Source organism: Peromyscus maniculatus, chromosome 2, assembly GCF_049852395.1.
Source record: "Peromyscus maniculatus bairdii isolate BWxNUB_F1_BW_parent chromosome 2, HU_Pman_BW_mat_3.1, whole genome shotgun sequence".
NCBI lineage: Eukaryota > Metazoa > Chordata > Mammalia > Rodentia > Cricetidae > Peromyscus > Peromyscus maniculatus.
This window is the reverse complement of record NC_134853.1, coordinates 140,311,775-140,383,125: the sequence shown is the minus strand read 5'-3', so window position 1 is coordinate 140,383,125 and position 71,351 is coordinate 140,311,775. Positions and strand designations below refer to the sequence as shown.

The 71,351-nt window shown below is 45.9% G+C and overlaps 1 protein-coding gene across 1 annotated transcript; it reads left to right on the top strand.

Moving 5' to 3' along the window:
• Positions 1–19,596: 19,596 nt before the first annotated feature.
• Smap2 (small ArfGAP2) lies at positions 19,597–71,114 on the top strand. The gene is made up of 10 exons (XM_006987247.4): positions 19,597–19,836; positions 49,996–50,129; positions 52,183–52,268; positions 53,190–53,268; positions 59,451–59,537; positions 61,378–61,459; positions 62,367–62,473; positions 65,761–65,926; positions 66,779–67,095; positions 69,814–71,114. The coding sequence occupies exons 1-10, from the start codon at positions 19,734–19,736 to the stop codon at positions 69,937–69,939; spliced, it is 1,287 nt and encodes a 428-aa protein (XP_006987309.1). The 5' UTR covers positions 19,597–19,733; the 3' UTR covers positions 69,940–71,114.
• Positions 71,115–71,351: the final 237 nt, after the last annotated feature.

The window sequence follows — 71,351 nt, the reverse complement described above, 5'->3', positions numbered from 1 at the left end:
TGTAAGTCATCCACTAAATAAATCTTCCTTTTAACTACGTGGAGTGGCCTTTATAATTTTCCCCAATAGAACTGTTTGAGAAGGATGTGGCCTCGTTGGAGGAGATGTGTCACTGGGGCAAGCTTTGAGGGTTCAAAAGACTTACCCCATTCCCAGTGTGCTCTCTGTCTCCTGCTTGTGGGCCGTGAGCCCTCAGCCATTCCTGCAACCATGCCTTCAGCCCACCGCCATGGACTCCAGCCCTCTGAAACCGCAAGCCCAATCAAATGCTTTCCTTTATAAGTTGGTCTTGGTCATGGCGTTTTGTCACAGCAACAGAAGAGTAACTGAAACACAGATGATGGTCTTCCATTCCCAATCCTTCTGGCACCATCTCCCCAGTGCTGGCATTATAGCTACACACCACCACGCCCTGATGGATCCCTTGCTGTGATGGTTGGTTTTAATGTCAACTCACCACATGTTGGAACCACCTGACCAGGGAGCCTCACCTGAAGAACTGTCCCCTTTGCCTTGATTGATGGGGAAGACCCGCCCCGTTTGGGGACAGCACCTTTCAGTAGCTACCCAGATAAAAAGGGGTCCATCAGACCTTTGTCTCCTCTCTTCCTGCTCGGCCTCCCTCTCGTTGCTGGGTTGTTTTCCCCCCTTGTCGCTTTCTCTGCTAATTCCTTCGCTGACCATAGAACCAGCACCTCCAGGCTTTTATGGTGGAATAGGGACCAGCAGCTCTCCAGGACCCCTCGAGCTCCTGGGGCCGGATTGGAACTACTGAGGCAGCCAACCTCGTGGACTGGGTAGATTGGTTGTCACCCACCAGTGAGAGCCAGCTGTTCTGGGGCTACTCCGACTCTTGAAGCTCCCAGACTCAAGGACCGAGTAACTGCTGGGCTCTGGGGTATGACTGGGCCATTGTAACTGTTTTAAAGCTCACTTAAATTGATTACACACACACACACATCCTCTTCTGTTACTCTAGAGAACCCCTACTAAAACATTTTTCCATTTTTTTTGGGGGGGGCTGCACTCCACAGGGAGTGTATGGAAGCCAGAGGACTTGTGGGGGCTGATGCTCTCCTTCAGTCACATTGTTGCTGGGGTTGAACTCAGGTTGGCAGGCTAGTGGCAGCTGCCTTTACCTCATGCCGTTGGCTGTGGCTCTCATTTTAAATGACGAATCACTTTCTAGTTGCTAGCTACATTGAGTTACCTTCCTGAGCCTTAGTTCACTTCATTTGCTTAATTAACTGTGTGTGCATGCACATGCACATGCAGGCATGCACACTGGTGCATTGTAGTTAGAGTTTTCCTGCCTTGCCCACAGTCAGGACAAATCTTTGTCACCCGCCAGTCCCACAGCCACTCAGACCCAACCAAGTAAACACAGAGACTTATATTGCATACAAACTGTATGGCCGTGGCAGGCTTCTTGCTAACTGTTCTTATATCTTAAATTAACCCATTTTTATAAATCTATACCTTGCCACGTGGCTGGTGGCTTACCAGCTTCTTTTCATGCTGCTTCTCCTGGCCGTGGCTGCAGTGTCTCTCCCACTTCTTCCTGTTTCCCCAATTCTCCTCTCTCTTTGTCCCACCTATACTTCCTGCCTGGTCACTGGCCATCAGTGTTTTATTTATATAGAGTGATATCCACAGCAGTGCATGTGTAGACCTGGGTGTGTATATGTGTGCCGTATGCATGTAGGAGCCTGCAGAGGCCAGGAAAGGGCATGGGATCTTCTGAAACTAGAGTTATAACTAGTTTATAACTTGAGTTATATATACATACATATATATATATATATATATATATACACATATACATATACATATATAACTTGAGTTATAAACTAGATGGTTTTTAGCCATGGATCTGAACCTTGGTCCTCTGCAAGAACAAGTATACTTAGCTGCTGAGCCTCTCTAGCCCCACTTCATTAAGTATGCTTGTTATACATTTTGACCAGAGTTTATCATTGTTATCTGTGGGTGATTAGCAATATGCAGCTCACCTGACCAAGACCAAAATGGAACACCACCCCATTCAGGAATATACTAGCCTTTATTGAGTATCTTCTTATACTAGGTGCGCATTATATCAGCCAAAGCAAGTGTGCTCCACTGAGGTCACGCTGTGGCTACAGATCCAGCAAGACAGAAGTGTGCTGAAATTGGGAACATGGAGAGGACTGTGAGGACCTAGATATCCACAGCCTAGAAACATTTTGCTGGAGACTATCTTTGTAACCTCCATCTCAGTAGTCCTTAATTCACCTAAAAAGCCTCCTCGTCTTCCTCTCTCCCATGCTTCCTTCTGGAAACACGTGCAGTTTATTCCTGTGGTGATATATGGTTTATTACAATGTTGTTGATTCATGCCATCTGGAATTCTACTTTTCTTTTAAAAAATTTTCAACTATGTTTATTTCCTTTGTGTGCCTGTGGATGTATGTGTGAATACACGCCTTTTCTTTCTCCTTTCCTTTCCTCCTTCCCTCCCTCCTTCCTTCCTTTCTTTCTTTTGTTTTTTGTTTTTGTTTTTGTTTTTGTTTTTGGATCTAGGTTGCATGTAGCCCTCAAACCTACCCTGTAGCTGAGGATGACCATGAACTCCTTACTCTCTGGTGTCCCCTTCCCAAGTGCTGGGATTATGTGGTTTAAACAGTGCTGGGGTTCTGACCCTGGGCTTCATTCATGCTGGGTAAGCTGTCTGTGCTGGATCTCCCGCCCCTCTTTAGGGAGTCTTGGTTTTGTATTTTGAAGAATACACTGTGCACAAATCTGTGACTTTTACACCGTTTGTTCCACTCTGCGGTCACCTGGGGGGACTGTCAAGAGTCCCTGCCTTAGCCACGGTGATTGTTCTCTTTAGAGGCAGCACTCCCTAGATATCCAGCCTGAATTTTGTTACTCCTCAGTGAGCAGGCCCTCTGATTATGTCTGGGTTTTTTTTTCTTTAATTTCTTTTTTAGATTTATTTGTTTTATATGTATGAGTGTTTGCTTACAGATGTGTATGTGTACCCCACATATGGTACACACAGAAGTCAGAAGAGGGTGTCAGATTCCCTGGAACTGGGGTTATGGGTGGTTGTGAGCCATTATGTGGGTGTTGAAACCGAACCAGGAGCCTTTGAAAGAGTGTAAGTGCTCTAACCACTGAGCCATCCCTCCAGCCCTTATTTATGTCTGTTTCATACCAAGGGAAACAAGTTTAGCAGAGCGGACTTTCTCGAGACCACACACTTGAATGATTGCCATTGTTTCCTGCTCAGCGTGGGTCCCAGTGACCTACGCTTGCTCCCTTTTCCACTGAGGCCACAGCATGGGGATATCCATTTTGGGCAATGTACAGAAATGGATGACAGAGGTCAAGAGGGCAGAGGGACCACAAGATTGTTTCAAGTTTTTATTTAGCTGGTCCTAGACTTTCAGAGCAGACTCCTCGGAATCTTTTGTTTGATGTGAGGCCCGGGAAACTCTAGGAGTGTTTCAGATTTCTAAACTCTAACTGGCTAATCTCCCAGACCTTTCTTCCAGCTCTGGTGGGAAGACAGCCCGGACACTTCCAGGATGGCAAATCAGGCTGGCTGGTGCTCCAGCGCCACCTCGTGGTCACTATTTGCAGTACACCATGCTGGAACTCTAGGGGAAGGAGCCAGACTGAGAAACACTACTGGGAAGGAGCTGGTGAGATGGCTCAGAAGATAAACCACCTGTTGCCAAGCTCGGGGACCAGCGTCTCAGCTCTGGGTGGAAAGAGAGAACCAAGTCCCACAAATTGTTCTCTGGTCTCCGTGTGTGAGCACACAAATATCTTTGAATATTGGCGTATCTTTGAAAAAGAACTCAGTTTCGTGAAAGATCACGGCTTTCGAAAATCAGAACTGAGGCTGAGAGATGACTGAGGCTAAGAGAGCTTGCTGCTTTTTCTTTTTTTTCTGAGACAGGGTTTCTCTGTGTAGCCCTGGCTGTCCTGGAACTCACTCCGTAGACCAGGCTGGCCTCGAACTCAAAGATCTATCTGCCTCTGCCTCCCAGTGCTGGAATTAAAGGCAAGTGCCAGTACTACCCATCTGAGAGCTTGCTGTACAGCTCTTGCTGTACACAAGACCCAAGTTCGGTTCCCAGAACCCACGCTGGGCAGCTGACAACTCCCTGTAACTGCAGCTCCAGGGGGATCTGAAGCCCACTTCTGGCCTCCACAGGCACATATGTGCAAACACAGCCCACCCCCACATACACATGATTTTTTATATATGCATAATTAAAGATATTTTTTTTAAAGAATTTGGAATTTGGCTTCAAATAGAATTAGATCCTCATTCCACTCTGTATTGGCTGAGTGACTTCGGGCAAGTCACTTCATCTCTCTGATCATCATTTTCCTCAATTGTAAAGTGACGAGTGTGTGCGTACCAGCCCCTCCTTATAACCTGTGCATGTTTAACATGGCGCCCGGAAAGCTTGAGATGTTTACTTGGTAAGCAGTAAGCAAAGGGAGGGAGCAGGATGTGTGTTCAGAAGACAGTAGACAACAGCTCCTCCCTCTTCCCTGCTGGGGAGGAGGAGTCTCAGCTAGATAGGGCAGAGGATGAGTCTCCGTGTGTGTGTGTGTGTGTGTGTGTGTGTGTGTGTGTGTGTGTGTGTGTGTGTGTACATGTAAGTGCAGGTGCCCTCAGAGGTTAAGAAAGGGCATCAGAGCCCCTGGCTGTAGTCACAGGCAGTTGTGAGCTGCCCACCTGGGTGCTGGGTCCTGAACTCTGGTCCTCAGCAAGAGCAGCAAGTGCTCTTAACTACTGAGCCATTTCTCCAGCTCTGTTTGTTTTTAATTGTAATTTGTAGCCTAGGCTAGCCTGGAATTTACAGTCCTCCCACTTCAGCGTCCTGTGTGCTGAGATTTCAGGCATGCCTGCCACACCTACCTCAAGAGGGAGGGATATATATCCACATACATATGCATGTATATATACATATATGTGTGCATATACACATGTGTGTATACATGTGTATATACATATAGATGTATACATGGGCACACACGCATATATATGTATATATGTATGTATATACACACACACACACACACACACACACACACACATATATATATATATATATATATAACAAGAGAGGAACCAGATCCCTCCCGGGGGCAGCTCCCCATTCTAAGCTGAGCCCAGTCCTCAGCAGGTTCACTCCCCTGGACTGTGGCTGTCTCTTGTGCTCAGGAAACACCCCCAAACACCAATCACCTGCTTCCACCTCTCCTTTCTTCTAGGTCTGACCATGTAGTTCAGAGTGGCCTGGAATTCACTATGTAGACCAGGTTAGCCTCCATCCCCCTCTGCCTTCCTAGTGTGGCACCACCACCACAGCCAGTTTCTCCAGACATCTCTGAACAGTCACAGCTGGCCCTGGTTCCGTCTGGCCACCCACAGGCTGCACCGGATTCTTCCCTGGTCCAGAGCCAGCCCGACCGCCTGCTCTGCTCTTTTGGTCTCCTTCTGTCTCTTCAGTTGTTCCTTTTAGGAGTTTCTCCTCTGCACACCCTGGCTGGGCTGTTCCTCAGAGGTTTGTCCGGCCCTTCTCTTTTCACTTGCCATGCTCTTCCAGAACTATGTATGGATTGGTTGTTTTTTAAAATTATTATTATGTGTGTGTGTGTGTGTGTGTGTGTGTGTGAGACTATAGAGTGCAGCCAGTTCTTTCCTTACACCTTTATGAGGATTCAGTTCACCAGACTTGCATAGCAAGCTCTTTTGCCCAAGTGAACCACCTCAATGACCCTATATATTGGTTGGTTGGTTGCCTTTTTTTTTTTTTTTTTTTTTTTTTTTTTGTGACAGGAGCTCATGTAGCCCAGGTGGATCTTATGTAGCCCAGGCTGACATCAAGCTCCCTATGTAGTTGAGGATGACCCTGAACTTCTGATTTCCTGCCTTTGCCTCCTGAGTGTTGAGATTACAGACATGCACCACGTGCCTGTTTTACACAGTGCTAGGGTATAAAGGTATATTGGGACCCAGGGCACTGAGCATGCTAGGCAAGCACACTGCCAATTGAGCTACACCCTCAACCCCTCTCCCTATGCCATCTGATCCACCCCAGTGGCTTTAATTATCAGTTACTTTGTTTTTCCCAGAACCCCAGACCTACTTCTGCAACTGCCTCTGGAATGTTCCACATGAACCACCAACTCCCCATGTGCAGAATGAAATTATCTCTTGCCCACAGGCCGACTCCTCTTCCTGTGTGACCTGTACAGCCAGTGACTGTACCAGGCTTTTTCTCTTGGGGGGCTACCACCTATGTCCCAAACAAAGACATGGAGACTTCTTATTCTTTGTTATAAATGCCCGGGCTCAGCTTAGGCCTGTTTCTAGCCAGTGTTCCTAATTTAAATTATCCTGTTTCTCTTTATCTATGTTTTGCTTCTGGGCTTTTTACCTTTCTTTATTCTGTATGTCTTTCTTTCCTTCTTACTCTGTGGGTGACTGAGGGCCTGGCCTCTGGTGTCTCCTCTCTCTCCTTCTATCATCTTTCTTCTCTTCTCTCAAGCCTAGATTTCTCCTCCTGTTTATTCTCTCTCCCTGCCAGCCCTGCTTATCTTTCGCTGCCTAGCTATTGGCCATTCAGTTCTTTATTAGACCAATCAAGGCACCTTAGGCAGGCAAGAAGAAACAGATGCAACACATCTTTACATAATTAAACACACATCCTTATATGGTTAAACAAATGCAGCATAAACAAATGTACCACATCTTCAAGTTAAAATAATATTCCACAAAAAGTGGCTCCACCCTTTACCCTATTGATTAAGGCAAAAGTGTGGTTACCAGGCTCAACTCTTCCCTCCATCCTTCCCCACATTCCACTGGCTACGTGTAACACAAATTTCTAAATGGTCTTTTAATAAAAATCCGCAACTAGATATTGGGGTAAATGCTGAAAGGAACAAGCCACTGCCACATCTTACCTTTAGGAAAATCTTTTAGTTCCTGTCTCCTCACGCCTTTCTGCCCAGCCATCACTTCCTTTCTAGTGCTGGGGTTAAAGGAGTGTGATTCACAAATCTGGAATTAAAGGTGTGTGCCACCACTGCCCGGCTCCATTTCTCTCCTAGACTGAGTCAATCTCATGTAGTCCAGGGTGGCTTTGAACTCACAGAGCTCCAGACAGATCTCTGCCTCCCGAGTGCTAGGATTAAAGGTGTGCCACCACTGTCTGGCCTCTGTTTAATCTAGTGACTTGTTCTGTTCTCTGATCTTCAGGCAAATTTTATTAGGGTACACAATATATCACCACAGCTATACTTTACACATACATTTTTTCTAACCCATTCACTTCTCTCCATCCCCACGACAGTAGCCTTTTTTGCCTATATTATTGCTTGCTCCTAACCCTAACCCCTGAAATAGAATCTCTGGTTGCTTAGTATGTATGTTGGTTGGTCACCTGGTCCTCCTGTGTATTGGAATCACCTGGTTTTAGGGGGTGCTGGGGAACGAACCCAGGGCTTTGTGCATGCTAGACAAGCTCTGTAATAACTGAACCACATTCCAGCTGCATGTGTCTCTTAATTAGACTCTTGGATGTCCATCGTATCTCTCTGTTTGCAGCTTCTGTTTTTTCTCAGTGCTTTATAGATAGCTCCATTTCCCATCCTTTCTAGTTTCTAGAAGCTTCCTGTATTCCTTTGTTCAAGGTGCCACTCTTGCATCTTCAAAGTCAACAAAATTACATCTCTGACTTTCTTCTATAGTAAAATCTTTTAATAATTTGCTTTTGGCCAGGAAGTGGTAGTGCACACCTTGAATCCCAGCACTCAGGAGGCAGAGGCAGGTGGATCTCTGAGTTCCAGCCAGCCTGGTCTACAGAGAGAGTTCCAGGACAGCCAGGGCTACACAGAGAAACCCTGTCTTGAAAACCAAAAAAATAAATAAATAAAATTTTGTTTTTATAGGGCTACACAGAAAGACACTGTCTCAACAAAATTGTTAAGAGCGTGTGAGTGAGTGAGTCAGTGAGTGTGTGTGTGTGTGTGTGTGTGTGTGTGTGTGTGTGTACGTATGAACTATAGCTCATGTGCTGAGGTCAGAGGACAACTTTTAGGAATTGCTTCTCTTCTTCCATCATGTGAATTCAGGGGACAAAATTCAGGTCATCAGGCTTGGCTATAAGCACTTTTACCTACTTATATCATTGTGGTGATATTTTGTTCATGCTCTAACAAATCAAGCTGGCCTGGACATCAGAGTGCAGAGCTAACCAATAGAGGCCAGGCAGTAGTGGCACACACCTTTAATCCCAGCACTTGAGATCTTATGCTTTTGATCCCAGTACTGGGGAGGCACATGCCTTTAATCCCAGCACTAGGGAGGAGGAAACAGGAAGTGATATGGCTGGGCAGAGAGAGAAATATAAGGCAGGAAAAGACAGGAGCTCACCCTTTCAGGCTGAGGAGTTGGCAAGGTAAGAGATGGTTGTGGCTTGCTCCTTTGTCTCTCTGATCTTTCAGCATTTACCCCATATCTGGCTCCGGGTTTTAATTATTAAGACCAATTAGAATTCATGCTGCCGGGCGGTGGTGGCGCACACCTTTAATCCCAGCACTCGGGAGGCAGAGCCAGGCGGATCTCTGTGAGTTCGAGGCCAGCCTGGGCTACCAAGTGAGTTCCAGGAAAGGCGCAAAGCTACACAGAGAAACCCTGTCTCGAAAAAAACAAAAAACAAAAAACAAAAAACAAACAAACAAAAAAAAAAGAATTCATGCTACAAATCATCTCATTGGCCCAGCCATAATAAAATCTCCCTCTGCCTCTTTCTTCCATCATTTCCCATCCTGTCACCTTAACTTTATCTCATCTTATAGAATTGCTTTTTTAAAAAAAAATTGATATGACTATTGTGGAATATTAATTAAAGATGTGTTACATTCTTTTATTCTGTAGAATATTTGTTTAATGATGCAAAGATGTGTTGCATTCTTTTATGTTGATTTATTTAACTCTGTGAAGCTGTGTTACTGTGCCTGCCCAAAACATCTGATTGGTCTAATAAATAGCTGAACAGCCAATAGCTAGGCAGGAGAAAGGATAGGTGGGGCTGCCAGGCAGAGAGAATAAATAGAAGAAGAACATGAAAGGGAAGAGTGAGAGAAAGGGGGAGAGGAGGATGCCAGGGGCCAGCACCCAGCCACACAGCCAGACACAGAATAAGAAGGAAAGAAAGAAATACAGAAATAGAGAAAGGTAAAAGCCCAGAGGCAAAAGGTAGATGAGATAATTTAAGTTAAGAAGAGCTGGCTAGAAACAAGCCATTTAAGACCGGGCATCCATAAATAAGAAAAAGTCTCCGTGTATTTATTTGGGAGCTGGATGGCAGGCCCCCAAAGAGTAAGAGTAAAAATCAACCAACTACATATGACAAATTCACAAGTTCTGAGGGACTAAGGACATAAGCATTCTTAGAGGGCCATTGTTCTTCCGACTGTCATCCTCTCTGGTCCCTAACTATTCACGGATCCTACCCACTAAAACCAAGGCCTTGACTAAATCTCTTCAGGACAAGAACCTCACATCTCATAATACAGTTCACCCTCTGTGAACACATGGAGCTAGAAATGAGTCCTCCGCTCCCAAACTTCAGCAGTGGGATGGACACAGAAGAACAGGTATAGATGGTCCCATGCAGAAAGAGAAAGTGGATGAAACAGTTCCAAACAGTTTTAAAATAAAGTTTAAGACCTAGGAATCTAAATCCCTTGTGGTTCATGGTTCCCCCAACCCCGACCCCAGACAGCTTCCTTTTCATGAAAGTAGCACACATGTGCAACTGTGTAGTTTCCTGTTGGTGGGATCTGCAGGAGTGAATTCCCTCTCATTTGGTACTCTCTCCCTTTCAGTCCACACTCCAGTGTTTTGTTTTGTTTTCTGGTATTGAATCCTCAGTAACCTTGTGGGTCTCTTATGTATGTCATGGGCATTCCCTCTATTAGATTCCTTCATGAGTCTCCCCTAGATAATGTCCCCATTTCCTTCCTTTCCCTCCCCTCCCCTCATCTCATCTCTTCTTCTTCCCTTTTGGATTTTGAGTTTCCCTGTGTAGCCTGTAAACGAACTGCTAAAAGGTTTTATTAATAAAAAACCTAGAGCCAGATATTGGGGTTAAAACCGAGAGATCAGAAAAGCACAAAGAAGCCAGCCATGTTCTCACCACTCAAAGATTCTCAGCCAAAGAGACCTACTTCCTGTATACCCACATCTATATGCCTTTCTGTTCTGCCATCTCATTTCCTCTCTCCGCCCAGCTACATCACTTCCTCTTCCTGCCCAGCTCTGTCATTCCCTGTCTGTCTGTACAGACCTCCAGACCTTTATAGGATTAAAGGTATGTACCGCCATGCCTGGCTCTGTTCCCAGTGTGGCCTTGAACTCACAGAGATCCAGACGGATCTCTGCCTTCTGAGTAATAGCATTAAAGGCTACCATTACCTGACCTCTATGTTTACTATAGTGGCTGGCTTTTTCCTCTGATCCTCAGATAAACTTTATTGGGGTACACAGATAAAATATTGCCACAGTAGCCCAAGGTTACATAATCCTGGGAAGCCTTGAATTTGTGATCCTCCTGCCTCAGCCTCTTGAGTGCTGGTACCACAGACATGTGCCACTGTTCTTAACTTAGCCTGTTTTTAACTGAGAGTATAGATTCATTAAAAGCATGTGGGTACCTACTACAGACTGAGAGCAGGCTCAAGCCAGCACATGAGTCAAGAGTAGACAATCCGTTTTTATTTTTGGCTTCCGCTGAGGTAATTGAAGGGATATGTGTATCACACACTTAATCTCAAAAGCATTTTCTCTCAGAAATGCTCTGACCTTTTGATCGTATTAGCAACAGATCCCTGACCTATAGCCTCAGCTTTTCCTCTAAAACACACTTTCCTGATGGTGAAGGCTTCCATTTTTAAATCAGTTGCGATCTGAACAGGCTGATAATTCATCCCCCAACCGTCAGGTCCCAGGCTTGTTGGTTTGTTTTTTGAGTTGTGTGCTTGCTATATTGCCCAGGCTGGTTTCCAACTCCTGGGTTCAAGCAATCCTCCTGCCTCAGCCTTCCACATATCTGGGACTACAAGCTCACGCTATCATGCTGAGCTCCAATAAGGCAGAATCACTAATATGTATCCTAAAGCAGATACAAGATGTTTGACATTCCTAGAGGTGTGCTACAGCACCATCCTACAGCTAAAATACTTAACAAGGGTTGTGTACTTTAGGTAGGTTTTTTTCCCCAATAACATGTGTGTGTGTGTGTGTGTGTGTGTGTGTGTGTGTGTGTGTGTGTGTGTGTGTTTTCATGTGGAGGTCAAAGGACAACTTGTGGAAGTCGGTTCTCTCTAGCATGTGAGTTTCAGGGACTGAACTTAGCTTGTCAGGCTTGTGTCCAGCACCTTTACCTGCCAAGCCATCTTGCCATCCCAGGATACACTTCCAGCTGCATTATTTGTCCCAGACACGGTGGTACACACCTGTAATTCCAGCACTCAGCAGGTAGTAGAGGCAAGGGGATCTGTAGTTCAAGGTCATCCTTGCTAGATGGGTAATTTGAGACCAGTCTGGGTTAGAGATTTTTTTCTAACTAAAATAAATAAATAAGAGGAAAACACATGTTTCCTAGTGAAGGCCTTCAGTAGGGGTTATCAGGGTCACCAAACAACCCATGAACCAACACTGGAGTCACAGAGTCGAATCCAATCCCTGTACCTTTTTTGAGGTCAGCAAAGGCTGCAGAGGTCAGTGTATTAACCTGAGGTCTGTACCCCATGACAGCATGAGCCCATGGCCAGGGCAGGAGAGACCCAGGAAATGACACACTGAAACTTTGAGAACAAAAGGGGTTGGTGCCGATGGGTGACACACCTGTGTCCTGGGACAAACAAAACCCACAGCAGGACTGTGCAGATGGCATGCTTGGTGATTTGCAAATCTGGGCCACTTCCTGCTCAGAAACCAGTTATGAAATATGTTTGGGCAAGTTGGCTGAAGGGAGGTTCCCACCTTCATTTCAGGCCTGAGGGTGTTCTTTGCAGGTCTGCTGGGGCATTCAGCTGGATATCTCAGGAATATGGCACCTGAAGAAAGGGCTGAGCTCAAGAATGAATGGGAAACAGCCCAAACACCGTCACTAGTGAACAGATTTCATCAGGCGGAACCTTCCTTTTTCTTTTTAAACTTTATTATTATTATTGTGTGTGTATACACAGTAGGAGGGGACACTTGGGGGCCACAATGTCTGTGTGGAGGTCAGAGGACAACTTTCAAGAGTCTCTCCTTCCACCATGTGGGTTCTGGGGATTGAACTTTGGTCATCACATTTAGTGGCAAGCACTGTACCTGTTGAGCCATCTGGCTGTCCCTGCTGAGCTGTTACAACTTCTTCTCCTTCTCCTCTCCTTCTTCATGCCATCCATCCATCCATCCATCCATTCATCCATCCATCCATCCATCCATCTATCCATCCATTTGTATCTATCTATCTATCTATCTATCTATCTATCTATCTATCTATCTATCTATCTACCTCCCTCCCTACCTACCTACCTATCTATCATCTATCTATCTATCTATCTATCTATCTATCTATCTATCTATCTATCTGTCATCTAGCTCTTTCTCCCTCTCTTTGAGACAGGGTCTTATGTAGCCCAGGCTCTGCTTGGAAGATCTGGAGAGAAAACAAGTTTCCAGGTGATGCTGATACTGCTCCTCTGGGGACCGTTTGAGGATTACTGAACATGAACAAGGCAAAGCAGGATGATGATACCCTGATGCTGATAGTATCCTGACGCTGATAGTACCCTGATGCTGATGGTACCCTGATGCTGATGGCCTTGTCAAGGAGCTGAGTAGTTAAACAACTGCCCTGCTTCTGAATTTCTTGCTCAGTGTGAGCAAACCACTATTTGTTCAAACCCAGTTGGATTTCTCATCACTTCCATTTAAAAGGTCTCTGGACTTGGAGCTGGGAATGTAGCTTAATTGGTAGAGCGTTTGCCTAGTGTGCACAAAGCTCTGGGTTCAGATCCCAGCACTGCACAATAAGCCAGCTTGGTGGCTCACATCTGTAACCCCAGCATGTGGAGGTGAAGACAGAGGGATCAGGACATTCAAAGTCATATTCAGAAACAGTAAATTCAAGGCCACTCTGGGCTACTTGAGACCTTGTTTCAAAACAAAGAAACAAAACATACACATACACACAAAATACAACCAAAAGCTCCAGAGGATGAGTGAGATTGCTCGGTGGGTAAAAGCGCTCGCCTCTAACCCTGAGCCCTTGAGTTCAGTCCCTGGATCCACACGGTGGGGAAGGAAATGGCTGACTCGCTCAAACTGTTCTTTGACTTTGTAAAAAAAAATTGTTTTAAAAACAATTCAGGGGGATTGGAATGATGGCTGAGTAGTTAATTATACTGGCTGCCCTCCCAGAAGCCTGTGGTTCAATTCCCAGTGCTCACTGGCTCACTACCGTCTGTACCTAGAGTTCCAAGGGATCCAATGTCCTCTGTCCTCCAAGGGCAGCAGGCACACTTATGATGCACATACATACATGCAGGCAAAACACTTTCACAGATAACATTTATTTATTTGTTTGTTTATTTATTTAGTTTTTTGAGACAGGGTTTCTCTGTGCAGCCCAGGGTGTCCTGGAACTAACTCTGTAGAGCAGGCTGGCTCTACAGAAATCCGCCTGCCTCTGCCTCCCTGAGTGCTGGGATTAAAGGCGCGTGCCACCACCACACATGGAGAGTTCCTCAATAAATTCCAACATATCAACTAGTCTGTCGGCTTCACTCTCTTGACTGTCCATGCCAGTTTCGTTTCTGCTGGTCCATTCTGCCGAAGGACCCTCACCCTGGACTTGACCTTCATATAACTGGGAAGAGCCTTTATCTGTTTTCTATAGCTGGTGTAGCTCTCTATATTGACTGTTCTACCTTTTGGATAGTGTGGGCCCAGGAGGTGACTTGGTAAGGATGTGATCAGAAGCTCATGGCCGGTGTGAAAGAGGCAGCTGAGGAGAGTCCTCAAAAGGGGAGCACTGTATCTTGAGCCAGCTTCAGCAGAAAGTTGTTACCCTCAAACTCTGGGGCAACAGGAGAGGGTTCTGGAAGGTCATGGTAAGAGCTGTCATTGTGGGAGAAGCAGTCCTCACAGGAATGCTGGCTGCCAGTGCCGGAAGGAAGTGCTCTTGGCAGCAGGAAGAAAGCCGAGAAAATCAGTAACTCAGCATCCTTCTGGTTTCCTGCCTGCGCCTCCTGTTGGCTAATGGTTGAGCACAGCCAGGAACCAGCCTGCCAGGGACCTGGCTGATGCTCTCCACTGGAGTTGACTCTGGGGCCCAGGGAGGGATGAAGGGCAGAGAGAGTGGGGGGCAGGGGAGAACACAGCCACAGGGGGAGGCACAACTCTGAAAGCAAGTGCAGCTAAAAAAAAAAAAAAAAAAAAAAAAAAAAAAAAAAAAAAAAAAACCCGCCCTTGTTCCACACTGCTTCTAGAACAGCAGGGTAGCTAGCTTAGAATTCGAGGTTGGCAACTCTTTCTCTGAGAATTTTGGAGGCACTGTTCCATGTCTCCTGGCTTCCACAGCTGTTGCTGAGAACTCTGTGCCATTCTCCTTCCTGGTCCTTGGACGTGTGACTTGTTTTTCCTTTCTGGAAACTTCTGGTCTTACCTTGCCCCCCCCCCCCCCCCCCCCCCCGAGTCTTTTGCTTTTTACAGTTGATATGCTGTGGGGTGACTTCCTTTCACAGCACTTCAGTGTCTCTCCCAGGAGGCCTTGGCCAGGTGTGCTTACCGAGTCCCTTCTAAGGCCCTGAAAATGCAGGGGCTATTGCTACAGTAACGGTAACGAGGATGCTCTGGGATGCTGTCTGCACTATCATGTAGCTGGAGGTGATGTAAGCAACATCACCACAGCACGGGGGTAGCAGTGAGCTGCTTAGCCAGAGTCACACACAGCTGATCCAGCCTCCTCTCCCAGGACCCGCAGCATCACTGAATGTGGAAGGTTTTAGTGAAATTAGGGCAGAGAAGGGAAGGCAGAGAAGGGGTGTTATAGATGGGGTGCACAAGTTATCGTAAGGAGAATGGCATAGCGTGAAGTCCATTCCCATCGGGGTCCCTGGTCCTGGCATTGGGCCTGGGCTTCCGTGTTGGAGGGAGCCAGCCAACGTGTTCACAAGAAAGACTTCATGAGACTGTCCACAAGCAGGGATGTTTGGATTCCAGAGTACAACACGTAAACAGATAAGGGGATGCCATTCTCTGTCTGGAAGGGACCAATGACTGTGGCTGGTCTTCTGCAATCCCTGTGAACATCAGGACACAGTGCCACTAAGAAAAGCACTGACCCTGTCCTCTCGGGCATCTCCAGCAGTGGCAAGCAGAGGCGCTTCTGAGAGGCGGACTGTGGAAGTGGACAGATGGGAATTCTAGCAGGAAAGAAGGGCCAGAAGACAGGGCTCACAGCCGGCTTCGGGACAGCCACGTTTCCAAGGCTGACAGTGCAGTCTTGTGCTCAAGTCGTAGGAGGTTCTCCACCTCTAAAGAAAAGTGAGGGTTGTGCTAAAGTCACAGCAAGTTCGCCACATCTAGAGAAAAGTGCAGGTTGGCTGGAGTTAGCTGAACGTGGCCTGAGCTCCCTGGGGAGCCAGCACTCACTTCCTGTGACACTAACACGGAGACAAGAAATTCAGTCCAGCCTGTTAATGACGGAGCCGTTTAATTAGTACTACCCTAAACTGGTAGCCTGACTAACCAGTGGGTTGGAAACTATTTCAGTTCGAGATATGACTCAAGAGGTTTGCTCCCTTAGTTAGAAGGTGCAGGAATGGAAAGCTCCGTGTGGCATTAGTCCAAACGCGTTCACCACAGCGCCTCTGGAGTCGAGTTCCAGGCATTTTACTGCGATGCCTACTCTACCATAGCCACTTAGGAGAAGACTGATTTCTGAGCCAGGCATGGTGGTGCAAGGTACTCTGCTACAAAAATAAACACAAAAGGGAGCGAATGAATAAATACACCCGCGTATTAATGATTTTTTTCTTCTCTCCTCCTCCTCCTCCTCCTCCTCCTCCTCCTCCTCTTCTTCTTCTCTCTCTCTCTCTCTCTCTCTCTCTCTCTCTCTCTCTCTCTCTCTCTCTCTCTCTCTCTCTCTCTCTCTCTCTCTCTCTCTCCAGGATCTCCTGTAGCCCAGGAGATCCTAATATCCACCATATAGCTGAGGCTAGCCTTAAACTCTTGATCCGCCTGCCTCCATCTACCAAGTGCTGGGATCACAGGCATGTGCCACCGTATCTGGCTTTTATGTAGGATTACTTAAGTCACAATTTGGTGAGAAAACAACTCATAACTTAATGCAAAGAAGAATTCTTCCTCTTTTTTTTTTTTTTTTTTTTTTTTTTTTTTTTTTTTTGGTTTTTCGAGACAGGGTTTCTCTGTGTAGCTTTGCACCTTTCCTGGAACTCGCTTTGGAAACTAGACTGGCCTCGAACTCACAGAGATCCGCCTGCTGCCTCCCGAGTGCTGGGATTAAAGGCGCGCCGCTGGTGCTGCCGCCGCCGCCGCCGCCGCCGCCACCGCCACCACCACCCGGCTGCAAAGAAGACTTCTGTTGCTCATCACCTCCTATCTTTTGTGGACTAGCAGAGAGCTCTTGCTTATCTGAAATAAATTCAGGCCTTCCTAACGCAGCCCAGTCTGGAACTTTGAGGGCTGCCCTTACAGGAATCAGAAGCCGCCTCTGTTTTCTCCAGTGGTGCTTCACTCTGTCTTGACTGTTCTGCCCTTTGTGCATAGTGTGTCCCAGCCAAAGCAGCAAATAGAGGCTTCAGGCATCAAGTGACACGTCTCTGCTTGGCCCAGTGACCATGTCTGACCACAAACAGATCAGGAAATAAACCCTATCATACAGTGATAAGGCCAAAAGCCAGATACATTTAGCAACAGGTATTAACTGCCTATCATTCATTATGTGTGAACGTTGTTCTAGATAAGTTACAGGTATTATGAGGCCAGCGAAGCTTTGCATCAAGCCTTTGAAACAGGTTGTTAGCATCACTACGATTCCCACTCCATAGATGAAGTACCGAGGCACAGGGAAGTTCAGCAACCTGCCAAAGCCACAAAGATAGGACTGAAACTGCGGCTCCCACCCCGGGGGATCTGACCTCATGGCATGTGTGTGTCATCACCAAACTATGCAGTCTCTCACCAAGTGGGAGAACATGAGAAGCTGCCAAAGACTCTTTCAATGGGTGAGCACGGTTCAGTGAGACTGTCATACAAGAGGTGTCGGGTGGCTCAAAACCACCTGTAACTCTAGCTCCAGAAAATTGGACACCCTCTTCTGGCCTCCGAGGGCACCTGCACTTATGTGTACAGACACACATATAGACATACATACAACCATTAAATATTTAAAACTCTCAGCCACAGTGTTGCAACGCCTCTAATCCCAGCACTCAAGAGGCAGAGGCAGGCAGATCTCTGTGAGTTCAAGGCCAGCCTGAGCTACAGAGTGAGTTCAGGTCAGGGCTACATAGACCTGTCTTAATAAAATAAAGTAAACATTTTAAAAATGCCTAAGATAATATCTAGTCTGATGGATCTGTCTTAGGAAAATACTTTATGAACTTACATGTTTATGAAAGTGAATTCTTCGAAGCTTAGCTAGAACGGAAAGGTTTTGGACAGAGTAATAAACTGTTCTGATTAATAAAGTAACAGGAAAATTGAATTTTCCTTTGAAAATATAAACATTTTGAGGGGAGCCTGGTCTTGGGAGAAAATAGAGCTGGACAAGAGCTGTCTTAGTGGTAACTGAGCACTTGGCATTGCTAACTTCCCTGATCTTATTACTCTAGTGTTCAGAGGAATCCCTTAGATCACAAAAAGTATTGTTCTCCTTTCCTATAGCACTTCCTGTTTCCTATCCGTGTCTTGTAAGAATTTGTTGAGTAAAGGAATGATTTCTTTCTTTCCTTCAAGGAACGAGAGGAGGAAAGGAGAACTTGGGCCAGAGGGCAGTGGGTTCAAGATAGCCACCACACAGTATCTGTGGCAGGGGTGGCTTGGGAAAATAGTACTTAATAACCATTTTATGTAGTGGCTTATTCCATGCTAACCTTTAACTGGCTCTCTCCCAAACAACCTTTAGTGAAAGTCTCTCCACAAAACTGCTCCTTTGCTTTGTGAGGACTCAGGTAAGAAGGCAGCTGGAGAGTTGGCTCGAGAGTTGGCTCAGCAGTTGAGAGAGTTCGGTAATCTCCCATAGCACCCTGGTCCAGTTCCTAACACCCACATCCATTGGTCAGCGGTCAGCTCATAACAGCAGGTAACTCCAGTTTCCGGGGGTGCAATGCCCTCTTCTGGTCTCCTTGGGCACCTGCATACATCACACACACACACACACACACACACACACACACACACACACACACATGCGTGCACTAATAATAGCAAGTAAAGCCAGATATGGTGGCACAAACATTTAATCCCAGCACTTTGGAGGTAAATGTAGGCAGATCTCTGTGAGTTTGAGGCTCTCCTGGTCCATAATATGGAGTTCTGGCCATCCAGGGATACATAGGAAGAACCTGTTCAAAAATAAATAAACAATTAAAAAAAAGAAAGAAAGAAAAATCACAGAACAATGCTCAGAGAGGACGGCAGTCACAGATGAAGGGCAATGAATGAGTTCGAGGCCAGCCTGGTCTACAGAGTGAGTTCCAGGACAGCCAGGACTGTACAGAGAAACCTTCTCCTGGAAAACCAAAAAAGAAAAAAGAAAAAAAAAAAAAGAAGAAGAAGAGATCATGTGGGAGGGTGTAATGTCTCTTTAACTTGGGTCAGAGGGTGAGTCCAAGACTAAGCTGAGGGAGTCTGGGATATCCACAACCCTCGGGTTATATAAAGATAATAAATACGCATTTCATAAAGGTTGCTGTGAAGAGCATACGGCGATAGTTGACATAAAGTGCTCAGAGCAGTCCCTCGCAACACAGTAAGAACTCAGTAAACGTTGGGTGTTACCTTCACTTTATTCTCTTTACTCTCCTCCCTTTTCCACCAGGCTTCATTCATTCTTTTCCAAGGGCACGAAGGGGGCGTGCCCTCCTCCTGCCGCTCTCACCTAAGCCCCGCCCCCGGCCCTTCCCGGATTGGCTTCTAAGAGGCGGAGCCTAGGGAAGAGCCCAGTGCGGTGCGGTGGGCGGGGCGCATGCGCGGGTTGGGCTGGGTGGAGGAGGATAGGAAGAGCTGCCGGAAGTAGGCGGTGGAGGTGGCCGCAGAGCTGGCCGCAGCTGCCAGGGAAACCGAGGCGGGAAGCGCGGCGGCAGACCCTCCGCACCGGGGTCAGGTGTGCGCCCCGCACGCCTGAGGCCGCGGGCTCGCTCCTCCTAGGCCGCGTCCCGGATCCCGCAGTCTCCGCGGGTCCCCCTCCTTGCCCGAAGCCCGCCAGGGGGCGCCGCGCCGAGGGGGCTGCGGGGCGGGGGGCAGACGGCCCTGACCCCGGGACGGCTCGGGGCGGGGCGGGAGGACACGGCTCGTCCAGCTCGGGAGGTGCGCCTGGGCGGGGGCCCCGAGGCCTCAGCCCCGGACCGAGGCAGGGGCTCCTGGGGGCGCGGGGGGCGCGTCGCCCTCTGCCCCCGCCGGCACCCTGGCCATGACGGGCAAGTCGGTGAAGGACGTGGATCGGTACCAGGCGGTCCTGGCCAACCTGCTGCTGGAGGAAGATAACAAGTTCTGTGCTGACTGCCAGTCCAAAGGTAGCAGCACATCCGAGGCACCGGCTAGGGGCTGGCTGCGGGGAGGGTGGGTGGGGGAGGCAGCGGCTGGAGGGTGGCCTGAGTGGAGAGGGGGTTCTGGAGCCCAGGGGCGAGTCCTCTTCGGATGGCAGCGGGTGCCACCCTTGCTCAAGAGCCTGCTGGGTTTCCTGGGGCTCGGGGTTTGCTGTGGGAGAGGGGGAGAGATGTGTGTGTGTGTGTGTGTGTGTGTGTGTGTGTGTGTGTGTGTGTGAGTGTGAGCGTGGTGAGGCTGGTATAGTAGGGGGTGGGGTGGCCCGGTGTGTTCAGGTGAGAATGTCTGTGTTGCAGGCTCTGAATGGCTTCTGGGCCCGCTGTCACCCAGAGCTGGCAGCCTTTCACTTGGCAAAGCTGTGGGTGAGCTGCAGTGTGGTGGTGGGGGTGGGGGTGGCGAGGAGGAAGGTGAGATGACGAGGAGGAAAACTGTCGAAGTGATTTTTAAAGGTGGTATTCCTTGCTGTCTGCTCCTTCATTAGCAACTCCTGCCATTTTACCACCTTGTTGAGCTCTGACAGCGTGCTTAGGTGGCCTTCTTCCCTCAGGATGTGTGCAGTGGGAAGCTGCCTTACGCAGTGGTGACACAGTGCGGATTTCTAGGTAGCCTAACCTGGTCTGTGGAGGCCTCATGCTTGTGGGGTGGCCGAAGCTGGCAGGATCTGGGCTGTAGTGCAGGACCCATTCTGAAAGAGGAAGGATCATCATAAACTGGCCACAACCACTTAGCCTTTGTTCTCTGTGCTCCTAAAGGCTCGTGCTTTAATACAATTAAAGGTCAGTATGGCAGTAAAATTTACTAGTGAAATATTTGTACTTGGCTTTGTAGATGCACGCAGATTATATTTTGGGGAGCTGTTGTTTATGTTCCTTAGTTCCATTTCCCAGATTTGCTGTATAGCATATGGGCATGTAGTATAAAACAAACTCAAATGTGTGTGTATTAATTTTGAGAAAAGCAGTAGATGCTTAACCCATGATTCATGTGATTATGGTTTATTTTAGAGTAGGGTTATGTAAGGAGGGCACCAGGAATGATGGTGCATTGATTTAGACTCCTAGTAAGATTTTCTTACTGACCTCTATCAGTAGGCAAATGGAATGTACTGTTAGGAAAGCAGGTCCCTGGGTTTCTTTCCTGAATTTTTATTTATTTATTTTATTTTATTTTATTTTATTTTATTTTATTTTTTTTTGCTGATTTTTTTGTTTGTATTTTGGTTTTTTGTTTGTTTGTTTGTTTTTTGAGACAAGGTCTCTCTGTGTAGCCCTGGCTGTCTTGGATCTCGCTTTGTAGACCAGGCTGGCCTTGAACTCACAGAGATCTGCCTGCCTCTTCCTCTAGAGTGCTGGGATTGAAGATGTGGGCCACCACCACAGGGCTAGATTGATTCTTGTTAGATCTACTGGGAGGTTTGGTTTAAAACTTAGGAGCATCTTGGTTTCACTCAAATTCTCCAGTGTCCTCAGTTGACAGCTCTTAAGTCATAGTGAGGCATCCCCCGAGTGGGCATCACCACACTTGGAGAGTCAGATGCCATTTTGGTGATTTTTAGAACCACCCTCTCCCCCATTTCTCATGTTGCTCTTATATTTACTCATTCCAATAAAATATACCATATGGAAGAGAGAGGTTAATTTATCATTTCTTCCTCCAAATTCCCTATAACCCTTTATTAGTAGTCCTACTGAGAACTCAGACATGAAGCTTTAGTTAATTCCTAATGAGAACTAGTAACTGGGGTCTGTGAAATGGCTCAGTGGATAAAGGCGCTTGCCACCAAGGCTGACGGCCTGAGTTTGATCCCCAGGACTCACATGATAAGAGGAGAGAACCAGCTCCCACTGTTGTCCCCGACCTCTGTGTGGATGCTGTAGTACATGGACAAAGCCCTACAGTCAGTAACTAAAACGTGGACGACAACAAAAACTAGAGGCTGCTGATGCTAAAGCCTTAGATCCTGAACATTCCAAAGTCAGAAATTCTTTTCCACACATCTCACCACTGTTAAAAAAGAGATGCCATGTGCCCGTTATCTTTCCGTTCTGTTAAACAGGCTTTTGCTGAGGCCTCTGTTTATCTAGTTGGAGAATGATCCAGTCCAGCCTGCCGGTTAACCCCTCTTCGTTCTCTTCCTCTTTTCTATTTTCTGCTTTTGTAATGAACATGTAGGCAGTTCTCAGAGGGTGGGAAGGAAAGACCTTTGTGTCAGTATATCGTGACTTGCTCAGCGCTGATTAAAAAAAAAAAAAACCACGTTAGTTGGCGGAAGAATTTAAAAAGTATTCACTAAATAAGATTTGGGTTTGAGTTTACCTTTTTTTTTTTTTTTTTTTTTTTTAAATCTTATCCTTTTTCAGGAAATTGAGAGCTCATCAGACAGGGTCTTTAGAGTATTCATCTATTAATATTTAGTCTATTGATGTAGCTTGGACTACAGACCTATAAGTGGATACCTTTGTAATGTTCTAAAATAACTCTTTGGCAATGACTCTTCTTTTTAAAATTTCATATTATGTTTTAATTTATTTGTGTGTGTGTGTGTGTGTGTGTGTTTGTTTGTAAGAGACAGAATAATTTCTACCATGTGGGGAGTGAACTCAAATGATCAAGTTTGGTAGCAAACACCTTTCCTTACCTACTTAGCAGTCTTGCCACCCTGACTTTTCTATTTATTTATTAATTTTTTTTTTTAGAAAAGTTATCTTTCATAAAAATTTTATTTTAATTTTAATTATGTGTGTATGTGAGTGCATTGCCCATAGATGCCAGGAGAGGGTGTCAGATTCCCTGGAGCTGGAGTTACAGGTGGTTGAGGTGGGTGCTGGGAACTGAACTCAGGCCTTCTAAAGAGCAGTATGAACTCTGAACCACAGAGTAACTTGTCTAGTCCCCTGATTCTTCTTTTAACATCATATTTGGGAGTGATTACCTGTTAGCTGACCCTTAAAATGTTGTAATGTAAACATCAGAATAGAGAACAAGTTGATGCCCTTCTCTCTTTATTCAGTAGAACAGTGGTTCTCAACCCCTTTAGCAAATCTGTCTCCAAAAATATTTACATTATGATTGGAAACAGTAGCAAAATTACAGTTATGAAGTAGCAAAAAAATAATTTTATGGAACTGGACATGGTGGCACACACTTTCAAACTCAGTACTTGTGAGGAAGAGGCAGGTGGATCTCTGTGAGTTTGAGGCCAGCCTGATCTACAAGGATTCCAGGATAGCCAGGACTGTTACACAGAAAAACCCTATCTTGAAAAAAAAAAAACAAAAAAAACCAAGCAAACAAAAAAAAAATTTTATGGTTGGAATCCCCACAATATGAGGAACTACATAAAGGGTCACAGCATTAGGAAAGTTGAGAACCACTGTAGTAGAAGATCTGTTGGACCAGGCTCCCAAATGTCCAGGATGTCCAGAACTGCTTTGGCATTGCTTAAAAAAAAAAAGCCACAGTTTAAACCACCTGAGGTGGCCATGCCTATAATCCCAGAACTCAGAAGTTGGAGGCAGAAAGGAAGATCAGTTCTGTTATCCTCAGCTAGTTTGAGGCCAACCTGGGCTACGGTGAGACCCTGTCTCAAAAAGCTCACTTTCCCAAATGCTGTGACTTGTTCTTAGTCCAAGATAACAGTTTCCTTGTCATGAAAGCTCCCACATTAATATCGTAAATGGACTGACTTCAGTAATGATAAACAGGACAAAACTAGTGTGAGATGCAGATATGTTCATAGTTACTGGCTGCTGGAGACCTGGCTCCATCCTACTTCCTTTGTACTTGAGGTCACTGTGGCCCAAGGCTTTGCCTTCAGCTCTGTACCTCCAGATGTCTGTCAGTGTGTGGGGATTAACTCATTCGGAGACTGGTTAAAACCAGATTCTATCTATCGTTTACCCTTGGAGGGTCTGCCTTTCTGAAGACCTTCATACTCCTGTCCACCATTGGGACATTTCCAGTGTCAAGGGTTGTGAGAAGTAGAGAGCTGTTTCGTGAGAAGGAGCTGACATGGGGGCACAGGATGGGCCTGTGGAAGACGGGACAGACCGGAGCACCTCGTGGAGGTCTGGCGTCTGAGGGCTTTCTTAGGTTCCCGTCCTTCTTCTGTAACAGCCTGTCCGTGAGATGTTTCCTTCTAACTAACCACTGCCTCTCTCTCATCCCCATTGTATGTGTTTTCATTTAGTTGATTTTCATGTGGCTCAAAATTCAAAAACTCCAAAAGACAACAGAGTGTGAAAAGTCATTGTCCTAAGGTGACCCAGCCACCATTGTTCTCTTCCTGGGGATAACCACTGTTGGCCATTTCTTACCTATCCTTTTTCTTTGTTTGAAAAGGGTCCTGTAGCCCAGGCAGGCCTTAACCTCTGTGTAGCTGAGTAAATGAACTCCTGATCTTCCTCCCCAAAGCCTGCATTACAGGCATGCACCCCTCCCTGTACCTGATTTCTTACCTATGTATCTGAGACAGTTCTAGGTAGCTTTGGCAGGACCATGTAGAGCGGACTAGATGCACACTTGCTGTGATCCTCCTGCCTCTTCCTCCCAAGTACTTTGCCTTACCTGACTTTCATTTTAAATGTGTGTGTGGGGCCATGTGTGTGAGGATACCTATGCACATGTCTATGCTTCCTTGTAGAAGCCCAGGGTTGACCTTGGGAGCCTTCCTCAATAGATCTCCACCTTTTTTATTGAGACAGATCTGTCACTGATTCTGGCGAATCTAGCCACCCTGTCCTGAGATCCCCTGTGCCTGCCTCCTGTACTCTGGGATTATAAGCAGGCTGCCATGCCCAGCTGGCTTTTAGGTGTGCTTTGGAGATCTGAACTCCAGTCCTCCCACTTGCAGGCTGAGTGCTTTCCTCCTGAGTCTCCTCCCCAACCTCCCTCCCCAGCCTCCCTGATTTTTGAGAGGTAATACATGCATTGACAAACAACGATGTTTTCTTTCTTTTGTGTATGTGCGCATGTGGATATTAAACAATGACATTAAGTGGATAGGTTTTTTCAGCACTTTTGTGCCAACAGCACGTTACCCCCTGCTCTTGGTCTCTTGGATTTTTCAGTCAGCGGCCTAACATGGAGACAGTGAAGACTCTGTCCATGTACACTCAAGAGCTTCTACACAAGGCTGTACTTCCGTTAAGTTGGAGATATCCTTGAAAGATTTGGAAGACAGCTTCTCTCATGGAAGATGTCTTTGAAAAGTGTGCGCAGAGGCTGGAGAGATGGCTTAGTGGTTAAGAGCAGAGGACCCAAGTTTGGTTCCCAGCACCCACATGGTGGTTCACAGCCATCTGTAACTCTAGTTCCTGGATCTAGTATCTTCCTCTGGCTTTCATGGCCACCAGATGTGCATGTGGTTCACAGACAAACACGCACATAAAGCATTCTTACACACAAAATAAGAAGGAACACATGTAGATGGATTTTCCCATCTCACAAATAATGACATGGAGACTTCTTATTAATTATAAAAGCTTGGCCTTGGTTTAGGCTTGTTCCTAACTAGTCTTATAACGTAAATTAACCCGTATCTATTTATCTGCTTTTACGGTCTTTTATGTGGCTCTGTTATCTTGACTCTGTACTTTGATCCTGCCTCCTCGGAGTCTGGCTGGTGACTTCACATTTCTTCCTCCCGGGTCTCCCTCTGCCTGGAAGGCCCGCCTAGCTCTCCTGCCTCGCTATTGGCTGTTCAGCTTTTGATGACACCAATCACAGCAACACATCTTCACAGTGTACACATATCCCACAACAAGCACATCTTTTAATAAAGCATCTACAGCCCTCGGACGGCTTTGAGGAGCCGAGGAGGAAGTGGCGGAAAGGGTCTCCCTTGGTGATGGAGCTGCTAGTTTGACCTTCAGCGCGCCACCCCGCTATCTCAGCTTCTTCCCTTGTCTTTTTTTAAATGTACGAGAGCTCTTTCCACATGTACACATGCGGGCCAGAGGAGGGCATCACAGACTGTTACAGACAGTTGTGAGCCACCATGTAGGTGCTGGGAATTGAACTCAGGACCTCTGGAAGAGCAGCAAAGTAGCCAGTGCTCTTAACCTCTGTCAGCTTCATTTTCTTAAGTGGAAAAACGAAGGTGCCTTGTAAACAAAAGATGTAAGCTTCCTTTATTTTTACCACTCTTGGTCTTACATGTTTTATCTTGAGTTCATTAGTTTCATTTTTTTTAAACTTTGTATTCTTAAAAATACTCTGGTTACTGGAAGTCACGGTTAGAATGACTCACTGTAATCCCCTAGTCCTTAAGCCAAAACCATTTCCTATATATGGGAGTTCTGGCATTTTTGCAAATGTGCTTTACAGGACCCTTGAGGATAGCCCGCGTGTTTCCTGCCTTCTCGGACATGTATGAAAGATTAAGCCAGGGAATTTCTTTGTGTGGAGATTTTCTAGTAGTAACCCTAAATTTTAACCTTTTAAAATTAAAAATTTATTATATTTTAATTAATTATTTGTGTGTGTGTGCACATGCTATGATATATGTGTGATGGTCAGAGGATGCCTTGCCTTGTAGGAACCGGTTCTGGCTTGCTGCAGTGTGGGTCTGAGATCGAGCTCAGAGGGGCAGACACAGCAACAAGAAGCTTCTCCTGTTGAGTCATCTCACGGCCGCCCAGTTCTAACGTTTGCACTTTAATCTTTAGCTCTCCCTTTATTGGTGTTTTTTATCAATGGCCACACCATTGCTTTTTAATTATCATTCCTAGACACAAACATTCCTGTCAATTTGAAGTTGTTTTAGCTAAGTGTCAGTGGCATCTGATAATGCAGAAACATAGTTTCTAACCTGGAGAGGTTAAAAAAAATCTACCAGCTGTAAACAGACAAGTTCTGCTTCCATTTCCGGTTTCCTCTCCCCAAGATCAAATAACTCTCTGAGCTTTTACAGCTGATGCACATTAATACTGGCAGTCAGGATTCTATCGACACGTTTTACTGAAAGGAATTAGTCAAAGCCACCATTAAATCTCTTGTAGTTTCAGTGTGCTGAGACTGTTCTCTGGGAGACACTTCCTTGTTTATTCTGCATTCCCTTTAAATAACACTCTGTGGCAAGGAGGAAAAGAGGACAGAGTTCCTTTAGGAAGGGCTCACTTTAGATTGGCATTCCACACTATATGTGTGTATGCATGTATGTATGTGTATGTGTATACATATTGAGTAATTATCCCAAAGTAGAGTGTGGTGGTACCTGCCTGCAATCACATCACCCAGAGGATCAGGAATTCAGGATTATCCTGAGCCAGCCTAGACTACATGAAACCTTGTCTTTTGTTTCTCTGTGTAGCCCTGGCTGTCCTGGAACTCACTCTGTAGACTAGGCTGGCCTCGAACTCACAGAGATCCACCTGCCTTTGCCTTCCATGTGCTGAGATTAAAGACATGCACCACTATGCCTGGCTATGAAACCCTGTCTTAAAATACCAAAAACAAAACAACAACAACAACAAAACACTCCAATAAAACAAAACAAAAATTTTAAGCATTCGCTCTGTGCCGGACACTGTGCAGGGACCTAGGAAAGGATGCAAAGATGAAGTCTTTGATCCCAAAGGTTTTATATTCTAGTGGGGAAGTAGATGTATAAAGCAAATAATCATTACAGCACTGAAGAAGACAAAAAGGTCTTCAAAGAGGCAATTAAGCTGACAGAAAGGGTGCATAGGGCTTTGTGAGGGGAACTTAGGGAGCTACACTCTAGGAAAGGGAGGCAGAAATGTACAGAGACTCTGTGGTGTGCTGGCTGTGCTGTACTCATGAGTGTGTGCGTGCGTGTGTGCGTGCGTGCGTGCGTGCGTGCGTGTGTGTGTGTGTGTGTGTGTGTGTGTGTATGCTCGCGCGCACGCATGCGCGCGCGCGTGTGCTCATGCTCTCGTGTGGTATTTAGGGTGATTTGACTACATATTGTATAGTGTGAGGGTTAGAATTCAGTAGCTAGTCAGAGGACCATAAGGTTAAAATTCCGGCTGTCCAGGTGACTTTTTATGGTTTTGAGATTATGAATATGTGTTATGCTTTCAGCTTTTTGTGCACATCTAGTGTTGTAGGTCGACCTGCTTCTCCAGTGGGATTATAAGTCTCACAGGGAGGAAGTACTTGGTTGTTGCCGAGTAGTAAAAGAGACTTGAGTATTGCGCCTGTACCGTGTGTGTGCTTTCGTGGGCACATGCATTCCTCTCAGGGCAGTCTAGTGGAACACCAGCAGGAGATGTGCTGTCCTCTCTGCGGCCAGTGCTGCTAGTTTTGAAGCTGAGCATGCTCTTATGCTCAAGCAGGACCGTGTGCCGACTGTTTGTTGTGTCTTCATGATTGTGTCAGGTGCTTTCTTGGTAGCAAATCTTGTTTCCAGATAAGTCTGAAAACTACCCCCTTCCTGCCTTTGTCATCCGATGTCATTATGGGATGTAGGTGGCAGCTTTCTTGGGCACAGTTGTCTATGTAACTGTTCATCACATGAGTCATTGTCTGTTTCTGTTCTTCTGCCTGCAAATTCCATCCTGAAAATAATATGCAATTGCTGGCTGTGACACACTGTTAATTACGTACATTGCATGCTATGTTAGTGGACTCTACCTGTGCTATGGAGAAAGGGTAAGTGACATATTAAGCAGAGTTTGACTCTTTCTCCAATTGATATGCCCTGTTAAAAAGATGCCCAGCAAGCGTCTGTCATGCTCTCCTGCCGTGCATTCTTAAGCACATGGTGTCTACTTAGACCCTTGCCACAGTTGTACTTCTGTTGGAGCAAGTGGCCTGTTTACTTAAGTAGATAGTAACTTTGAGGATGTTCTGTACAGCTCCTGGAGTTCTCAGCTCAGCACACCATGCCAAAAAGGTAGGGACGAGTCTCTGTAGAACACCTTAGTAGTCTATTTATTTACCGCATTCCTCTACTGGGAAGACTGATTCTGTATTGCTTAATTAGTTATTTTTGTGGTGCTGAGGTTTGGCTTCTCACATGGCAGGCAAGCACCCTACCACTAAGCTATATCTTCAGCCATCCCCTCCACCCTTATTTTTAGATAGGGTTTCTCTACGTAGTTCTGGATAGCCTGGAACTCAGAATGTAGGATGAAGCCTCGACCCTCTGAAGATTCTCCTGCTCTGCCCGCTGAGTGCTGGGATACAGGGTGTGCCACCATATCCAGCCTTTTAAACATTTTGAGACGGAGCCTGTCCAGGTTGCCTAGGTTGGTTTGAACTTTTGCACTTGCCACCTCTGACTCTTAAGTCACTGGGATTACAGACCTGTGTCACTAGACCCAGCACACCCAGCTCAGATAACGCTATTTATTTATTTATTTATTTATTTATTTATTTATTTATTTATTTATTTATTTTGAGGCAGGATCTGGTCTATCCCAGGGTGTCCTTGAATTCAATATGTAGCGGAGGATTAGCTTTAATTTCTGATCTTTTCCCCTCTTCTTGCCGTCACACCCTGTTTATGTCTCATTCATGCCAGGCAAGAACTTAGTAACTACACTGCATCCCCAGCCCACAGTTAGCTTCTTAAATTGTGATTCGCTGCACTTGAAGTGTCCACTAGGATGTAAGCCCGCAAGGACAAGGACTTGGGACTACTTCCACTAATCTTCTGAGCAGTGATGGGGTTTGAGAAGGCCTAAGTAAGATTGAATGGATGAATGTGTATTATCACTGTACATTTTGTTTCCCAGAAGCATATTTTTTACAGGCTATCTGGATAAAAGAAAATGATTTTCTAAACCAATGTGTTTGACATACCTATTGGAAGGTCTCCTCAATTGAGGCCAGTCAGGGAAACAGAAACCAATAGGTCAGGGAATCAGTTACAGCTAAGTGGTTACTGAGAAACCTAGGTGTTCGTGCTGTCCAGGGGCTACCATGTGGCTAAGGAAATTAGAAAGTGCCAGAAGCCACGTGGTATGATCCAGAGGCATGGAAAGAGGGATTGTTAGGTGGCAGCTGAAACCCAGGCCGACATCTTTCTTCTTTTGCCATTTTTCCTTACTAGGATCTCTCACTGAGGGAATTTATGCAGAAATCCTTTGGCAGGGAGGCTGGGAAATGTAGTTGGTTCTCTGTGGTAGAGTAGAATGAGGATAAGATCCAAGTACTGACAGACACACAGACATTGAAACGATCTCCAAAATGTGATCATTCCCCCTTAGTTATTAGGGAGGAGGGATATAAAAATCTTTCAGGTAAATGTGGACAAGAGATAGGCAGGGGTTTCTGGTAGAAACCGCCTTGTGTGCTTCTAAGGGATCGTAGCTATTGCTGAAACTTAGTCCCGTAGTGAGACAGTAAGTCCTAGCCTGCAAGCTGTGTGCCAGGTTGAAACCGTTTGACTATCGCTGGCCACCAGGAGCTATGCATCGATTTATCATTTGGTTACTCAGAAAATAAGTTCCCGCCCTTCCAATTCTGGGAAGCCTAGGGTCTAGGCATGTTGCCCCATCCTCACCTGAGTGGCTTGAGTCAATAATACAAAGATGCACAGAGTTTTGTCAATAGCAGCCTTAAACATGACACGCCTTAATCGCCTTGATAATTGAAGTCGTTACAGTGGGGTTAATCTTCCTTGGGCCTTGCACCATGTCTAGGCATGTTGAGTGATGAGTCAGGGGCCAGTGGCTAGTGTCTCCCAAGAACTTCAGATAGGTTAGTTAGTACTAGGTGGAAAGGGTGACATCACTAAATCTATCTTTTTCTGCACTAAACCTGAAAAGTATTAAAGTCTTACAAGGAATGTCACTGCTCCAGCTAAAGGCAAAGTTTGTCAAGTTAGGGTTGCTAATTTCCTTCCTGATTATAAAAGCATTTGTGTTACGTGATTCCGGTTCAGCACTTTCTAGAAGTGCTTTTTTTGTCAATCAGGTCACCTGCATTTGGGCTCTGACCACGTTAATGGCTTTGGTGGAACTAGGCCAACAAAGATTTCAGTTCAGTGTGAGTATGTTTGTTTTGGGCTGTTACTTTCCACAGATTAAGGGAACGTTATTGTTTAAGTTGTCATCAACTATGAAAATCACATGGGTTTCATTGTTTTTTTTTGCTTTTCTCTCAAAAATTAATTTTTTTTGACGGGTGTTCCTGTAAATCACAGATATAATTAAATGCAATTTGGGTTTTATTTATTCACTATTTATTTACTTTCAAGACATGGCCTTGCCATGTAGCTCTGGCTGCCCTGAACCCACTGTGTAGACCAGTGTGGCCAGAACTCACCGTGTAGCCCAGGCTGGTCTTGATCTTGTAGCGGTACACTCTTCTTGTTTTTCTTTTTTTTTTTTTTTTTTTGTGTGTGTGTGTGTGTGTGTGTGTGTGTGTGTGTGTTTGTTTTGTTGTGTTTTTTTGAGACAGGGTTTCACTACATAGCTTTGGCTGTCCTGGAACTCGCTCTGTAGACCAAGCTGGCTTCAAACTCAGAAACCTGCCTGCTTCTGCCTCTCGTGTGCTGGGATTAAACACTTACTTGTAGCAGTTCTCTTGTCTGAGCCTCCTAAGTGTTGGGATCACCTGAGGATCCACCATGCCTGGCTTAGATTTTTACATACATGCACACACACACATTTTGTTTGTTTGCTTGCTTTGTTTTTTAGAGACAGGGTTTCTCTGTGTGGTCCTGGCTGTCCTGAAACTCGCTTTGTAGACCAGGCTGGCCTCCAATTCACAGAGATCCTCCTGTCTCAGCTTCCCAAGTGCTGGGATTAAAGGCATGTGCCACCACACCTGGCTAGATTTATATTTTAATTAAGTAAGTCAGTAAATAATTTTGAGGAGGCTCAGGCTTGTCTTGTACTCCCCACATAGCTGGGGATGCCTTGACTTCTTGATCAGGCTGTAACCACCTCCCAAGCTGGAGCCATAGGCAGCTGGCTTTGTGATTTGGTATTTGAAATACTTGACTGTTCCCCAGGATACCAGTTCTTTTCAGCCAGGCCACTTGTGCCTTCAAGGTACATCTTAAAGGCACATCTGCGCCTTTGTAAAGCTTCATGTTTTATGATGATAATTATTTCTTACTCTGTTTGACTCTCCCCTTTCTCAAACTTTCTCCTTCCCTACCCCGCTCTTCTGGATCCCGTATTTCTCCACAGGCTTTGTGAATGCTGGTCGTTGATGGTTGAACGGCAGGTCCTTCCCCAGTGGAAAGCCCCAGAGATGAGCCAAATTCGCCTTCAGCTGTGGCCATCCAGCCGTGTAAGGTTGCTGTGGGGGTTATATTCAGTTGGTCAACTCTCCACTTCCCCACACTCCCTCTTGTGAGGCTGAAACCAGCCTCGGAATCCCGCAATCCTCCGGCTTGCCGAGGAATGGGAGTTTCTGTTGTTCACTGACAATGAGTGGAGTCTTGGGACAGTTTTTTTCATCCCGGGCTGGTTTTAGATACATAGATTTACAGTTTAAAAACGCACTAGGGCACCGGGCGGTGGTGGCGCACGCCTTTAATCCCAGCACTTGGGAAGCAGAGGCAAGAGGATCTCTGTGAGTTCGAGGCCAGCCTGGTCTACAGAGTGAGTCCCAGGACAGTCTTCAAAACTACACAGACAAACCCTGTCTCGAAACAACAACAATAACAACAAAAAACACATTAGGTTTTACAAGCCCACCGGCAGAAGATTTTATTGGTATTCTTTTTCCTTTTCTTTTAAAAAAAAATTTCACTCAGCTATTACAGGAAATTTCTTAGTCCTAAACTGGGTCCTTTGGCTTCCTGTCATGGTTTTTCTCACCCCCAGCTGAATGAATGTGTGATGGTCCATTTTGTGGTACCCTGAAAATAGTAAAGGACAGAGGAGGAGGGAGCCTGCACTCGATGGGCAAACTGTGTCCCAGGGCAGTGACTTGTCCCGCCCTTCTTCAGAGAGCTGCTTGTCTTAGTTTGCTCTCCGCTGCTGTGATAAACACCATGACCAAAAGCAGCTTGGGAGGGAAAGGGTCGATGTGGTTTACACGTCCTATTTGAGCCTGTGGTTAAGAACATCCCAGAAGGAACTCTGCAAGAGCCGAGGTGCAGCCATGAAAAGCGCTCACTGACTTGCTGCCAGGCGCACGTTCAGCCGCCTTCCTTACACTTTCCTGAACCACCTGCCCAGAGGTGGCACTGCCCACTGTGGGCTGAGTCCTGGCACATCAGTCCACAATCAAGAAAAGAACCCAGCAGACCTGCCCGCAGACTGACCAGTCTGATGAGGCATTTCCTCAGTTGAGGTCCCCTCCTGCCACATGACTCTAGTTTGTGTCAAGTTGAGGAAGACCAGCCAGCACACTGTCTCTTCCAACAGTTCCTAGTGAAGGCGAGACTGTAAACCCCCAGTCTCCCCGAGAATATCCCTCTGTCGCTGTGGGTTTGTGTGCAAATCCTGCTGTGTTCCTGCACCTCGTTTGCCCAAGTGCACACAGCTTGATGTTGTTTTTAACTTCTTCCTCTTTTCTTATCTGACTGGAAGTCCCCGACGGTGCAGATTTAGAAATGACTTCTCTGGCATTTCTGGCTTTGACTTGAAAGAATTTATTTAGTGTCAACTTCGCTAGTTGTTGTAGTTCTTAAGCTGTTTGGTTTGGTTTGGTTGGTTTTTCGAGACAGGGTTTTTCTGTGCAGTCCTGGCTGTCCTGGAGCTCACTTTGTAGACCAGGCTGGCCTCAAACTCAGAGAACTGCCTGCCTTTGCCTCTTCCAAGTGCTGGAATTAAAGATGCATGCCACCACACCCAGCAGTTCTTATACTTTGGAAAAATGGTTTCTCACAAGAACTTTGCATGCAGCTTGTGCGGTCCTAGTCTGCAGCCTCCGGGTCTTTCTGTTGCTATTGATACTTTAGCTTGTGTGATAACTGACAGAAGCCCTCAGAGCAGAGCTAGCAAAGACCCTGTCCTTAGCCGGCTGCAAACAGCAGAGCCGCTGGAAACCAGTTCCAGTGTGACAGCTGACTAGATAAAGAAACAGTGAAAAGATTCAGTCAGGCTCTCAGGCTGGGTTGAAAGTGTATTTGCTCAGAGTAGCTCTTTGGCCAGGGCTTGGCTTTGTCACTCTGAAAGTGGGCATGGGGACTTTGGCAAGAGGAATTGCTGCATACAAGCGAAATCTAAGAAAAGGTCTTTCCTGTAATGGGGCTGCTGTGTGTGTTTTCAGCTCATACAAGAGAGCAAGGCGCATCTTTAAACGAAGCTTTCGAGCCAGGAGGATGCATTTTCGCTCCCTTGAGCATCCTCCTTGGTTCTGAGCCTGGTCTGAACAGAAGCAGCTTGGCACAAATGACTCCAATCGAGGGTCTACATTATGGCAGAGTAAAAATAGATCCTCATTTCATTAGACTGCTCGTGTATTTAAGGGGGAGGGGAAGACTTGTTGCCATGGGAACAGACTTCTAGAGCAGGGTTTTTGTTTTTTTTATTTAATCTTATGAGATTTGTGGAGTGGGGAGGGGTGCTTATTTTCCAAACATTAGAAGCTATTGCCTTTAAAAGCAGAGACCCCAGCTGCCCTCTCTTCTGACCATGGCACTTACCTATATTCAGGATAAAATAACTGGGAAATAGGAAACAACAGAATCACAGAAATGACAATTCCCAGAATTCTCATTATTTACTTAAGTTTGTACTTCATCAATTTTTATGACATTAGTGTTTCACTTAACATTTGTCATAGGTCTTTCCATGGTATTAAACCGTGTAATACCTTTTTAAAAACAGACTCTGTCGTGGGAGGGTGTCAGTTTTTTACATAACACTAAGTGTTAGACATTTGGGTTTTCAGTTTTCATCACTACAGACAATGGTGCAGTGTAAATTTTTGTGCTCTTTTAGGCTGCTTTACATATTCAACCCTGAGTAGCCATGGGCCCCTCTAGTTTAAACAAGTTGGGTGACGTCTCCTGGGTTGGAACCATCTGGGAGGTGGCTTTGCTGTTGGGCTATCGTTCTGAAGTGCTTCGCTGTGATAGACATCTGCTGAGGCAAGGAATGGAGAGCTGGGAAGTCCTGGTGCCTTTCCTGTGTGGGAGAGTGTTGTCACACCATGATTAGCCCCTTAGGTGTTCACAGTCTTCCTTCACTCAGACACATCCACTGGGAAGGCGGATTAGAGGCCTACATTGTGAGAAAGGGAATGATAATTTTTACAGTTCTTATTTTTTGAGCAAGGGGTTTCCTAGACTGTAAACAAAGACAAAGGACTATGTCTCTCTGTGTGTGTAGCGGATGCACACTGTCTGCCAGTGTCTCTGTGCCCACCACACGTAGTGGTGTTGTGCTGCTGTGTGTTCAGATCATATTCTTCTCTTGGTTTATAACAGTCCCCTTCACACTGGCTCGGCTAGTTGGGGACCTGTGACATTCTAGGAAGCTGAGAGGTGAATCTGTGGCTGCTCTGTGGTAATTGCTGCTTTGCGGCATTTCATTGTGTGCACCTGGCATCTGTGCCACATGAAAGCTGGAACCAGTCCTGAAGCTGATCCCTTGCCCTCTGTAGGAGGTTTCAGTGTGACACATCATCCTGGGGAAAATGTAGCAAGCGCTGTGAACGTGGAGGCTGAAATAGCCCTTTTGTGGGATGGGAATAAATATTTAGACACTGTTCCAGTGAAATTAATAATAACCTTATAGCAGTTCTAGAAGCTCTCTTTGTCCCCACTGGAACAGGTTTGCTTAATTGAAGAACCTTGCTTTGGCTTTTTGGAAGCTGTGACTATTTTTCTAGAGACCTGTCCTGGTCTCTGCCCACAGATCCCTGTGCAGCTCTTTCTCTGTAGAGCTGGTGTCTTTGCCCTATCCCATGCCTATGTATATGTCATACTTGCTTCTGATATGCCTAGCTTTGAGGCACCGTGATGGGTCGTCTCTGTGAAGGGGCAGGCCTCCACCTTCTGACCTCCTCCTTTCAGGCAGGGCTGTTCCTGTGACTAACACCCAGCATGCCTCTGGACTAGCCATTTGTACTTTGATCCCAGAATTCATTTCTAAGCCGCTGTTTGTTTAGAAAGCTGTTTAACTTGTTTAGATATGGTTGTGATTTGGTAAATGGCACGGCTTTTCCGTGTGTTTGCCATTCGTTGGGTCTCCTCTGGCATGTGGGGGAAGTTGCTGTGCTCCTTTTTGGCTCACAGAGCTCATCTGTTGGCTCAGAAGGTTTTGTATAGAGCCGCTCACTGCCTGGGTGAGAAGCCCGTGCTTTGCTGGGAACGGCTGAGAGACCTCTCCTGCCTGGCCAATGGGTCCTGAGAGCCAGTGTGTCACTCTTGTTCTTCTGGACTTTCCTTTGAGGAGTGAAGGAGTGTGGGTAGAAAACCTGAGATGACATCTTCACACTCAGTCTCGGATGCTGTACAGTCATGTTATAGTAAAAAGACCACGGAAAGAGTGAGGTATTGATTTAGTATCTGTTGTTGAGTATCTACCATTTGTAACACATCTGATACATGTGGGGTGTGTAAAGACGATTCCAGGTCAACTGATGATCATTTCTTTAATGAGCTTGAATTCTCTGAGGCTCAGTTTCTCAACTGTGCATGAACTAGAAAATCTGTAAGGTTTTTTCCAATTTTAGAATAGTATATTTGTACTAGTCAGCTTCTGTCACTATAACAAAAAATCCAAAGCCTGGCGATGGTGGTGCACACCTTTAATCCCAGCACTCAGGAGGCAGAGGGAGGTGGATCTCTATAAGTTCAAGGACAGCCAGGGCTACACAGAGAAACCCTTTCTCAAAACAAATAAACAAACAAAACAAATAAATAAAAAAGAAAAGAAAAATCCCAAGGCAGTTACATTATAAAGAGCAAAAGTTTGGGGTGGTGGGGGTGCTGTTAGGAGCACTGTCTGTTTTTACAGAGGTTCCACATTCAGTTCTCAGTGCCCACATGACAGCTTGCACCCAACCATCTGTAAACTCCAGTTTCAGGGGATCTGACACCCTCTTCTGACCTCCATGGTCACCAGGTGTGCACATAGTGCACATACATGCATGCAGGCAAAACCCACATACACATAAAATAAATACGTCTAAAATACTCTTTTAAAAAGAGAAAGCTCTGTTTGGCTCATGGTTCTGGAGGGTTCCTCCAAGACAAACACAGTACATCATGGCTGGAGCATGTGGTTTGACCAAACTAGGAAGCACCAGAGAGGATGAGACTCGAGTCTCACAACCCATCTGATGGCACACACCCAATGACTTGAAGACTTCTCACAAGGCCCCACTTCTCAGTGCCACATCATCTCCAGGGAGTGCTACTCTGGGACCAAGCTTTTGACATTTGGGCCCATAGAGTACCCATCAAGCTACAATCGACTCTAAATGCCTGCCTGTCTGTCACAGAACAAGAGAAAACGTCTGCAGAATTGGCTTGTTTTTCTATCTTGCCTGTTTCAAACTAAAGGCTTAAGACTGATTCCTCTAGAGCAGCATTTCTTGACCTTTTGGTAATTCCTTGTGGGGATTGCCCTATGTATTTTGGGCATTTATCAGCATTCCTTGGCCTCTAGATGCCTAGCGTGTTTCTACCTCCTGTCAGTTGTGACAGTCAAAAATTGCTAGAGACATCTCCTTAGAATAGAGATTGCTTTGGTTGGGAGCCTTGGGTCCAGAGGGAGAAGAGAGGACTCTGTGGACGTGGGTGGGGTCGCTGTCAGTTTCCATGTTGTTCCTCTGCTGCCTCTTACCTGTTTCATCAGCAAGTTTGTGTTCTTTGGAGGAGCATTCATGACAATACTAGGTTCTGAAATGTGGTGCCTCTGGCCGGCTTTGAAGTGGTTGTGTAGCCATCAGCTCAGCCATCCCTCCCTACTCATCTGCTTACCTCTGTCTGCTGTTAGTGCCTGGTTCAGGTAGTGGCTGACATGCATGAAAGCACTTCCTGGCAGAGACTATCAAGTCAGCCATGTGAGTCATGGGTCTGGACTGGGTCCAGTGTGAGAATCCAGTGCTATGACCATTAGCCCTTCAGCCACCCAGGGAAGAAATTAACATGTCATCACTGGAGAGGAATCTAGCCTATGGATAGAGGATGAAGAGCAGCAACTCATGGGTCAATTCCATATCTTCTTTCTTTAGTGGCTTCTTCCAGAAAGTTGTGCCCTCCCTCCCAGTGGGCATGCTCTCTTTGCATTTTCGGTTCTTTTCTTTTCTTTTTAAGATAATTTGATGACACCTTTTCTTCTTCCCTCCATACCTCCCCCTATATCCCTCCTTGCTTTCTTTCAAATACTGGACCTCTTTATTCATTAATTGTCATTACATGTATGTATGTACACACACACACACACACACACACACACACACACACACACACTCACTCACTCACTCCTTAATACAACCTGCTTAGTTAGTTTGTATAATGTACTTACATATTTTTTTTTTCAGGGGTGACTTTTTTCCCCACCTGCTTTTGCCTCCTGAGTTTAGGGGTTAAAGGCATGCACCACCATGTTCAGTGTTGTTCTGTGGTTGTGTGGTGTTTTTTAAGGACATGAGTAGATTATTTTTTTAGTAAACTATTAAATTTTAAAATAATTTATTATAAAATTATTACAGTAAAGAAATTTTAACCCAAAGTAACCTAAAAATCACCAGAGAACTGGATGTCCCCAGAGGGAAGACGGTGACTCCTGGCGAACCAAACTAGCCTTATGATTTGAAGTGAGGTCACCAGTACTAGGAATATAGCTTAATATGCTGCTTTGAAATATCACATGTATGGGTTCAAATCTGCTGCACTTGTCTAGCTGTTAAGTAACCCGTCTCCACCAGTCTACTGCTATGAAATGATGATCGAGCCATATTGGATTTCCAGAGGTATTGTTCTTAAGAGGCAAACTTTTCTACTTGTTGACAGTTGCTATGAAATGTCAGTTTAGGATAACATTGAATTTGCTCCCTCTGGCTCTTTAAATTCAGTCTCACTGGCTCGGGTTCAGACTGGTGCATAGTAAAGGAGGCCGTGTTCTGTGGGGCATCCTCACAGGGATGCGCTGGGATCCCAGTACCACGATTCTGACACTTGAGCCTGTGTTAGTCCCTGTCCTGGGGTTCTGGCAGGCTCTGCTTCTGGTTCAGCTGAGCCTTTGCTGGAGTAATTGCCCACATGGAGCCTTCAAGCCAAACACAATCGTTTGCACTGAGATAGTCTCACTGTTGGGCTCCTCCTGAAGTAACCTCCTTCCTGCCCTCCATGAAAGCAGCTATTTTTTGTTTTTCCCTCCCCTTTGCAGAGAAGCATGCCTCAGCCACCACTCTTGCAGCTTATTCATGAATGCGTCAAGCGGGGTCTTTGTGTAGAGGGTGCTCAGTTGGAAGCTCCCCTTGGCTTCACCCCCCCATTCCAAACCACTCTTCTCAGAAAGCCCGCCAAGTGGGGTCTCCCCCGGAGCTGCTCAAGACCAAGCCTACAGAGTAGTCCGTAGTATACAAGCTCCGGTCCCTAGACCTGCCCCGTGAGTTCTCCTCCTCCTCCCCTGCCTCACTTCTGGGGGCTTGAGAGTCCCCCGGGGGTGCTTGGCTCATTAAACCTGGTGTTTTTTGATTCAGCTTGATCTGACTTACTGCGTCGGTGGAGAAAACTACTACGGGGGATCCAAAAATACTTGTCGGAGGGAATTAGCTGGAGTCTAACTATTGTGGGCTGGCCAGGGAACACGAAACATTATAGACATCTATTCCTCTGACATTCTTTTTTTTTGTTTGTTTGTTTTTGTTTTTGTTTTTTGAAACAGGGTTTCTCTGTGTAGCCTTGCGGCTTTTCTTGGATCTCGCTCTATAGATCAGGCTGGCCTCGAACTCACAAAGATCCACCTGCCTCTGCCTCCTGAGTGCTGGGATTAAAGGCGTGCGCCACCACCTCCCGGCTCCTCTGACATTCTATGTGGCATGTTTAAATTAACTTTGAGTCATTCCTCTATAAAAAGTAATTTTCACAAAAATATCCTACTAGGTCTTTATGACTTTTTTACTATTTTACATGATTTTTTAAACATGTATGAATATTTTGTCTGTCTGTATGTATGTATGTAAGTGTACTGCATACATACCTAATGCCCACAGAGCCAGAAAAGGGTGCCGGATCCCTCAGAACTGAACCCAGCTCCTCTGCAAGTGTTCTTAACCACTGAGCCATCTTTCCAGCCCTGTTGTCTGTGCTCCTCCCCCAAGGTTATATTTATTTTGTGTGTGTGTGTGTGCGTGTGCGTGTGCGTGTGCGTGTGCGTGTGCGTGTGTGTGTGTGTGTGCAGGTCAACCTCAGGAGTTGGCCTTTGCCTTCCACCTTGTTTGAGGAAGAACATCTTTGTTCACCTTGCATGCCCCAGGCTAACTGGCCTGTGAGCTTCCAGAAATTCTTCCGTCTCCACTTCCCATCATGCTGTAGGAACAGCATGATGTGGGATACAGATGTGCTCTACTGCACCCCACTTTACAGGTTCTGGGGATTTGAACTCAGGTTGTCATCACACCTGCACAGCAAATACTGTACTCTGAGCCATTTCTCCAGCCCTGGTTTAGGTTTTTAAGAGTTACCTAAATAGAAAGTTTTGTTATCTAAAGGAACTGACAAAAACAAAAACAAAACCCAACAGTGAACAACTGTGGATGAGTACCCAGAGAGGCTGTGGGAGTCACATTAGAAAGAGAAAGGCTTCCTAGGAAGAGCAGCCTGGAGCATGGGCTTCACAAAAGGATGTCTCCAGTAGAGAGAGTGTCCTTCTGAAGGCTTCTGGGAGGGATCTTCAGCCAATCCGGAAAGGGCAGGAAGTTTCACAAGCCTTTCCAAGTCCACAGCATCAGGGAGCCGCTAGATGATCCCAGTCCAGGTGCGCTCCTCCTCTGGTTCACTTTTTCTAATCCCAAATTTCCATCATCCACCTAGTAAGCTCCAAGGGCAGCAAGCAAACTTCACCTCCCAGCACAAATTCAGTCAAGGCCTTCTTTTCTTTTCTTCTCTTTTGGGGTGTGGACTGGGGTGGGGGGAGTAGCTGTTTCAAGCTCACCATCCATTAGTACCCTTGAAAGTTCTTCATTCCTGTGACTCTTGTTTGTGTTCTGGATGCCAGTCTCCAGGAACTGAAGGGCTTTTGAGGCATTTTTGATTGACTAGGTCTCTTAAAAGGTTAGCCACTCTCCTGTCACTGCACAGAGTGAAAGGTTAGGGGTTCACGTCTCCTTGTCTGTTTTTTGAGACAAGATCTATTAGTTCTGTCTGGCTTGGAACTTAGTAGGCAGACCAAGCTTGGCCTTGAACTTGTTATGATCCTCTTGCCTCTGTGTGCCACTGTGCATGGCTTTTGCTTTTATTCTTTCTAAAGGAAGTACTGTGTGCTCAAGTGAAGAGTGGGCCTGTTTAAAAGTTTATCAATTTGTTTTTCTCTTTGCCTTTTTTTTTTTTTTTTGAGACAAGATCTTGTTTGGTCCAACTTGACCTAAAACTCACAGTCCTTCTGCCTTAGCCTCTTGGGAACTGGGATTTCAAGAATAGGAATCCATGTCTGGCTCTTTTAATAAATTTTACCATATTTGCTGGACATAGTGGCACTCAGAGATCCACTTGCCTCTTCCTCCCAAGTGCTGGAATTAAAGGCCTGCGCTGCCACCACCCAGTTTAGTACTTTAATGTTTTGTTGATGTTGCATTTTAGGATTTCAGTGTGTGTGTTTGTGTGTGTGTGTGCGTGTACATGTGCCTGCTAAAGATACATCTCAGTACCTCAAGCGTGCTAGGTAAGCACTCTACCGATGCTACCTTTCCCTTAAAATTTATTATTATTGCTGGGCAGTGGTGGTGCACACCTTTAATCCCAGCACTTGGGAGGCAAAGGCAAATGGATCTCCAATTGTGAGGCCAGCCTGGTCTACATAGTGAGTTCCAGTACAGCCAGGGATACACAGAGAAACCTTGTCCCAAAAAACCAAAAAGAAAATATTACTATTATTTTTATTTTAAGACATTGTCAAACTAAAGCTACTCAGGTGGGCCTTGAATTTTTGATCTTCCCATCTCTGTGGCTGGGATTACAGGATTCCAAGTAGCAGGTATTATAGGACCACACCACCAGGCCTAGCAGGTTAATGAATTTTTAGAGGCATTGTACTGTCTTTCAAAAGAGGAAGATTTTAGAGATAATCTAATCTAAGTAAGGAAATTGGCTTTGGAAGAATTGAGTTGACAAAAATCACATAACGGATTAGCATATCTTATCTTTAGGGATCAGGCAGATAACCTCGGGACTAGTTCAGAGCAAGTACTGGGCTTCCTAGGATTCATGGGGAATTGCTGGTGATACTTCCTGGCACTTGGGCTGTTAGATCGCCTGGGACTTGTATTCTTTTCTGTAATCCTCCATGTTGTTTAGTTTCCTTTCTTGACCCTCCCCTAGCTGGAGCTGAGGAAAGTCAAGGGAGCGTTACATTTTGTACGAAAGGCTACCAAGAAAGGGAAAGACTCCTCCTCCTCTGTGTGCCTAAGACCTCAGTGATTTCTTGATGTTTTAAGTTTTCGAGTTTTGAGAAAAGCCCTGTTGGCTGTTGAAATAGGCACAGATCTACAGTGATTATCATTTCCTCAGTGAGTACTTGGCAATGTTCTGTTTCATTAACCTCCTTTTCCTGGTTCCCTGGTACAAGGTAAGGTTGCTTTGCCCCTCTACTGACGTCATAGCAATCCAGGTTCTGCATCTGTTCGCTTATTGACCACCTTGATTAAGTTGACTCAGCTGGCTGGTGTTTTGGTTGATGTAAGAAGTGCTGCTCTCCTCTGCTAGGATCTCCTAGTCCACCTTTGTCTTGTGTGTTTCATGTCATCTAGGAGTGAAGAGCCCCCTGGGAGAGGGAAGAGGGCCAGACAGATGAATAGAACCCAGCCAGAGAGCAAGCCCTAGTCTGTGCCATCTAATGGTGGAAGCTGCCACCTTTTGAGATGGTCCCTATCTTGCTAGTCACTCCAGAGCCAGGCGATGACCTGAAGCAGTGGTTCTTAACCTTCCCAATGCTGCGACCCTTTAGTGCATCTCCTCATGTTGTGGGGACCCCAACCATCAAATCACTTTTTGTTGCTACTTCGTAACTGTAATTTTGCTACTGTTCAACGCACAGATTGAGATCTGCTGACCTGAAGGGTCTCCTACATCCAGTGGGAAGCTGGGCTCCTTGAGGTCCAAGGTTCTTTGTACCTCTGACTTTTTTTTAATGATTTACAAATTATTTTTATTTTATGTGCGTTGTTTTGCCTGCATGGATGCATGTGTGAAAGCTGCCATGTGGGTGCTGGGAATTGAACCTGGGTACTCTGGTAGAACAGCCAATGCTCTGAATTGCTGAGCCATCTCTCTAGCCCCCTGTACCTCTGACTTTTGGTTTTTTTGTTTTGTTCGAGAAACAGGGTTTCTCTGTGTAGTCCTGGCTGTTCTGGAACTCTCTTTGTAAACCAGGCTGGCCTCAAACTCAGAGATCCAACTGTCTCTGCCTCCCCAGTGCTGGGATTAAAGGTGTGCCCACCACCGTACCCTGCTGTACCTCTGACTTTTTAACTCCTTAGTTTGGTACTCTTCTTCATCCCTTAAGTGGCCTGAGAAATGTGTCCGTTTTCTTTGTCTCAGACATTTAGGAAATTCAACTTCTACTCTCTTCTTGACTTTGTGGACATGGATGTGTCCCTATTGGACAGACAGAAACAACATTCCGTCTGTTGCCCAGAGGGAACAAGAGGCTTCTCTTGCCGATCATTCTGAAAGCAGAGCCTGATTGAGCAAGCCCTATTTTAGTCTCATGGTTCCTTAAACTGCTTGTATTTACAGAAGTTACTGCGTACTGTTACTTTGGTATAGGGAACTGGACGGATGCCTCTTTGAATAAATAAAAACAGCCTGGTAAACAGCCTCTTGCAGCCCTACTTAGTTTCCCATATCAACCATTAATCAAGAAAATGTCCCATAGACTTACCGACAGACCAGCCTTCTTGGGGCATTTTCTCCCTCTTCCCAGATATGTCTAGGTTTGTGTCAAGTTGACAAACTCCAACCAGGACATTGTCACATTTAAGCCAGTTTTCAGTGCCACTTCCAGGCTCATGGACTGAATTTGACTGTTTTAGTTTCATTAACAGTTACTATGTCTATAATTGATTATTTCACTTGGCATTTTCATTTCATTTGGCATGTACTTATCTTGCACACACACACACACACACACACACACACACACACACACACTGCACATACACATACACGCACACACAAGCCATGGCATACATGTGGAGATAGACAACAACTTGCAGAAGTTAGTTCTCTTCCATCAGGCGGGTTCCTCATCAGACTTAGCAACAAATGCCTCTGCTCGCTGAGCCATTTTACATCCTCATTTGGCATTTGTAAAGCCGTTAATGGTAATCAAGAAGCGTGAAGTTAATCTTGTCAGTCTGAATGGATTGTGAGCAGCTACCTAGGAGGTGAGTAAAGCTTAGAGAGGGGAGATCTGCAGATGTGTATGTAGCACTGTCCCGCAGTGGGTCCCGAGGGAATGGGACCTGTCCGGCCAGGCATTCCCTCTCTCTTTCCTCACCACCACGTAGGCAGTGAGCTCTGCTGTCCTCTTCTCACCGTGATGGGCTACGACCTGAAGCTGTGAGCCCAAATAAGTCCTTCTTCCCTGAGTGGTTCCTCTCAGACAGTGTCATAGTGACTAAACGTAGGAAAGAACCTAAACACCAGTCCCCACAGTGCTGGGAAGATAGCCCAGTGCCGGAGTGATGGCCTGGCATGCTCACAGGAGGCTCAGCTGCACAGCTCATCACAGAAAAAAATCCCCTGCGAGCCGTCCACTGGAACTGTAGCAACAGAAGGGATGGGAAGTGTCTTTGCTCACTTGCTCACTGATTTTGCCACATAGGCTCATTCCCGAGAGCCGATGATCTAGCCTCTGCCCCTGGTTTCTGGATGCATTTGTTTTCACCTTGATTGTTAGAAAGTTCTTCCCAGAGCATCAGCCACTATCTACGCACAGGTGAAGGTCTACCTTTGATGCCTCATCAGCTAGCTCATCTCCCTCCTGTGAGTACTCAGCATGCTGGAAACGACCCGGTCCCTCACTGAGCAAGGCAGAAAAAAGATAGGCCAAATAAGTGGGAAAAAAAAAGAATTTATAATCCCATTTCCCAGAAATAACTTTTAGTATTTAGTATGTACTTTAGACACCTTTCCTGGATAGCCATGTAGATTCATCTTTAAGCAATATTAGAATGGGTTCATGTATGCTGTTTTAATACTTAATTTTAAAAGTCAATATAACGATGGATAGTAGTGGCACATGTCTTTAATCCCAGCACTCAGGAGGCAGAGCCAGGCAGATCTCTGTGAGTTTGAGGCCAGCCTGGTCTACAGAGTGAGATACAGGACAGGCACCAAAACTACACAGAGAAACCCTGTCTCGGAAAAAAAAACAAAACATGCCGGGCAGTGGTGGCGCACGCCTTTAATCCCAGCACTCGGGAGGCAGAGCCAGGCGGATCTCTGTGAGTTCGAGGCCAGCCTGGTCTACCAAGTGAGTTCCAGGAAAGGCGCAAAGCTACACAGAGAAACCCTGTCTCGAAAAACCAAAAAAAAAAAAAAAAAAAAAAAAAAAAAAAATTATTTTTCATTCTCTCTCTCCCTCTCTCCCTCTCTCTCTCTCTCTTTCTGTGTGTGTGTGTGTGTGTGTGTGTGTGTGTGTGTGTGTGTGTGTGTGTTCCCATCTGCACATGAAATTCACACCAAGTTACTTGACATCTATATGAAACGCCATGGAAGATCAGAAGTCTTATCGGTATAAACTTGTATTTTAGAGAGATTATTCTTCTGCTAGGAGTCTCAGGCCCAATTTGTTCTTGGTCTGGTGGTGTAGCTTAGAGGTAGAGCACTTGTCTAACCTGTCTGAGGTGCTAGGTTCAATGCCCAGGACTGCAAAAGAAAGAGAGCATTTCCTTTGTATCCCCAGACCTAGGACCTAAGTAATCAGTAAGTAATACTGAGAGGAGTGCTTGCCGGGAGATGAGATGGACTGGTAGAAATGGGGATTCTGGGGCAGAGGATGGAGTTGTGGGCTGCTTGCCTAGCAGTTCCAAAGGCCTGGCTGTGATGCGTAGTGCCACAGGACACCAGGTGCCACACGACACCCAGTATGGTGGTGGACCTGGGATCCTAAACCACACAGTGAGTTTAAAACTGTTTTGGGTGACAAAGACATCTGTCTTTAAAAAACGGAGGACTAGAGAAATGACTTCGGGGTAAGAGCTCTTACTGCTTCTACAGAGGGCCCGGGTTTAGTGCCCAGCACCCAAGTGGTGGATCACAACCATCTGTAACACCGGTTCCAGGGAATAGTAGAGCACCCTCTCTGGCCTCCAAAGGCACCAGGCACACATATCATATACTTAAATACATGTAGGCAAAACATTCATGCACACAAAATGAAAATAATCTTTTTAAAAAGAAATTGATAGATTCTGGAAGTTTCTGGGAACACTGAACAGGGCTTATGTAGAAGGTGATGAGATTCTCGCTGCTCTCTCACTTGTTAACGCTGCTGCACTGGTGGGCATGCAAGGCAAGCTGCAGGAAGACTGCAGCAGTTTTCAGTGTGCAGATGCTGTCCAGAGTGGACTATAAGCTGGGCATCGCTTGCATGCGTCCCACTTCACATATGGAGACACCAGCCCAGAGTATCAGAATGCCTGCGGTTAGTGTAAGTCCAGAGTTTTCCAAACTAGATGATCAACCAGATCTACGTGTATTTTTCGTTACAGAGTGACTCCGTGTCAATTTTGAGTATTGTCTAGTCCACCCTGAGGTGTTCTTTAGCTCCTGTGAATTTGCTCAGTAGCTGTGACAGTGTTCTTATGCTCATCATCACTGTCTGTTTATATCACTTGTTACTTCTTTTGCTTTCAGAATTGTTGAGAGCATTACTTTGCATCACCTCTTTCCATGCTTAATTTCAGGATGATGTTTTTGTATTTTCTGCTTGCCGTGAGCAATTGTAGGGATGCCAGACAGAAGTAGGCTGGCCTCACAGGAGTAGTGTCAAATACCATGGAATCTGAGCACCCACCACGCAAGCAGGCAGCTTGGACCTTTGTGTATGAGTGGGGGCACGTGTCGGCATAAGGACAAGGATGACAGCCAGTGGGGGGTGAGGGTGATATATTTTAGACTATTTTGTAAGAACTGAGGTTGTCTAAATTTTCATGTTTCTTGGAACACTGAAACTGAGTCCATTTTACTGTAGTAGCTATTTTTGTGTATTTTATAATTTAGTGTATATCATAAAACACAGTAAGTTTTATTCAAAAATAAAGGGGTGGGGGAAACCAGGTGTGATTGTACATGCCTATAATCCTGATACTGCAGAAGCCGAGGAGGAAGGATTGCTGTAAGTTTGAGGCCGGCTAGGGCTACATGGTGGAATCTTGTCTCAAAAAAGAAAACAGCCTAACAGCTCGCAAACCCCTAGCATTCTGTAGTGTTGTACAGCATTGGGGTACACACGTGAACCCATTGACTGGCCCTTCAGTGGAGATGAATGGGGAATGTGCTCCAGAACCCCTATTCTGTGCTGTGCTCTTATGTGCAGTTGTTATTTATTGTTCCTCTCTGGTCTAGGCAATTGGAGGTAGATGTTATACACATCTCACAGATGGGGAAACTAGGGCCTGGGAAGTATAAGTCTCTGAAGGTCATATATGTAATTACGGATGGAGTTGCATTCAAACCTAGTTTTTTTCTGGGTTTACAAATTATACTTTAATAACTACACCATTTCCTCACATTTCCAGCCATATAAGGTGTGGGGAGGGTGTTGAGGCTTGAACCCAAAGTCTAGCATCCCAGGCAAGTGCTTTTCCACTGAGCTCTGCTCCTGGCCCGTAAGTGACCTTTGTTTCTTCCCCGATTTCACGGTCCTTTCTGGATTTTGCAGTTGGTGACCAGTAAGTTTAGTTGCTGAGAAATAAAAGAGAACTCGGGTTGTAGGGCCATAGTTGTGTGAGGTCATTGGTTCAGACTCAGCTTTGGGGAGGCTGGGTGAGGGATAAAGAGACTGAGTGAGGTAGAAGTGAGAAGTGTCACTATTTCACTGGAAATGGGGAAGGAAGAGAAGGCTGTCTCTTAAACTATTAAAAAGTAGTTGCCTGTGTTTCTGTTCTGAGGCCTTTGCAAGGGTGTAGACTCGGGCAGAAAGACTTTCAATCCAGGAGTGTCTGCAGAAATCCCACAGTGGTGCCAGTGTCTTAGGTGACTGGAAACTGCCCGCTCTCGACCTAGACCCAGGGAGCAGATAGCCTCTCATATTCCACAGCTAACTTCTTTCCAAAATTGTTACTACATTTACTTATTTACTGTGTGTGTGTGTGTGTGTGTGTGTGTGTGTGTGTGTGTGTGTGTGTGTGCAGGGTGCCACTGCATGTGTGTGGAGACCAGAGGCCAACTTGTGGGGGTGCATTCTCCTTTCACTGTAGAGAACCCGAGGTTATTCAGGTCGCCAACCTCGGTGGCAAGCGTCTTCACCTGCTGACCTGTCTCGCCTGCCCCATCTTACCTATCTTGATTTTGAGACTTAAGAATCAAGAACAAAGGAAAAATTCCAAAGAAACACAAAATATTGATAATTGGTCCGATTACACATTTTAAAGATCATATGGGAGTTGTGAAAACTGTTCATAAAAACAGGAATTCGGCACTGTGAGAAACCTCGTTCATTTTGCATCTGTATGATATCCCACTACCAGAAACAAGTATACGAGTCTTTGTATGTCTGTTAGTTTATGGAAGACTGTGCAATCAGCTAGGGACCTGGAGATTAGAAGATTAACCTGGGCCTGTTAAGAGACTAGCAATAACCTTTCAAGCAGAGAGTACCCCCTGGTGGTGATTAGGAGGATGTGCGCCTCCTGTGCTTCTGTATTTTGCCATAATGAACTTTACCTGAATCAAAATTGTATCTTTTTGGTAATAATTATGGATTCAGGTTCCTAAGAGTTCCCACGGGATTCTAGCATTTGTTCATTAAATCTGCTGTGAAAATGCACAGGCTGGACAACTATCTGTATCCTGGAGAACGGGCGTCATATTCCATTGGTGTCCCTTCAACGCTTTATCACAGCCTCTAATTTTGACGCTGTGCTTAAGTTACGCCATCAGTTTGTGAGAACGATGGAGAAGGAGCTATGTCAGATTTCTCAGTTATTCCTTGGCAGTTGTCTTACAGAAGTAAGTAGGTTTTCCACATGAAATTATGAGAAGGAGTTTGGGGATTTTCCAGAGATGTTATTAGGGTGAAGAGAACTGTCAGGGGATGGGAGATTCTGAAACAGCTTATTAAATTTGCATCTGAGGTTTCTCTTTTGTACCAATAAGCATCCAAGTAATTACATTATTTGGCAATTCTGAATCTAGATAATTCTGTAGTTAGGTAAAGTAGGGACATCAGCCCAGGGGAGAGGATCCTGTTAGGTTACTGTGATGCATATTTCATAGGCCAGGGGAGCAGAGAGGATTGCAGCGCCTTCAGTTTCAGCATGAGCCTGCTGCCTGCGATGTGTGTATCCTTTTTCCTAGGAGAAAGCTGAATCCAAGCCCCCGCCTTCACAGTATCAAGTACAAGCTAGAGAGAATGGGCCCTGGCCTTCCACCACTCTGTCTGGAGTGTTCCTCACACAAGTAGCAAAGTACAGCACTGTGCATTTTAGCACTCCTCAGACACTGAAAACCTGTCCTGCGTCTGCACATTGCGTAGTTCCATGGAGATTAGATGTCTGGAATTGGCAAGTCATAGTCAGAAAATAGATCTGTGATTGTCAGGAACTGGGAGCTAAGGGTGGCTGGGCAGGGGGTGCAGAGCGCCTGCTAGTAGGTTTGGGGTTCGAGTGATCAAACTGTTCTGGAGTTAGAGTGGTGACCCCGCACAGCTCTGTGACATCCCGGGAACTGTTTAAGCTGAAAATCAAACGTTGATTCATAGGAATGAATAAAGTCAATATAAAGGTAATTGCAGTAAAATCTCTCTTATTTGGTTTTAGCAGAAATGTTGCTTGATAATCTAAATAGCACAGATGGCCTGGGACATTCTCATAATTTGTACTGGATTGTCCTGTCTTGGTCTTCACAGGGCCGCGATGGGCCTCCTGGAACATCGGGGTGTTTATCTGCATTCGGTGTGCTGGGATCCACAGGAATCTGGGGGTACATATATCCAGGGTGAAATCGGTGAACCTCGACCAGTGGACTCAAGAACAGATTCAGGTATGAGCACAGTGAATGGCCAGCTTCTCTTATCCCTGAGTAGGAATAGTTCCAGGTGAACTCTCAACTGGTTGTGAAGGTGAGCGAAATTTAGTTGTCAAACACATTTGTCAAATTCTAATTTTTATTTTATTTATGTTTATTTGGGTCAGGGTCTCACAGTGTAGCCCTGGCTGGCCTGGAACTCACAGAGATCTCCCTGTCTCTACCCTCTGGGTGCTGGAATTAAAAGCATATGCCACCACGCCCAGCAAATGGTTATTTTTGTTGTTGTTTTGAGACAGGCTGGCCTCTCACTCTTTCTGCACTTACCTCAGCCTCCCAAGCCTTACCTTGAGATTACAGGTGTGTCATTCTAGTCACAATGATTAATAATAAAATGATTACTCTTTGAAGACGTCTGTGATCCTCTGGGACTTCTGCATTAACAGATACGGCATTTGTAGTTTTAGATGTAGGCAGTCATTTAAACAAAGGAACAAACACACCTTCCAGGCTGAGGGTAGAGCTCAGTGAGGGAGTGTTTGCCTAGCCTGAAGGAAGTTTGCTGGCTTTGACCCCAGCACTAAGAACAGAACCCACAACCTTCCAAACTGTAGACTACTCATTTTTCTTCCTGGGTCTACAGATTGGGCTAGGGCCTCCTCACACATACTAGGCAGATACTCTGAGCTGTGCTTATATTGCTAAAATGCATGCATAAATCCTGCATGCTGTTAGCTTGGTGGGCTGGGGGTGACACATGAATTAATGCTGCCAGATGGCCTGAGACCTGCTCCTTGGTGTAGCTTCATTGTTCTTTATTTTCTTCCTAGATTTAAACACTTTATTGAAATATTTTTTTTTTCTTCTTGGGCAGGGGCATTAAGGGAGGAGGATCCAAAGAAAACCACTTGCTAAAAGTTAATGGTAGAAATCAGAGATTTTGTTTTCTTTGTGTCTGAAGAGGCTTTAGAAATGATCTCAGATTGTATTTCTAGGCCATTGTAGGTCTAAATGGTAAGTGACATTTTTTTTTTCTAGTTTCATTTCTGTTCCTGTGATAAAACACCTTGACCAAAAACAGCATAAAGGAGCAAAGAAGGGGTTTCTTTGGCGTATAACTCTAGGTTCCAAGCCACTGTTTTGGGTCTTTGAAGGCAGGTCACTCCCCACCAGCAGTCAGAGCAGAAAGACACAAATGCATGGTGCCTTTCATCTAGCTTTTGCCTCTCTCATACTGTTCAGGAACTTCTGCCTAGAGAATGGTACCGCCCAAAGTAGGCTGGGTCTTCCTACATCAGTAACAATCAAGACAGTCTTCCACAGACATGCCTGTAGGCCAATCAGAACTAGATAATTTCTCAATTGAGACTATTTTCCCAGGACATTCAAAGTTGATAGTTAAAACACAGCACAGGGGTCTATTTAAATGCTTAATAGGAAATATACATTTACTGATAATAGAAATAAATAAGTTAGCTAAAAATAAGTTTAGAAGGGCCGAGGATGTAGCTTAATGGTAGACTATTTACCTACCATATACAAGGCCCTGAGTTCAATTCTTAGCACTGCCAAAAGAAACTTGTATTAACTTAGAGTCATAGCACCCATTAGTGAGGGCCCTGTAGAAATTTGATGGGTAGCTATATAGCATGGGTTTTCAGATGAATTTTTATGGAATTATTTGTCCCTTATTAGAGACACCGTTCACTTAAAAACAGCAACAAAAACTGTTGAGGGTCTGAGAGACTGAGAGCACTGGCTGCTCTTCCAGAGGACTCACACTGTCCATAACTCCAGTTCCAGGGGATCAGATGCCCTCCCTCTTCTGGCCTCCCCAGACACACACGTGGTGCACAGACATATATGCTAGAAAAATACCCATACACAGAAAGAAAACAGAAAACAATTAAAGCAACCACGTGTCGGGAAACCAGACCCCACGAGTTTCAGTCCTGGATCTGCCACTTGCTACCTTTGAAGTTAGCTCTTCCTCCGCACGGCGGCAGGAGAACTGGGTGAGACGATGCACTCTCTGGGCTAACCTGCTCTTCCTTCTCTTCCACTGCAGTGCATGCAAGAGATGGGGAATGGAAAGGCAAACCGACTCTACGAAGCCTACCTTCCTGAGACCTTCCGGCGGCCTCAGATAGACCCGTATCTTTTCTGGAGCAATAGCTGAATGCAGTTTTGATGTTTGGGGAGAGCCAGGCGACCTTCAAGGGCTGTGATAGGACTGGGGATCTCTGTGTGGATTAGTCAAAGACTTTGGCTTTTCTTTCTCCTTCAAGTGAGACAGAAAAGGCGCTTGTGTGCTGATGGGATGTCATGTAGTGTCATGTAGGGAAAGCTTGGTAATTAGAGCTGCAGTGATTTCACTGTGAATTCTTCATAGAGTGACAGCTCCAGTAGGTTCTGGATCTCTGAAACTATTGTTTGATGAAAAGAATGGTTTACTGTGTTCTGTTGAACCTTGGCAATCACAAAACTGGCACTCATTTTTTACAGCTTTTTTTTAAAATAGCTTGTAGAAAGTATTGACTGTTTTTGCCCAGCTTATCAATATTGTTCTTCCTCCATCCCCTCAGCAGGGCTGACAGACACAGAGCAAGCCCATCTGAAGGTGGTGTTTCTCAAGGGGTACTTTGCAGACTACCTCTCTGGGTTTGACTTTGGTGGGTGCTGATGGAGCCTGTTAGGTGAAAGAGACCCAGCCTCAGAATCTGGCAGCAAGGCCTAAGCTTGTTTGGGGGAGGCTTTTAGGTGCCTTTGAAGTCTGTTGATCAGGGACCTTAAAATCGATCCCTGACTGCCTTCCCCGCATCCTACAGCAGCCACAATGCGCTGCCTTCAGTCAAGGTTGGTCCCCTCGCTCTTGTCGTCAGTCTAAGGGGAGTCACTTGAAGGAGGGGTTTTCAGGGTCTGGTCAGGGAAGGAAGCCGCATATAAGGAGCCGGGAATCCTGTGGGGAACCAGGCAGGAGAAAGGAGGAGAGTGTTGCCACAGGGGACAATTGCTCTCTCACATTCCCGCTGTTGGAGACACTCGCTTTTATCAGTCCTTAATAAGCATTTGTAGAGCTGTTGAAGGATTTATTCGAGATAAATATGAGAAGAAGAAATATATGGACCGAAGTCTGGACATCAACGCCCTTAGGGTTGGTCGTAAATCTTTCATTTGGTTTCTACTTTTTAATCAGGCCCGGAAAGAATTTGAAAGACTTTCACTTAATAAACGAAATACCAGTGAAACAGCCAAATGGTCCCAAATGGTCAGTTCATAAATGTGAAAGTAGCCTGTCCCGACAGTGTACACTTTTAATCCCAGCTGAGTCAGGCAGTCTGTGAATTCGAGGACAGCCTGGTTTACATGGTGATTCCAGGCCAGCCAGGGCTACATAGTGAAACCTGGTCACAAATGAACAAACTAAGGCTACAATAAATAAACAAATAAATAAATGTAAAAGTGGGAGAAAGCCAGGTGCTGAGTCAAGGCCATGATATGGATCATGCTTAGAGATTAACTTGTGGGCAGGTAGGACAGTTACCAGTGGAGTCTCTGCCTTGATCTACACTGAGAAGTGCTACTGGTTCCCAGTTCCAAATCCTTCCCTCCCTCCCTCCCTCCCTCCCTCCCTCCCTCCCTCCCTCTTTGAATTTTTGGGACAGGGTCTCACTATGCAGCTTAGCCTGGCCTCAAACTCCTGCCTCTACCTTCTAAGTCCTGAGATTATAGATCTCCTCTATATCTGACTCCAAATTCCTTCCTTAAAAAAACTGTTTATTTAGCTGGGCACATGCCTTTAATCCCAGCACTCAGGAGGCAGAGCCAGGTGGATCTCTGTGAGTTCGAGGCCAGCCTGGTCTACAGAGCAAAATCCAGGACAGGAACCAAACTACACGGAGAAACCCTGTCTCGAAAAACAAACAAACAAACAAAACTCTGTGTGTGTGTGTGTGTGTGTGTGTGTGTGTGTGTGTGTGTGTGTGTGTGTGTGCCAGTCATGGTTTGCAAATGTGGAAGTCAGAGGACAACTTACTGGAGTCGCTTCTCTTCCTCTACCATATGGGTCCCAGAGAGTATACTCAGAAAGATCGTTAGCAAGGCCCTTGCCCACTGAGCGTCTGGCTGGTCCCAGATTATTTTTTATAGATGGTCATGTTGAGGGTAATAGGCCAAGTAGAATGATATTGTATTTATATGTATATATTAATAACATGCACATATGCACATAAATGAAGCCAAAAGAAGCAGTCCTAGTTAAGTCATTAGTGTTTCCTTCAGTCCGACCAGCACATTCTTCCACTGTGATGTGATGATGGCCTTTGTCATTGAACTAATTGCCAGTGGGACACTTCCTTTTTCCCAAGAAGAGTTTCAGAGGGAGATGGATGGGTACCAGTTGCCATGTGTGTAACTGGGACAATTACAGCTCACAGGAGGGACTGCAACACAGTTTCTAGATAAGTATGCTCGCTAATGATGACTAAGAAGCAGTAAAGATGACACTCTAGATCCTCAGTCAGCTTTTGGCAAGTTTCTTTAGAATAATTAATTTTTTTTCCCTAGCCATAGAATTATAGGGAGTATGAAATTCTGTAGTCCTAGCACAGGTCACATCCACCCATCATCTGTCTGTCTTCTAGTTTTTATTCAACTGCTCTTTCTTGTTTGCGTTGCTAGGGATTGAATCCAGGCCTTGTGTATGCTAGACAAGCACTCTACCACTAAGCTCCACTTCCCAGGCTATAGTTGTTTATTCTAGTGGATGATATGATAGCTGGCTAGTGAAATCATGTTTGCATGGGGCTCCCTAGGCCATCTCATGTAAAAGCTTTCCCAGATAGTTAAGTTAGGCTCACTGGAATCAGCTGTAGGTGGATGTTGGGCAGTGTATGGGAAGGGCCTTACCTGGTGAGTCTCGACAGGCAGGTAAATGAAAGATAGTGCAGGCAGCCAGGGAAGAGGAATTCCTTCCCAACCTAATGCAAAGGACTCCTCACAGTAATCTGGAAAAATAAGGCTTGTCAGTTAGAATAACTATTCCAAGAAAGAATTAACCGCTTGTCCAGCTACACCCCAGAGAGCACCGTCCAAACGCATTTCACAGGGCTAGAGAGAGAGCTCAGCAGTCAGTAGCATGTACTCTATACAGAGGATGAGAGCTCAGGTCTAGTCCACTCCAGACCGCTCACAATTGCCTGTAACTCCAGTTCCGTGGGATCTGACACCTGCTTTTGGCTTCTGTGGTTGCTTTGCACTTGTGTGCACAACATACTTCTCTCCACACACACATAATTTTAAAATAAAATAAATCTTTTCAAAAAGAGTTTAAACCAGCCGGGCATGGTGGCGCACGCCTTTAATTCCAGCACTCGGGAGGCAGAGCCAGGTGGATCTCTGTGAGTTCGAGGCCAGCCTGGGCTACCAAGTGAGTTCCAGGAAAGGCGCAAAGCTACACAGAGAAACCCTGTCTCGAAAAAGAAAAAAGAAAAAAAAAAAAAAAGAGTTTAAACGGAAGCACATACATTTTCTTTTATTTATAGAAAGTAAAATCTGTGTTCACTGTGTTGAAGTGTAAACTAAACGAGAGAGTCTGTAGAGTGATCCAGAAGATGGGGGGAGGTAGGGCTGTGGCAGGAAGACACTCAGTGCTCGTCATACATTGCTGCAGGACTGCCCCCACAAAACAGTGTTTTCATTTGGGAAGGAAACACTTCCTTTTAACTGAAGCTTTCAGTTTCTATTTACTCTGCTTAGATGTTTTCATATTCTTGTTATACCAAGAATTTTAATAGTTAGTTCAGTCTCTAGCACCGTAAAGAAAAAGAATATTTTCAGCAGCCAGGATGATGGCACATACCTATATTACCAGCTCTAGAGACAGAAGCAGGAGGATTGCCACAAGGTATACACCAACACGAACTATAGACAGTCTCTAAAAAAGGAAAATAAAATAACAATAAAAACAAAACAAAAGACATTTGCTAAGTGAAAACATTTCATTTTAAATAAAAAGCAACTGGCTTGGTTAAAGAGATCATTTTGTTAGTGTGCGTGCTAAGGGTCTAACCAGTCTTGTGCACATTAGGTACATGTGACAGCCTGAGTTCAAATGTCTGCTTTTTGTTTTTGTTTGTTTGGGTTTTGTTTGGTTTTGTTGTTGTAGTTGAGACTATATAGCCCTGGCTAGCCTGAATTTACTAACTAGACCAGGCTAACCTCAATCTCATAGAGATCCACATGCCTCTGCCCCTTTAGAGCTGGGATTAAAGGCGTGTACACTACTCCCTTCAAAGGTCCATTTTAAAAAAAAGACAAACCGTTTCCAGCTTCAGTATGTAAATAGTGTTCTGCTGAGCATAATGGTGCCCATCTGTGATCCTAGCACTTTGGATGTACATGGATCAGGAGTTTAAGGTCAAACTCAGCTATAGTGCGTTTAAAGGCAGCCTGGACTACATTAGACTCTTTATTTCCAAAACCAGAGACAGAAAGGAATAGTGTTCTGAATCCCAGTGCCACTCTATACACAAAAAGAAAGTATTGTGATGATAAAGTTATTTTATAGGAAATATGAAAATTAAGAGGAGGATCTCATGCCTACTCCCACTGCCTCTCTCCCAATGACTCATCTGGGTGTGCTCCTTCTTCAGAGGCATAACCGAAATCTAGTTATAAAGAATGTCTCCTTGTGGGGTTGGGGGTTTAGCTCAGTGGTAGAGCACTTGCCTAGCAAGCCCAAGGCCCTGGGTTCGGTCCTCAGCTCCAGGGGGGAAAATGTCTCCTTGTATCCCACCTAATAGGTCACCCATGCATGACCTTCATTATTATTACTAGGGTAATTGTTGCATCTCCTGGTGAGCAGACAAGGCCATTTCTTTCCCCTCAGTCACAAGACTGTTGTCATTTAAGTTTTTGTTAGCATTTCTGGAATGGACAACTTGGTACATGCAACTTTTTGCATGTTTTAGATTCTTTTGGGAGGCTATTTATTGAGATAAGATCTTGCTATGGCCCAGACTGACCTGGAACTGACTCTGTAGCCCAGGTTGTCCTTGAATTGGTGATCCTCTGCCTCGGCATCCAAGTGTTGGGATCTCAGGCCTACACCACCAAGCCCTGCTAGATTGATCCATCCTTCCTTCCTTCCTTCCTTCCTTCCTTCCTTCCTTCCTTCCTTCCTTCCTTCCTTCTTTCTTTTTTTTTCTTTTCTTTTCTTTTCTTTTTTCTTTCTGAGACATCATTTCTCTGTGTAGCTCTGGCTGCCCTGAAATTTTCTCTCTAGACCAAGCTGGACTGCTCAGATGATCTGACTGCCTCTGCCTCCCCAGTACTGGGGAGATCTGACTGCCTCAGAGATCTGACTACCTCTGCCTCCCCAGTGCTGGGATTAAAGGTGTGCGCCACATGCCCCGATTATTATTCCTGAAGATTAATTGTAGGTTATGGTTTTACGGAAGTCGAACCCAGTACTTCTCTCTTTTGCGAACATGCTTTCTAGAAGTTAAAGCATTTTATGCTGTTTTCTTAGCATTGTATAAGAACTGGCGTTTTATTTCATTCCTACAAGCACTAGGTCATCACTGTATCTTCTCTGTAAATGCATTTTACATTGAGGCCTTTGGTCACTAGCAAGACTAAACACTTTATATGGGTGCTGTATGTGCCTGTGTCCTCCACATTTTTATTCATTCATTTATGTATATATGGGTGTGCCTGCCTGTATGCTTATATATGTGTGCACCATGTACACACAGGTATCTATGGAGATCAGAAGAGGGCATTGGATCCCCTGGAACTAGTTACAGGTGGCTGTGAGCTGCCCATTGTGGGTACTGGGAACAGAACCTAGGTCCTCTACAAGAGCAGCAAGTACTCCACTGAGGCCTCCCTTTAGCCCCCATGTGCCTATATTTTAAAAGTTATTTTGTGATTGTGTTTTTCATTGAGATGTTTATTTGATGTTAAAATGTGACCAATAGGCTTTATAAAGTTTTGTTTCTCTAATTGTTAATCTTGAAACTAAGGCTTTGTTTTGTTTTGTTTGAGACAAGGTCTCACTGTAGCCCAGGGTGGCCTCAAACTCTAAGTGAGCTTCCTGCACCAATCTCATAAATGCTAGGATCACAGGTGTCAGCTACTATGCCTGGTCCTCCCTCCCTCCCTCCCTCCCTCCCTCCCTCCCTCCGGCCCTTTCTCCCTCCCTTTGTTTTTTTAAGACAAGGTCTCCTATAACTCAGGCTGGCCTCAAACTTGAATGTAGCCAAGCTGCCTGTGAACTTCTTAAGCACAGGCAAGTTTGTGTCACTATGCCCAGCCTCTAGTTTGGCTTCCTGATTTTTAAAAATAGAGGTGAAAAGGCTGGAGACATGGCCCAGTGGTTAAGAGTTCAAAAGAGCAGCAAACACTGAAAGGATATTTTTGTTTTAAAGATTTTTTTTTTTTTTGGTTTTTCGAGACAGGGTTTCTCTGTGTAGCTTTGCGCCTTTCCTGGAACTCACTTGGTAGCCCAGGCTGGCCTCGAACTCACAGAGATTCGCCTGCCTCTGCCTCCCGGGTGCTGGGATTAAAGGCGTGCGCCACCACCGCCCGGCTGTTTTAAAGATTTTATCTATCTATCTATCTATCTATCTATCTATCTATCTATCTATCTATCTATCTATCTATCAATCATACAGTGTTCTGCCTGCATGTTTGCCTGTACTGCCCGCCAGAAGAGGGCACTGGAACACATTACAGATGATTGTGAGCCACCATGTGGTTGCTGGAAATTGAACTCAGGACCTCTGAAAGAGCAGCCAGTGCTCTTAACCTCTGAGCCATCTCTCCAGCGCCCCATGAAAAGATATTTTTGTTTTGGGATTGTTGTTGTTTTGAGGGTCTTTGTTATATAGTCTAGACTGGTCTCAAACTCAAAATCCTCCTGCCCCAGCCTTCCAAATGATGGGATTATAGGCATTTACCACCATGCCTGTCTTTAATACTTATTTTTTTTATATTCCTTTGGCTTAGTATAGTTATTTAGAACACATAAGAGGTCCTAAAAGGGCATAAATGGGTGGCAACTTTTAAACCCCCATAGATAACCTATATTATAAATTTCAAGGGTGATGAATGGATCAGGCTGATGAGAAGAGGGACTGCTTAAAATATGTAGTGTGCCCCTTCGGTATGGAGACTAATGAGAAGGTCAGTGCTCACACCCACACCGAGTCGGTTGAATTGCCGCATCAGAATCTTAGGGACCTCTGATGTGCTGCGTGCGTTTGGACTGTAGCTCCTGAAACACTGACTGTGCTGACGCTAAAACATCCCTGTCCTGTTAAATCACTTTAGAAGGAGAAGGACGATAAGTGGAAGCGAGGGAGTGAGCCCGCCCCGGAGAAAAAGATGGAGCCTGTTGTTTTTGAGAAAGTAAAAATGGTAAGTGGGGACCGCTCACCATGCGGGTGCTCTCATGGTCACATATGTGGAGGAGGAGGTAGGTGGGAGACTTCATGGCTGTGAGTGGGTTTGCAATCGTATTGCACTGTTGCTCTGGGACTAACGGCCCACATGTGGAGCAGAGCTTGCCTGTTGCCTAATACTGTCTCATGTGCTCTGTAGCTTCTCTCCTTCTCTCTAGCACCCCTCCCCCTTCCCTCCCCCCACCCCCATCTCCTTCTCCTTTATCCTTCCTCCTCCTCCACTTTTTGAGAGAAGGTCCCACTGTGTAGCCCTGGAACTGACTCTGTAGACCGGCTTCCCACATGCTGAGATTAGTGGCGTGCTGCACTGCACCTAGCTTATAGCTCTTCTCTGTGAGAGGAGGCTGGATGGGAGCTTGGGAACTGTATCTTTCCCTTCTGAGCAAGGCACACGTTCCTGCCGATGTGGGATGGCAACGCGATGCCTTCTGAGCAGATGTTCCCTCTGTGTTAGACTTTGTTAAACCTCTCACCTCCTTCCCCTGCTGCAGCATGCAGCAGTCCAGTGAGGTCACACCCACGTCCTTCCCGTAGGACACGGGCTGTGTAGCAGATCTCTGATATAGTCTTAAGAGAAAAGATGGCCAATAAATTCTATTTATGTATGTATTTAGGGTTTTCTGAGACAGGGTTTCTTTGTGTAGCCTTGGCTGTCCTAGAACTAACTCTGTAGACCAGGCTAGCCTTGAACTCACAGAGATCCGCCTGCCTCTGCCTCCTAAGTGCTGGAATCAAAGGTGTGCACCACCACCTCCCGGTCTTTTTTTTATTTTTTTAAGGCTCATTTGTTTTTATCTTATATATGTGAACGTTTACCTGCATGTATATATGTATATGTCACATGTATGCCTGATGATTGCAGAGACCAGAAGAAGGCATTGTGTCCTTCAGAACTAGAGCTGCTATGTGGGTGCTGGAAACTAAACCTGGGTCCTCTGCAAGAGCAGCCTGTGCTCTTAACCACCAAGCCATCTCTCCAGCCTCCTTTCTTTTTTTTTCTTTTCTTTTCCTGTTTTTACTATTGCTAAGGAAAAGTTCTTTATATTAGTGTGAAGCTGGTCTGTAGACTTCGTCCATGGTGACTATGGTAGAGTAGATTAGAACTCTTTAAAGTGATCTCCTTTAGCATAAAGTAAAAGGTTTTCTAAACAAAATGAGAAATTTTTTGGTTCCTGACTTTTTCTTTTTCTTTTTTCTTTTTTTGACTTTTTCTTTAATTGAAAAATAAAACGTAATCCTAGCACCTGGGAGGCAGAGGCAGGTGGCTCTCTATAAGTTCAAAGCCAGCCTGGTCTACATGGTAAGTTCCAGGACAGCCGGGGCTACACAGAGAAACCCTGTCTCAAAAACCAAACACAACAAAAACCCAATTTATTTGTTTGTTTGTGGGGTGCATGTGCTGTAACATATATGTAGAAGTCGGAAGACTAGTGAGAGGCCATCTGTACCCTCCACCCTGAGGGTCCTGGCAGTTGAACCCAGCCTGTCAGATTTGCCTTTATCTGCTGTATCGTTTCCCTTCAGGGTTCTCCCCTGGGACCGAAAACTGTTTCTGTTGGTGCCTGCTGGCTGGATGACTGGTTTCAGAAAGATAAACGTCTCCAGAAAGCTAAAACAAGCTGCCCGGGGCTGTTTTTCACTCAGGTCCAGTCCATGCACTCATGCTTACAGGCCCTTCCTGAGTCTTGTTTCTTTGGCAAACAGCCGTACCTCAAGAATACCTGCGGCTTTACAGTGATGGCGTGTGTGTGTAAAAACAACTGCTTGCTCTTTCTTACACCATGTTTTCTCCTTAGCCACAGAAAAAAGAAGATGCACAGCTACCTCGGAAAAGCTCCCCCAAATCCGCAGCCCCTGTCATGGACTTGTTGGGCCTTGGTAAGAATTAGGCTTTTCAACTCCTGTGTTCTTGCAGATTTGGTGACTTCTCAGCCACTGTGGGAAGACAGGGAACCGGGGCTTACATTTGTGTCAACTTGACTAGGATGTCCTCTGTTGCTCTCTCTTTTGAGTTCTAAACAGTTACTCTAAGAAAGTGTTCGCTAGGCCTTTTTCAGAGCAGCCGCTCAGTGTGGTGGCTGAGATATGACCTTTCTCCCACGAAGTGTGCCCACTGCTGTCTGGGATCTTGAATAGTTTGCTTAATCTCTGAATGCTGCTTTCACAGCCATGTGGTGTGGCAGGGCAGTGTCTTCAGATGCTGCTGAAGGATTGCCTCTGAGGCTCCCCGCCCTTCTCCTGCTTCATAGCAAGCCCTTGATAAATGTTGGCAGTGTCCCTGAAGACACCTTTGAGCCTTCTGCCGCTTTCCTGTACTCTCCTGCTAGGCACGATTCCTGCGGACCCTTTTCTGAGACAGCCTGCTACCTTACAGTCAGCTTTCTCTTTGCTGATTGTGCCGTTTTCAAAGAGAAAGCTGTTCTTTCTCACGGGCCTTGTACCGTCAGGTCTCTGCTGCTGACTCAGGTCTTTAACTACCATGGCTCTGATCTCCACACCTCATTTCTCTCTGAAAAGGAGTCCTACACACCTGTCCTTCCAGTAGGCAGGAGGAAGCCAGCATCTCAGCTGTGGCACTGATACAGCCTTCAGCTCTGAGTTTCTGCTGCCCTCTGTGGGCTGTAGCCTACTCCAGAGCACTTGTGGGAATGTGGGCCAGGGCCTCTTGAAAACCCTATCCAGGCTCCCTGGGCTGAAACCTGTGGTCTCCCTGTGTCTGCTTCCTGTCTCAGTAGAGGATGTGTCTTCATAGCTGTTCTGTATTTAATTCTGTCTTTCCTTTTAGATGCCCCGGTGGCTTGCTCAATTGCAAACAGTAAGACCAGCAACGCCCTAGAAAAGGATTTAGATCTCTTGGCCTCTGTTCCATCCCCTTCCTCAGTTTCCAGAAAGGTGAGTCTTCTGTACTCCTCAGGATTAAAGAACATTCTGGAAAAGTTGGAAACATGACATGGAGTTGAGTCATGCTTCCTTGGTAAGGCTGAACCTTTGATTCTCTTCATTTTCTCTTTGGTATTATGTTATCCAATGTACTGTTGCATAGTGTTTTGTCTTTTGCCCCAAAAGAGTGACTAGTTGAGTGGGTCTGTGTCACAGGGGTGTCATATTTTAAAGGCTGATACTTGAGGCGAGCCCTTCAGCCTGAACCCCTACCAGTGTGTGTGGGAAAGACTTGAACTTCAGCAGCTCTTATTTGCGGGGTGCTTGCTACTATGTCCCAGAAATGACGTCTGTGTCTGTCTTAGCTAGGGTTTCTGTTGCTGTGAAGAGACACCATGACCTCAGCAACTCTCATACAGGAAAGCATTTAACTGGGTGGCTTACAGCTCAGAGGTTCAGTCCATTATCATCCTGGTGGGACATGGCAGTGTGCAGGCAGATGGTGCTGGAGAAGGCTCTGAGAGTTCTCCATCTTGATAAGCAAGAACAAGAAGTGCACTGAGATACTGAGTGTGACTTGAGCATAGGACACCTCAAAGCCCGCCTCCACAGTGGCACGCTTCCTCCAACAGGGCCACACCTCCTCCAACAAAGCCACACTGCCTAATAATGCCACCCCCTATGAGCTTATGGGGGCCAGTTACATTCAAACTACCATATTCCACTCCCTGGCCTCCATAAGATTGTAACAGTATCATAGTTGAAAATGCATTTAGTCCAACTTCAAAAGTCTGCATAGTCCATCACAGTCTCAACAATGTTTTAAAGTCCAAAGTTCAAAAGCTCTTCTGAGATTCATGCACTCTCTTAACTGTAATACCCTGTAAAATCAAAATAAAAAAGTCGATCACATACTTCTAACACATATGGCACAGGATATACATTATCATTCCAAAACTCAGGAAAGGGAGCATAGAGAGGAAATACTGAACCAAAGCAAGACTGAAAACCACCTGGACAAACTCCAAACTCTGCATCTCCATGTCTGATGTCAAAACGCTCTTCAGATCTCCAAATCTGTTCCGTTTTGTTGATGGTAACACACTTATTTCTCTTGGGCTGGGTCCACTGTGTTAGCAGCTCTCCTCAGCAGGTATCTCATGACTTTGGTGTCTCCAAGGCAATCCAGGCTTCCACTTCACAGCTTCATGCAATGGCCTCTCTAGGCATCCATGCAGGGACACCCCTGACATATGCCTGGCATCACCAGCTTCCTTAGTTACAGAAGGAGATTCCATAATACCTTCCTTCTACCCTTGACTGTAAACCCAGAACCACATGGCCAAACCTGCCAGGTTCTCCTGCATTCTGGGGCTAGAACATGGCCCCTTGTTCAATTATATCTTCATTAGCTTTCTGTTTTCCATGGTTTCCTTCATTGCCTAAGCTTGGCTGTTCTGGAATTTGCTCTGTAGACCAGATTGGCCTCAAATTCAGAGATCCCCGTGCCTCTGCCTCTGGAGTGCTGGGATTAAAGGCATGTGCCACTACACATGGCTCTAAGCTTTTCTATAATTCCTTTTCACAAGTTGGAAACTTAACTGAATGAGATCTTGCCCTAAGGTTACCTCTCCCTTTATTTTATTTCTTAACCTGTTTGTTTTCTTGAACATAGGACTTAGCTCCATTCTACTTCCTGGTGCTATTTTTCTTCTCAAATTTTTACATTTTGTATTTTACCTTGCTCAGCTGCTCCTTTTCATTATAAATCTTCATTAGAGTTAACACTAATAACCACACAACCAAGTCTATTCTAGGCTGTTTTGAGATTTCCTCAGCCAATGGAATTAATCCAACTCTTCACTTTAGCCTCAATCAGACTTTCTGGACAAGGGCAAAAAGCAGCCACATTCATCACCAAAATATCACAAGAATGATCTCTAGGTCACATATTAATATTCTTCTCTGAAACCTCTTGAGCTAGGCCTCCACAGTTCAAATCACTTTTAGCACCTCTCTCTTCCATATTCCTACTAATAAGGCCCATTAAGCTACACTTATTCAACTGCTTCCCTAACCCAAACTCCCAAAGTCCATATTACTCCAAACAAAAACATGGTCAGGCCTATCACAGCAATACCCTAGTCCCTGGTACCAACTTCTGTCTTAGGTGTTTCTATTGCTGTGAAAAGACAACAAGACCACGGCAACTCTTATGAAGGAAAACATTTCAGTAGGTGGCTTACAGTTCAGAGGTTCAGTCCGTTATCATCATGGTGGGACGTGGTGGCACGCAGGCAGACATGGTGCTGGAGAGGTAGCTGAGAATTCTAAATCTTGCACAGGCAACAGGAAGTGAACTGAGATACTGGGTGTGGCTTGAGCATATGTGAGACCTCAAAGCCCGCCTCCATAGTGACACACTTCCTCCAACAAGGCCTACTCCAATACCTACTCTAACAAAGCCATACCTCCTAATACTGCTCTATGAACTTGTAGGGGCCAGTCACATTCAAACTACCACAGTGTCACTTTGTGTATTTTGTTCACTTTCATATCTCCACAAGAATTCTCTAAAATGTATATTTGCAGATGAAAACACTTGGCTGTGGAAGTTGCTTCTGGTTGTATTATGAGAAATAGCTACTCTGGGATCTTTGTATGTGTGAGAGAGAGTGGCTGGGAATTGAACCCAGGACCTTACTCATGTTAGGCAAACACTTTGCCACTGAGCTATCTTGAGCCTGTACATTGAACTAAACTTAGTTCTGTGCTGCATCATTTTGGGCTTGTTTTTATTTCTTTCTTATCAAGTCATCTTGTTTTGTTGAAGAACAAAGGCTTGTACCGGAGCTTAACTTGCAGGGTTTGTCAGGTATTTTTACGGTAAAATTTCCAGGAAGATGCTAACTTAACATGAGCCATAAATTCTTCTCTTTCTTTCTCTACCCGCCTATCCCCTGTTGTCTCACACTTTAACAATGTTGTCCAGGCTGACCTAAAACTCACTGTGTAGCCCAGGTAGCCTCAGACTTTCAGCCAACCTCCTTCATCAGCCTCTTAAATTCTGGGATTATAGGTGTGAGTTATCACACCTGGCTCATGAGCCATTAATTCTTATAAGAATACTAGAAGCAGCAGAAAGTGTACGGGTTCTTACACAGAAGACCATTCTGATTTTCCCACTGTCCCCTGTGCTCCAGGCTGGAGGCTCCATGTGACTGATTTTCCCACTGTCCCCTGTGCTCCAGGCTGGAGGTTCCATGTGACTGATTTTCCCACTGTCCCCTGTGCTCCAGGCTGGAGGTTCCATGCCCACTGCAGGAAGTGCTGGATCTGTTCCTGAAAACCTGAACCTGTTTCCTGAGCCAGGGAGCAAGTCAGAAGAAACAGGCAAGAAACAGCTCTCCAAGGACTCCATCCTCTCACTGTATGGATCCCAGACTCCTCAGATGCCTACCCAAGGTAAAGTCCGTGAAGTCATGGAGGTGCTCCAGGGCAAGACCGAGAACAACACTCACGAATGTGTTAGGATTGTGTTCATAAAGAAAATGAAATTTGTAAGCAATGGACAGAACTGGAAAATATTATGTTAAGTGAGATAACCCAGGCTTAGAAATACACATACCACGTGTTGAATTTTGCTCTCACATAAGTAAACATGTACAAAAATTATGTGCTGGAATCCACATAGGAGAGAGTCATTGTGGCTAGAGTCCAGGAAACTAGGAAGGCCCCACGAGAGGGGAGTCTCTGCTGACCCATGGGATAGAAAATGGAAGGAGGACAGAGGAGTCCTGGAGAGAGAACAGAGGGATGAGTCCAGGGAGAGGAGTGTGCACCGGGGAAATCAACCAAAAGTGAGTGTATGTGAAAAATGCCACAAAGAAACCTGCTCCATTGTATGCTAATCTATAAGAAGAATCATTTTGTTGTGACAAGGAATAGTAACTCCGAGGCCAGGGACATTATGTATAAAACAAACTTGAACATGACATTGCTGGGAAAGCAACAAAGTATCAGCAAATAGATAGAATGTCCTCAGAGCTATACTTCTGTGAGGTCTAGTGTCACACTTCTGTGGAGTCTGACTCAAGGTCAGGGTCCGCCCTGGAAAAAGGAATGACTAGATCAGAGTGAGGCCCAGTGGTAACCAGAGAGACTTGTAGAGAGCTCACCCTGCTGATTTGCTGGAGAACAGGATTCCAGGTTGAGTAATTGGAGAACTTCTTCCAGGAAAGGACGAGCTGGTGTGTGTTTGGGCTAACTATGTCTTTTCCTCTTTATCAGATCCTTATGTGTGTGTTTTCTTGGCAGCAATGTTCATGGCCCCTGCTCAGATGGCATATCCCACAGCTTACCCCGGTTTCCCTGGGGTCACACCACCTAACAGCATCATGGGCAGCATGATGCCCCCACCAGTAGGCATGGTAGCTCAGCCAGGAGCCTCTGGAATGGTTGCCCCCATGGCCATGCCCGCAGGCTATATTGGGGGTATGCAGGCTTCCATGATGGGTGTGCCGAACGGGATGATGACCACTCAGCAGGCCGGCTATATGGCAGGCATGGCAGCCATGCCCCAGACTGTGTATGGGGTTCAGCCAGCTCAGCAGCTGCAGTGGAACCTCACCCAGGTAAGCAGCCTCACTGTACCTGGGATGGGACTTCAGAGCCTTGCTCGGTGTCCCTCTGGTGTCACTCCCTGATCCCCCAAATCTTTTCCACGTGGACAAGCTAATGCCAGAGATATACCTCGTTTTATTTCCGTAGAAGGCCTGGCTGAAGTCAGACTTTTTGAGGGTTCCTGAGTGCCTATAGAATAAGACCTGTAGACTAAGTCTGAGTCCCTCCACACCTTCTGAAAAGAAAACCAAACCTCTGCAGACAAGCAAGAGCCACAAGCAAAGCTGTTCACATGGCTCCACATGACATGGCATTAGGCATAGGGCTCCAAGTCCCCAGAGAGGCGGGAGCAGAGGCCTGAGGTGACAAAGCCAGAAGAAGAGAGGCCCATCCTGGTGAAGGCATCCTGAGAACTGCAGAAGGCATGGCCGAGGAGAGCTCTGGTTACCTGGGGCCTCACAAACATGGGAGCTGGAACACACGGGCATCTAGGTTGGTAGCTTGGAAAGACATAGGAAGAGGAAAGTCTTTGAAAATCTGGAGGTGATGGAAAAGAAACAAGTGAGGAATGGAATAGAGACCACAAATCAGAGGACGCACCATCCATTCGTCTGTGCAGTCATTCCACTAACAGGAGAGGGCGCTCTTTTGACGCCTGTCCCCCACCCTCCTCCCTGTCTGCTTTATTGCTGCCTCAGAAGATGAGGCGCTACGAAGGAAGCAGAATGTGGTAGCAGGCATTCTTCAAACCTATGAGGAGAAACTAGAAAACAAAAGTCAGAGCACATGCCCCCACCCCAAGCCATGGAGCTCTCGGCACGGAGCCGGGGGAGGAGAGAGCTTTCTGAGAGTGTTGCCCTGGTAGGCAAGCTGACCGCTCTCCAGCAGAAGACCACATCAAGAATATCCGGGTAGCACAAACGGTTCTTGAAGGATTAAAAGAAGAAAGACATATAGTCGAGAGGGTAGGGAAGCTGGGTGAATTGGGGAAGTGTTGGAGTGAGTAAGGGGTAAATATGATCAAAACAGGTTACATGAACCACCCAAAGAACTAATTTTAAAAGAATTTCAGGTAACGAACCCCCGCCCCAATCATGAAACAGAAAAAAACTGTTACACAGTTCACCAACCTGAACAAAGTCTCCTTAAACAAACATTTTCAGATAAGAAAAACTGCTTGAAGCCAGGCGTGGCAGCCAGCACCTAAAATCCCAGAACTCAGGAGGCAGGTGGATCTCTGAGTGTGAGCACATCCTGATCGATATATAGTGATGTCCAGGACAGCCAGAACTACATAGTGATACCCTGTCTCAAAAAACAAGCAAATGAATAGTTCTGGAAATTATTATATATAATATATTATAATGATATAATAATACATAGTATATAAAAGGAGGATCCCTTTTTTGTTTGTTTTTTTGAGACAAGGTTTCTCTGTGTAGCTCTGGCTGTCCTAGAACAGGCTGGCCTTGAACTCAAGGATCTGCCTGCCTCTGCCTCCTGAGTGCTGGGATCAAAGGCATGCGCCCCCACTGTCCAGCAGGAAGATCCCTTTTATTGTATTTGGGGAAACTGACCCACAAGACAGGGTTTCTCTGTGTAGACCTGGCTTCCCTGAAACTCACTATGTAGCCCAGGCTGGCCTCAAACTCACAGGGATCCAATTGACTCTGCTTCCCAAGTGCTGAGATTAAAGGAGTGCACCAAAAAACAAGAAAATTCTCTGGGCTGAGGCTGCCTCTGTCCGTCACTCCCCACACAAGTCTGTCAGTCACACATTAGACAGAATAAACACCCAGATTAGAGAGGAAAGAGTGGAGACAGTGAGGCGGTATGGACGACTGTAGCAGCATGACATTTCTCGGGTGTGCTGGGGTGTGGTTCTGGGAAAGGGTTCATCCTCATGAGATGCCTCCTGACCTCCAGGGGGTGCAGAGGTGTGATACCTGCACCTCAGATTTATATGTATACGTGTCTATGTATGTATGTGTACACAGAAAAAAGCAGGCTAAAATGTAACAGCTCATGAATTGAAAGATGAAATGTGGGTTTTGTTGCATTCTTCTTCCAGTTTTCCCTAAATTTCAGTTCTCGGGAAAACTGAAGTTCTTTGAAAAAGTCCGTCTTTCAGTCTAATTACAAAGAAGTCCTCACTGGCCCAGCCTAGTAGCACATGACCCTAATCCTAGTACTTATGGGCAGTGGTAGAAGCTAGATAATCACTGCCAGTCTGAGACCAGCCTGGTCTCCAGAGTGAGTGAGTTCCGGGCAGTCAGGGCTGCACAGTGAGACCCGGTCTCAGAACCGAACAACACAAAGGAGCCTGTCCCGCCCAGGCTGCCTTCCACTGACTCCTCGCCCAGCTTCTCTGGTTGCCGTAGGTGACAGACACGTAGGTTGTTTCCCCCCATTTCTTCCTTTGGCCGTCCAGTGGGAGGCCCCCATCACCCGACTTGTCCAAGCAAGCACGCACAGCTGTGTTGGCACTGCCCCCCCCCCGGGGGGGGGGGAGCACTGCAGCAGGAGCCTGTTTTTAGACTCCTCAGAGCAGACTGGGGCAAGCTGACAACAGGCTCCAACAGTGAGCGTGTGAGGAGAGGGCCTGGGGAAGAAGAGAAGCTCATTGGAGGCCTCTCTGCTGACTAGACTCAGGAGTCCTCCTTCCCCTGCTCTGTGTACTGACTGGCTGAGTGCCCAAGGCCTGATCTGAACATTTCTGTCCTTTTCAGATGACCCAGCAGATGGCTGGGATGAACTTCTACGGAGCCAACGGCATGATGAACTATGGACAGTCAATGGGCGGTGGAAATGGCCAGGCAGCCAATCAGACTCTCAGCCCTCAGATGTGGAAATAAAAGCAAAGCGCCTGTATGGCTGCCACTCTTCTTCATCCCTTGCTTTCCCTTTTCTCTTCTTTCCCAGCCCTCTCCTCCTCCTCTTTTTCCTACCTCTCTCTGTTTGGTTTAGAAATTGCTCATAAGTCATCTGGGGTTTGGCGTCCTGCCCAACCCAGGCCCTTCCCCCACTCACAGACCTCTCTGTTGCCTTGTGTTGGTCATGTCCCCTGACTTCCTGATTTCCTCCCACCCCACCCTCTCCCGGCACCAGCACCTTAGAAATTATTGGCAGAAGAGGGTACATGAGCTGCTCAGTACCTTCCCTTGAGGCTGAGCCTCCTCGCAGGCCCCCAGAAAGGTCTGCAGAGGCTGCGTGCTTGGCAGAGGGAACGTGGAGTGGTCCTTTGTTTTAAGCTATTTCTAAGTGTTGGGAGTTCTGCTTGAAGAGGAAGGCATTGTTCCCAGCTTTGTGGGAATGAAGGAAGTTGTGTAGTCAGATAATCCTTGGGTCTTGGGTCAAGTTGGTCCTGGCCCTAGAGTGAAGCAAGCCCCTTCCTATGAGGATGAGCAAAAATATCATTCCACTTGACTCTGAGTGCTGTCAGGATCTGGAGCTTCAGGACTTGCTGCTTCAGTCTGCCTTTATTAGCACCAAAGACTCCATAAAGGTCCCACACACAAACACACATCCCTTGCCCGCCTTCAGCCTGCCTTGAGCAGGATCCGGCCCTGTGGCTGAAAGACCAGCCCCTACGAGGAAGTTCCGAGCGTAGCGTGTGCGCTGCTTGTGCGTGTGGATGTGTGGGTCCCACCTGCCACCTCCCATCTGCTCTGGGTGTTTTGTTTTCCTAGTTCCAGGTTTGCAGCAGAGAGGAATTGGTCTCTCAATAGCTAAAACTGTGGCCAGGTTACCTTACAGTTGAAAACTTGCCATCTCATTGATAGCTCCCTCCTCCTTTCCCTTTTCCCATCCACCATCTCCGAGGTCCTCGTGTCTGAGCGCTGTTTGCCCACCTTTTCCAGGTGTAAGAGGCAGAGAGCCTGGGCAGCTTTCTCTCGGCCATTGTTCACCCCACTTGAAAACTCAAACAAGAAAACTTTGCTTCAAAGATCTCATGTGTGGGAACCACAGCGCCTGGTTGCCTTCCTCCTGTGTATGTGTAAATTCCTTAATAAATATTGCAGGGAAGGACCGTTTTGCTCGGCTGTCACTGTGTCACTCTTGGAAGACAGTAAGACACACACAGGAGTTTTGCTTTCCAAGAGCATCCTGCTGCCCTCACTTGCATTTGAAAGAGTTCTGTTCTTGGTATCCAAGGGCTGGGCCAGTCCAGAAGACAGGAAGGAGGCCTTTCTCCAGTGGTATCCGGAGCAGTGAGCAGGAGGGTCTGGGCTCTGTCCTGTAAGGGCCGTGGAACATTCGAATCTGG

Bases quoted from the DNA above. Each gene is read 5' to 3' on its own strand.
- Smap2 (XM_006987247.4), top strand. From the start codon at position 19,734: ATGACGGGCAAGTCGGTGAAGGACGTGGATCGGTACCAGGCGGTCCTG. The intron at 50,130-52,182 runs GTATGAGCACAG...CTTCCACTGCAG, and splicing joins GGACTCAAGAACAGATTCAG to TGCATGCAAGAGATGGGGAA. The intron at 61,460-62,366 runs GTAAGAATTAGG...CTTTCCTTTTAG, and splicing joins CATGGACTTGTTGGGCCTTG to ATGCCCCGGTGGCTTGCTCA.